Source organism: Stegastes partitus, unplaced genomic scaffold (assembly GCF_000690725.1).
Source record: "Stegastes partitus isolate 25-593 unplaced genomic scaffold, Stegastes_partitus-1.0.2 Scaffold989, whole genome shotgun sequence".
NCBI classification, from domain to species: domain Eukaryota; kingdom Metazoa; phylum Chordata; class Actinopteri; family Pomacentridae; genus Stegastes; species Stegastes partitus.
The window spans coordinates 157405-229493 of NW_007578720.1; the positions used below are offsets into that span (position 1 = coordinate 157405).

The window sequence follows — 72089 nt, forward strand, 5'->3', positions numbered from 1 at the left end:
ACATCCATGTGATGACTTGTAGGTGCTCAACAAAAATATGAGTCGTCGTCTTGTAATATAGTCTACGTACTATTATAGATAATCCCAATAAAATTAATTATGAGTATTATAGTTCTACCACTACTATTAAATTACTACCTGAGGTGGCTGTGGCTCAGGTGGTGGAGCGGGCCGGTCAATGATCAGAAGGTTGGTGGTTCGATTCCGCCCTGTAACCAGTGTCATGGTCATTGTATCATTGGGCAGGACACTTCACCTACCTTGCCTGGTGTGAATGTGTATGAATGGATTCTTTGAGGTGGTGGTCAGAGGGGCCGTAGGTGCAGAATGGCAGCCACGCCTCTGTCAGTCTGCCCCAGGGCAGCTGTGGCTACAATCGTAGCTACCATCGGAATGAATGTGTGTGAATGAATAATTGATAGTGTATACGCTTTGAGTTACTCCTTGAGTAAGAAAAACACCATATAAATCTAATCAATTATTATTATTACCTAATAGTGATATTTGGACCATAAATGCTCTACTTAAGACAATAAAAAAGGGTCCACATGTTCCCTTAGATGTTTGGATCACTGCAAATCAATACCAAGTACTTCTGAGTGATCCACCTTTATCCTATGATGAAACATTTATATCCTGATGGGAGCATTTCCAGGATGTAAATGCCTCCATCCATAGGACACGAGGAGTCACTGAATGATTTAATGAAAATGATGTAAATTATATGCTGTATGGTTCATTCACCAGATCTCAACACAACTGTGGGAGATTTTTAGTTTGACAGCACTCTCCATCACCACCATCAAACACTGAATGAGGGAATATCTTTAGGAAGAATGGTGTTTATCCCTCCAGTAGAGGTCAGAGACTTGGAGGATCAATGCCAGGATGCACTGCAGCTCTTCTTACTGAGACACTTCATGCATTTTTTTCTCCTTTACTTGTATGTAGATCATCCAGTTGTGACAGAACAACAACAAACAGGACTCTCATTCATTTTTTCATGTTCTAGGCGTGGATCCAGATCTGTTGGTGTTTGGAAAATACTTCACGTCTAACGTACGCGTGCTGCCCCACCACTACAGCCGAGTCAACGCCTCCGAGCCGCTGCCCTCAGACAAGCGCCAGTTCATTCATCCTCCTCCACCCGTCGCCCTGCCTCTGACTTCTGCACCCTCGACTAAATCTCCCACTACAGTGAGTGAGGTGCACACCACCACTGCAGCGCTGCACAGCTCCAGTCAGCCTACAGACGTTCACACAACTACCTTGTCTTCCACTGAAACTGAAACTCCGCCAGCTTCAGAAAACTATGCACAAACGAGAATCCCAGCCACCTCCACTGCTTCTCTTGCACCTAGCTTTACTGCGTCTCCTTCGTTCTCCACAGTTACCACCCTCGATCATTACAGCTCTGAAACCCTTCCTGTCTTTTTAACCACAACTGAACAACCCTCCAAATCCAACCCTACCCATCCTCACACCACCAGCTTCTCTCAGTTAGCCAACAGCGCTCCACCCTCCACGACTCTTATAGGCAGCATAGAAAGCAGCAAGCAGTACCCCAATGAGACCAAGGGCAGCCTCGAGAGAAACCACACTGCAGGCAGTGAGGGAGGCCAGGGAGGCGATGGAGAGGACCCCGTGCCGGGGTTGGGACCTGGGTGGCACGTGGCTGCTCACACCTTGCTGGTCGCGGTGGTCATCTGTATCACGGTGCTGCTGAGCTGCTGCTGCTCTGTTCTGCTGGTGGTGAGCTGGAGGGGTCAGAAGAAGAGGATGGGACGCTACCGGACGTCATGGAGAGGGAAAAGAGGCTCCATGCGTCTGATTAAGTACGTGCTGGTCAAGGAGAACTCCTGAACGTGAGGGACGAAAAGGAGATGAAACTGATATTTTTCTTGTCTTTCACAGTGTTAATAATGAAATGAAGGGACATGAACAGAATTTGTACAATTATATTTGTAAATTTTCACATATTGGTTTATTTTAGCAGCAAGTATGTTGCCTTGTATTGCTTCTTTGTAAGTAGATGGGGATGAAACAGTAGTCAGCAGACAGAAGTACTGTAGAGATAACACTTTGGACACAACAGCTCCAACTTTCGTCAAGAGAGTCAACAGATGTCTTTTTGTCCGGCCCACATTTTGACGTACTTCAGTGATTTTTAAACGCTTGTTGATGCCAAAACCTCAAAGACATTGGCCACTTGTCCACACCAGTCTTAAGTGCGACTTCGAGGGCACTTCCAAGCAATTAACGGCTACAATTCAAGAGTGGTTCATCAATATGTCGACAGACTGGAGATTTGCCTGGCGCCTTTCAGTGCTTTGACCTTCCTGCAGTCTGCTCCTCTGTGCTCCGGGTCGCTCCTGACCTAAAAGCGCACGGACCAAAACTCTTTAAGAAGAGTGACGTACTTTTAAACAGCCTGCTGCTGAAAGCATCCTTTCACTGGGGTGCTGCTGCTCCTCGACCTGATAGTGACGAGAGTGAGATGGGAGCTGAAGCCGGGCTGGAGAGTGACTGAATGGGGCTTCTATTTCATTAAAGCTTTCACCGACTCAATATAACGTTTTGACTTCAAAGACAACACTTAATAACAACAGCATACGTTACACTTTTATTTTTATGTTAACGCCTGCATCATTCGCCTCATAACAGCACATTTATTTTGTAAAATAAATATTACTAACTACAGTCTTGAGGTTGTGGTATTGAAACTGAAACAATGATTATCTTCCTGTTTGTGTTACTGATACAATGTTGGAGCCTGAAATGATATCTGAGGCTGCAGTTGTAGGTCCGAGCTGCTCTTGATGACTGTCTTTGTGTAAATATAAAATGTATGTTCAGTGGTATTAGAGGTTGAAGACTTTCTTGACCGCCTCCTTGTACTGCAGCATGCTGCTCTCGTTCTCTCCTTCGTTCTTCAGCCTCGTGACCGAGTCCTTATACTCCTGCACCTCGCTCCTTCCCAGCAGCTGTTCTCGCACTTCTTCACCTTCTCCCTCCCCGGCCACTTTCATGCGTACCAACATGTCCAGGACATTCTTTTGGGACGGGCTGCCCTCCCAGCTATACTCCTCCATGTCTGCCACGGTCTTCTCTGCCTCCCAGGCCTCGGTTTTCTGAAGAATGACAAAAACAGAACATTTGTAATCTTTATGTTCAGATGGAAAATTTATCCAAACAAACGGAGAAAACATTAAACCAGAGACTAAGTTAAAGTAAAATGGCAGTTGCATTTCTTAATTAGTGCTAATTGTGATGCACTTTTTCCCCCTGTAGGATAGCAACAAACACATAGCTTAAAATCATTTTTCAGTTATGGTAACAGATGTAGAATATGAGAGGCTCTTGGTCAGCCCACACCCCTTCTTTGATGGCCCTCTCACAGAGATAGTATTTCTCCATATGTAGTTCTCCGTCCGCTGCCTGTCTAGCTGTCATCACGTTCCCTGGAGAACAATACGACCCATTGAGCAGCAGCTTAAAGCAGGGGCAGCGACAGAGCCTCAGTTCTGCTGCTGTCCAGGTGTTTGAGGTTAATGACCATCATTACCGCCATACATATCTGATCCACATAACATCCTGTCTGGATCGAGTCCAGGTCCTATAGTGAAGAGCAGTAGATACTTGAGAGTAGATCAGTGGCGTCCTTTGAAATGATGATCGACTGAATTGAGTAGTTTTAGATCGTGTTCTACAGTCTGCGCTACAACGAAACACTTATCTGTGGGTTATCCTCACACAATGAGGCTGCGACATTTTATCTGAGGAATTTAATTTAGTCAGGCATGTTGAGTGTTTGATACAATATATAACATGAAATAATGCCAAGTGCTGACAGTCGTGCCATGATGTCTATTGCTGCAAACATAACTTAGCAGTTTGGTCAACAGGACTTGCCAGTAAACAAATGGCCATCTGTTCCCCAGATTGAGGTAATCTACTTTCCAAATAACATTTATATTTTTTTTGGTAGAAGGACAGGTGTTGGGCACGAAGGCAGAGAGAGTGCCTCTTAGCGGTAAACGCCTCTCCATGTTGGAGGCAGCCCTGAGCACTCAGCCCAAACGCTGGCCTGGATTAGCACCCACTGGAATTAGCAGGCCAGGTCCGTCTCCCCGAGTGGGGAGATAAAATCACCTCAGTGGCTGCTAACAATTGGCCTCTTTGTGGGCTACCGTTACAACCTGATCACTACGCCACTCTCACAGCTTCCACAGGCCTGCTGGACAAGCACTGTGCCTTCCATTGTGTGTCCAAAAGGGCAGTGGACAGCGTTGTGCTTCCTGGCTCGAACACCTTTCCCAACTGAGAGATTTTTTTTTTAATGTGACTAAGCCATGACGGGAAAAGCTCCTAAAGACAGAGGTTACACAATAGGGGAGGGGGAGTCATTTTCTTTGATGTGGCTGGCTGCAAATTCGTGCGAACAGTGCCTGGGCTAATGACCTGGTGGCAGACTTCTCTGATGTGGCATGGTTGGCTTAATGTGAATGAGTATCAGGGTCAACACCTGATAGGGGAGTCTGTTTTCCCCTCATCTGTAGGGAAATGTCAACTGGACAATGCTGCTGTTTGCCATCCTTCTGCCCATTCAACTCTGATACCTCCCTAATGGGCTCAGTCGCTCAGATCGCCGAGTAAGATGGACACGAATTCCCCTGGTAAGAGGTACTGTGCCATGTTGCTAATCGTATGTAAATGTCACCAATGAGGATGGAATAAAAAAAATCTACACTCTATTTTGTACTACGATATTTTTAGTGCATAAAGTTTAACTGAAAATATGTTTACAAAATTCTAATGCACACCACTGTGGCAAAATCAGTCTCTTTCCAATGAAATCTCCTTGTTAAATCATGGTTTTAATTATCTGTCTTGTTTGTTCATCATTCACCCTCCACATGAACAGATATGCACAAAATAAAAGAGAAGAAAAACATTAGAAAACTAAAAGCTCTAAGCTTAAATATTACATGAAATTGTCCAAATGCATTATTTTGACTCATGCATTTCATAGAACTTGTACAGTTTAGTTGCTATCTTTGCTTCCAGTAGCTTTACACTGACAGGCCCACACAACACATCTAGAAAGAATCCTGCAGTTAGCGCAGGCACTGGAATACTTTTAATGTCTCAAAGTGCAGTACTTGAGATAAGCCATCACGATGCATCTGATCTCAACCTTCTTAAAAGGCTAAACACGCTGAAGGTGACAGTGGGTTATAGTAGGTACAAGTAATGCCAGAGAGCAGCTGGCCTTTAGATGAATGGATGCTTGTTGAAAGAAGACAAAAGGTCAGACAACAAAAAGCGAGACCTAAGTGGAGGACGAAAAGATACAAGTATCCCAGATAACAGCAGGCAGCATCGGTTAGGAGTAGAGCACGGGCAGAAGATGGATCTTTGAATGACCATGTTGACATAGTCTGGCTAAACAATGAGTTAATGGTCCTTTTGTAAGTTAAATTAATTTACTTAGTTACATCTTCATCATTCAGTCTGGCTGCTGCTTCTGGTTAGTTTTGGTGAGGTAGGTATCTTTCCTTATCCAGTCACTCTGGTTGATGCATCTGCTTACTTAAGCTTCAGTCGACGCAAAAACAAGAGAATAAATGTCCAACTCACCCAAGACTCGTGGTAGAGAACAGTCAGCAGGTACATGGAATAGTCATAGTTCTGCTGTCTCAGTGGGCAGCTAAAAAAAAGAAGAAAGAAAAAACAAAATCAAAGACATTTAAGGGCATTTGTTTGAATTTCTTTCCACTGTGTGCTTTCAGGAGGCAGTGTTTACCTGTCAGCTGTGATGGTGAGGATGTCAGTGTCTTCGCAGTATCTCTCCCCAACAAGCTTGAGCATCTTTTTCCGTGCATGCTCGTCCAGGTTCAAAGTGGACAGCTTTACCTTGGAGGGCAATGACATGGTTAAATCACCACAAGAGAAACGAATGGAATAGTTTATGTGATCCACATAAAGCTTTGTAATGCACAAATACACAAATGGATCAGGGCAGATGTGACGTCACTACGTGCCACATCTCCAGCCTATATAGCTCTCTTTAGGTTTAGGAATAAAACCCCAATATAAACCAAGTTTGTTGGGTTTTTTTTAACCTTTGCAGAGCTTTGACTGTGTTGATTTAAACACTATACTTTTTACAGATGAAATCACAGCATTTATACTGTGGTCCAGAATCACCTCTAAGCCCTTCGCACAGATGATTGATGGGAAACGGAGATTATTCCTTGATTACATTGTTTTTTTATGGCTCTGACAATGCAACAAAAATGCATTTAAAGGTAACACAGCATACACGTGGACATTTATCCTGTGATCTACTCTGATTTCTGAGCTCAGTGTGTATTGGCTATACAGATGTGCACAGAGTTGGCCAAGTGGTTGAGTCTGGTGCTTCTGGAAGCACGTGTCTAGTCTGAATCAAACTCTACCACAGATTTAGTTTGAAGGATATTCCTCTCTCTCTCTCTACTTTCACTCTGCCTGAATAAACAAGAAAAATAACTAAAGGCAAACCTACTACGTATGCTCATCATTTAAAGATTGATTCGTTTTTTTTAAAACTAAAAATAAGGGGCTTAGTCCACTTGTTCTGGATTTGGAATTTAACTGTGTGAGATTTGCTCTCCAATCTATCCTCCTGCTTAATCCACCTGGATTAATGTCTAATTCCTACCTTGCTGATATAATCTAAGGCAATGTGTCAGAGGAGCAGATGGCCGGTGATTCATTGCAAAAATGACACATTTTCGCCTGTGACAAATACAAATTTGACCATTTACTCTACAGCCGCGTTCTAAGGTAGGCTTTCTTTTGACATGTTTTACAGTCAAAAGCTTTGACAATTTACATGTACACACACGGTGCAACATTCAAGAAAGAAAAAGAGGTTCTGGCGAGCAGAACAGTATTGTTGTTCAGGTGTAAACAACAATTCAAGCAGCATAAAAAAAGTGAGGAAGTGGAAAAAACAGCAGTCTTAGGCAAGGTTCAGCCAGATAAGGGACTTTTCAACCACCAAAGAAATTGTGTATTTTTCTGCTTAACCCTCAGTATCATCCTGTAAACAGAAAACACAACCTTTACACATGTCTGATGTTACATTTAAAACTAGAAAAAAAATCGGTACCTCATGCCCCAGACATATTTGTTCGTGATCCCAGCGGAAAAACTCTAATTGCCATTTGAATAAAGTTAAATATATTGCTACATTTTCAGTTTACAATTTTAGTTTTTTAAGGGACATTGAAAGTGCAAATTCTTTTTTTATGGATTCTTGCTGTCGTGTATTTCGTATGTGTTTACATGTAAGGTTCTGGTCTGAGGGGAGGATTGCATATTGATGGATTAGTGGTAGGGGGGATTAAGAGGAATATTAAAATGTCCCAGCAAATATGTCTACGCCAAAATATTTTGCTACTTTTTTTTCTGTGAAAATAGTTGTAAAAGACAATAGGCACAGTAAAAAAAAACAAACTTAAAAAGACCTTAAACTAACACAAAAATAGTAACAAAGCCTCAGCACATACTTAAATGTAAAATTATTCTCTCGGGCTAATCTCTCTGTGCACCCTGTGTGCCATAAGTTCTTCGGTTTGAGGTCATTGCACAATGAACGTCTCTCTCGATAAGTCACAGAGACATGATGTCAGCTGGTGATTATACATCCCTGCAAATCTCTAATCTCATTTTACATGACAGGTGTCTCCCCTATTCCATGTTGTATACATTGACCTAACAGTGAAAGTCTGTGTTATCAAGTAAAAACATCAGTTCAAGACCTCTTCAGAGGATCTGCGAAGACAAATGGAACATCAGGAAAACTCACTTTGAGATGAACAATACGAGCTGAAGGGTTTCTGACAGACAGGCCGGCAGATACGTAGTCAGTGCTTTCTACTTTAATAGGGAAGTGCTCGTCACATTTGGCATCAGTGTCCAAGGCAGAGGGCCACTCTGTGCAGAACGCTGGCAGCAGAGAAAGACATTTTTGCATATATTAAACAAGAAAGTATTTTTAGTGTCAATAATGACATGCTGCTAAAGAATATGACAAAATAAGACACATCTTTTGTCTTGATAATCACACCAAGAACTTACGTTTAAGAGCTTCACAGTGTTTCTTGATGGCTGCTGGTGTCAAATGCAAAAAGTTTGGGATCTGAAACAATATGGAGCAAAAAGATCACATAAATGTTTTTAATACTTGAGATTTCAAATCTTCTATGTTACAATTTATTCACTAACTTTGACTCTCTTGATTAAGTAAAATGTTAAAACACCAACGTACAAAGCAAGGACTTGTAAGGGCAACAAGTCAAACTGTAGAGATGTCACATTTTGTTCACACAGATTAGCATCCTATTGTAGAACAGATGATACCCTTACTCCTAAAACTGAGCTCCTTAGAATAACAGACATGATGGTACTGCCATTGACAATCTCAGACTGTTCACCTACAGAACAGTGATGAGACAGAGGATAAATGCTAACCTCTCAGCAATGAAGATTAAACACAGAGGATTTGGATGAGCCCATTAATGAATGTGTGACACAAGAGGCAATTTCCACTTGAATTTTACACAAACTTGAAATAAATATCACCTCCTGTTCCTAAAAACACATCATTATGCACTTCAGTTCTCCACAACAGACAGAGACAACATGGGTGGTAACACACAAAGAGGGTAAAGACCTAAACACCAGTCACATAAGTCCCATTACAATATGACCTGCATATATGAATGGCCAATTTAATTACACGTGTAAATGTTCCTTAGTTTTTTTGGTGTTTTTTTTGTTGCATTAATCACACATTTGTTTGCAATACATATTCCAGTGTATAACGTACTAGCAGCTGGCAGTAAAAATAGATGTGAAAACATGCAGCAGATACAGTAAAATGTACAGTACATCACAGAGAGCATTGGCATATCAAGCACAGAATTTTAATGATGACCTGGATAAAAATATTTAGGACTACAATTCAGAAAACGCTGGTTTTAAAGGGCACGGTAAACAAAGTGGAACACAAAATCCCTTTGATCCATTGAGGAAAGAATATTATGTAAGGCATGCAATTATATAAAATATTCTATAAGACTTGAAAATAAATTTCTCATTGGTCACATTAGTAGTATGTGATTAGACCGATTACATCTATGGGTTGAGATGAGAAAAAAAAAAACATTTTCAAACATTAAACATAAGTGAAGGATGCACAGCAGTTTAGCCCCCTCATGGCAGACTGTGAGGATGAAATCAATATCGTTAGGCTGCAGGTCAGAGATCCAGCTGTGACGAAGTAGTGGATCTGCAAGTGGCTTGAGTCCAGATGGAGCAGCTGGTGTCTGGGCACAGCAGCTCAGTAATCCGGGCACAAAGACACATCCATGAGAGCCATGCAGCAGATCAAAAAGTGCTCCATCAGTACTGCAAGAGCACTGGGCAGCTGCAATTAACTCAGCTAGTCAAAATGAGCACTAGGGTGTATATTTAAGGACATACAAACTATTATATATACAGATATAACCCACAGTCAGCTGTATGTGACGGAGCATAGTCTATTGAAGATTTTATTTATTTATTTTTTTTACCATGTGCAAGTAGCCCTTCTGCTTTTGCATGAGGTGATAAGCCTGTTTTCTTGTTTTGTCATCAAACCCTAACATTGCAAGCCCCTGTACAAGTAATCAGGTCTGACCTTGATTAGCTCCAAGTTGCCCTTCTTCTCTGGAGGAGCTCCTCCTTTCACAGGGTACCCCATTCTCACAGGCAGGGGGATGGAGCTTGGTCTGAAGGTCTTTGCTGCTGGATAAACTGCAGTCCAGTCCTGATCCACTGGCATATTTTCTGTCCTGGGCGCCCCTTCCTGTTTACCAGAACACAGAGGGCAAAAAACTTTATTTTGAGGAAATTGAGAAAATTAATATGTTTTTATTCTGGTGACTGAACAATGATGGCTGTTATTTATTTGTTTTTAATAAAAATCATCCATCACTGTCTTGTTTTAATAGAAATGTATGCATTGTGTTTTTTAGCATTGAAAATCAGACACAAAAGCTGCACACTTACTTCTCTTCTGGGTCTTTTGTATCCTCTACCACCTCTGGCTGGAGCATCTACATTTAATGGAAATTCAAGGTTAGTCTCACACACACACACACACACACACTTATTATGAAACTGTCTTAAAATAAAGTTTAGAAAACTGCGATCTACAGGCACAAGACTCTAAAACCTCCACCCAAATAACATTTATCACTTTTAATGTATTTTGTATTATCAATAAACTCAATATACTGAACACAAACTATGTACGGGAAAGTGCAAATTAAAAAGAAAAGCATAAATAAGCATAACTATTCAAAAACTTTAAATGCTCCCATACGGGCATAATTTGATGGGGAAAAAATGCCGAGCAGGAACAGTTGATTCTGATTTTGTATCATGATGGCGAGAGGAAAAGCTCTCATTGAATTTGATAGAGGGTTCAGGTGACAGGAACTTCAGTCACAAACAGTCCTTTCCACCAGCATGAGCTAGGGTCTAGCTCTGGACTGGTGCTAATGCTGGTTTGCAGTTGGCTTAACCTTTAAAGAACCTATCATTAGAGAGCCACCATAGTGTCAGATCATTATGTCATTTTGTACATCTCTTCTTTCCCAGCATTGCTTTTGCCAAGCAAAATAACAAAAGTGGCAGGTTAGGGTTAGAAGACAGTTTGGCTGTTCTGCTGCTTTAACTTCACCTCCATAATGAAGCTCTGGTTTTTCTACTTCTTTGGATAATACACAACTATACCACCCCTAGCGGCTCTTGGGTTTAGACTAGCAAAGCGTCAGTGCTTCTCTTGAGCCAGTTGAACCAGCGAGCTGTTCAAATGTTGAAAGACGAAGAAATCGTTTGAGATGAGACAAATGTGCTTGATGTTGCACATTTAATGATCGAGAAGCTTGTGTATTAATGCGACATGTAAGGAAACACAGAAGGGCAACTCTGCCTCATATTACTGAGGATGTCAATGCAGAATGTAATCAGACTGTCGGCAAGAACAGTTAATGGACAGTTACATGGAAAAGGATAATATAGTAGGACTGCAGTGCATAAAACTGTCATTACAAAGATGAATGCAAGATTTGACAGTTCAGTGGTATTAAAAACAGAGGCACTGGTTTAAAGAGATATGTTTTGGCAGTTATCAGATCACAACCTAATTGTACACCTACAATATATAATATTTTGCATCAACAGCTCTCTCCACAACCGTCAACATTTCCTGATATTTTATAGACCAAACAATCAGTTTGTTCTGATTAAATTACCAAAAAATCTATTTTCAAATCAGCAAGCAAGCCTTGTTAAAGCTTTTTAATTGTGAGCATTTCCTATCTTTTTTTGTCTTACTTAATCTTATCACTGTTTAATTCTTTAAATGACTTAATGAAGGGTGACAGAACAAGTAGGAAAATACCTCCCTGTCTACATCACCCACAACAGTCCCTACATGTACTCCTACTGCTGTTGTGCCAACATTTTCCTGTTTTAGCTCAATAAGGACTAACTGATCTAGTCATGTCAGGCAGAAAGTGGTTTTAGACCCATATGCACCATCTCATCTAGCTTTAGTTTCTATAAATATATTTTCTGATTCTAGTGATTTGAGGGGAAAATGGCATCCATGTAGTGATTTAACGGACAGGCAGAAGACACAGGAGCCCCACGAGAAGCCCTGATACTTCCCACACAATAGCATATGGAAACCAGATCAATTATAACAGCTAAAAATCAAATCCTTCATGCAACTTACAACTTAAGTTTAAATACTAACTTCAGACCAACAGGACGTGACCGTGAAGTCAGCAGCTACTTTCACTGGTCCGAGTATCTGAAGCATGTAGCTTAGCATGCAGCTACGTCTCTGAAACAACGTGTTCTGCTTTACAGCGACAGTAAGACTCACCTTTATTCCCAGAATTAGAATCAATAGACAAAGCCGTCGAGTATGTAATTCTATTGACTGCATTATTAAGTCCAAGAGCAGAAACATTTATTCGACCTAGGGACAGAAGTGCCTTGCTTGTGCGAGACGCCATGTTTTCCCGTTAACTACGGAAACCGGAGAGGGACACTCGACTCCAATCGCGAAACTGGCGCACAGAGAGCGTGCAGTGCCTCCTGCGGATGAACACAGGTGTGGAGTCAACTCAGGGTATACTTTTGGACAGTTTACTGGTATAGAGGATGTTTTAATGAAACAGCTTTAGTAAAATATTGACCTAAAACGAACAGCAGCAGTTGTTCGTTTGTCTTCTCTCACTGACTGGTGTCGTATCTGTAAGCGCGCGACCGTGACCCTCCGCCAGCTGCTGCTTTCAAAATATGCGCTGCGTTCAAGACCTCCTCGTAAAACCTTCATTTTGATGTCAAAACAACTTGCTAACTAGTTATACTCTATAACCAAGGTCTGGTTTTTAGTTGGAGCCAGTTCGAACACACTCAGAATTATTATGACAACAGCGTGTTCATTGTAGCTGCGAGTTCAATACTTTAAAGCAATGGTGTGAATGTTAGTGTATACAAAGAAATGAAAATGGAATTAACCTAACTAAGCTTTAAGACTAGAAGATTCTGCATGCAGTTTAAGTTTTAAGTAGTTTTTTCTATTCCTTTTGTTATAGATAGCCAACAGCATGCTCTGCCATAAATTAATTGAAAATAAATGATGTTAATTTATGCTGTTAACTCTATGTTACAGGTTGCACATTTGTTTATCTTTTTCGAAGAGCATCCTACTTTCTCTCAGTGGTCATGCTGCCACGTTAAAAATATATAGAACCAGTTTGATCGCCATTGAATAAATAAAGAAATAAACAAATAAATGACCAGATGAACCTTATAAGGGCTCCTTTGTTGGCCCTTTACCTGAAACAAGGAGTTGTGTGCCTCACTGTCTGCATGAGTAATTTGACTAAACACTGCTTTATTTAGGAGTATGCAATCTGAGGCTTATGGGGTCCACAAGTGTTTGCATAGTTGCTAATATCACCTTGCAAAGCTGATGATACACACAGCCATATGCCAGCAACAAGTGGTGGTAAATAAAGCAGACATTTTCTTTAATAGGTTTTTTGGTGAGAAACGAAATGTGAGCAGAACTTTTCAATTTAACTTTGATTTAAGAATAGAACAGAATAGAATAGAGTTTAATTGCCATTTGCACTGCTACATTACAGTACGGGCACACTGGTATTTTTGTGCGTATTCACGAGTCAGCTTTATATACAGGAAACTTAAAAAAAATGAAATAGAATTAAATAAAGAAAGGTGAGAGCAGCAGCAATCAAAAGAAAGACACAAATATACATTATGAAAATACAGGAAGTACACAGAATATAATTAGTACACAAAAATAAAACAAGTACACTTTATTAAAAAAAAAAAAAAAAAAGCACTCAGTATAAAAAAGAATTAAGAATAGAAACCCTGAGAGGTAGTTGCACATATTTTTGTGATATGGAAGTTGTAGTGCACTTGCTGGGTTGTAAGGGCATCACTTTAGGTTCTCATAACTTTCGATTGACATTTATTGCTATTTTCTACATTTTATTGACTAAATAAATATTATATTGAAAAAAAAGTGAAATAATCAGGAATTGAATTCATTGTTAGTTACAAAACAGGTAATATCAACTATTTTATGGTTTAGGTCATAATATTATAGATTAGTAGGAGTGACAAAGTTAAGTTAGAAAAATGAATTATTTTTGATGTAAGAAAAAAGATCTTCTTTACATACTTGGTAAAAAAAACAAAAAAACAAAAACAAAACTCGTCTTGCAAACTGACTACTTAATAATAACAACAAAAGATCGCGAGGGAATTGCTGTTCATTTATGTTGTGATTTCCCTGAACGCACCACGTCCAACCCCAGGCAGCGATGCACTTCAAAGACTCAGGTCCTGCAGGCAGCAGCCGACTCAACACTCGTGCTTTCACTGGATTTTCCATGTTACCCGTGTTTGTAAACGATGGGAGATCATGTTTAATTGATGTAAGCAACTAAATGCAGAAAGGGAGCTTGCTTTTATGAAAAGCACAACGGAAGAAAAACTTGTTTTCTTTTTTTAGAAGGAAATTTGTTGCCGATAACTAGTTGGAGCGCGTTTTTTTAAAATTTTTTTTAATTTTTCATTTTTTAGAGTTAAAGGTAAGATTTGACTCATTAGTCTGAAATATCGGTTTTGTTCTTTAAGGACTCAGCAGCGTTTGGCATTAATTGATGCAAATATTGACAAAGCATTTGGTTGATTATGCAGCTTCATTAAACAGATCCCAACCGGTGCTTATTTTTTATTCATTAAAAAAATAAAAATAAAAAATACAGTTATATTTAGCAGATAAATAGAGGAAAAATGAGATTTCTGTTGAGTGGAAACTAAATGTTTTAACCCACATGCTGCCCTTTTACTCCTGCTGTAGATCCCCTGCAAAGGTTTGGTTCAGTTTGATGGAAAGCCACACAATACTGTGTAACTGAGTCCCACAGCAGCTTATGCATGTCTGACAGTCCATTGTGTGCCATGATTGTGCAGTTTTAAAGGTAGAAACTTTTTCTAAAGGGAGACAGCAGCATCCTGTCATCACTCCATCCACAGTTGACAGATATGTACAGAGGGTGCCTGCCTCCAGTTAGCCTCCCTCTCTTGTCCTGTGAGACTTTTTTTCCAGTCCTTTTAGGTAACATCCGGCCATCTATCACTGTACCTGGTTCAGTTTCTCTCCAGAGAAGACTGTAAACCACCGACTAATCAATTGTACATGAGGCAGGAAGGGATAGAAGTGGCTTTGATTGGGCAGATGGAAAGTGTTTTTGTTAAGTTGTCAGGCTGCCCTGGCTTAGTTACAGGTTCTTTGCCTTTTGCCGGTTTTACGTTACAGAAATATTTAGTGTGTGTTCCTGACTCGCACCTCATTCTGCACAGAAACTACCTGCTTGTCCGTATCTACTTCTCCTCTATGGTTGGTAAAGATATAAATAGAAACTTTAGTAATATTTACCTGGACTCGGCTAATTGATTTTCTTCATTCAACACATTTTTGTTTGGAGAATTCGGCCTTAAAATGGTAACATGCATTGGTTTTCTGTAACAGTATTCTTAATGTATTCACTTAATATACTGATTTTATTTGTGAATAAGCGTGCATTTTATTTTTTTTTTAATGTGCCTGACTTTAACTTTGATCTGTGACTGTAAAGAAAAAAAAAACCTGAGAGTAAGTTAAAAGAGAAGCTGCAAAACAGTCATTCACGTGGCTGCAGCTATCCGCAGCTGTGATCAGTCTAATTTTTGTGCCGTTGCACGTTGATGAAGCTTCTGTGATGTGGCATGTTTTGTGTAACCTTTAAAGGGAGGTCACTTTGTAGCGGGAGTTGCTTTAAATCTGCTGTAGCCTGCGGAACACACCAAACAATTTTTTCCCCCCTGAAATGACAGCAGAGTGCATGTTGTGCATTCGTTTTGTGGTACCGCATGGAGAGAGTTTGAAATCCATCAAGGACAACAGAAGGCTGTTTTTGCAGTAGAAAATCTGGTGGAAATGGACTAGTGTGCTGACCTGTTACTGCCACGTGCCCGTTCCACTTCTGTTATGGTCACAGATCACAAGTGAAAGTGTAATTTATAGCCTTTAACCATTTGAAAAAGTTCATAGAAATATCACTATGATTTCTTATGGCAACCCCTCTCTGTTCTTTCTCTTTTTAACTTCAGAACTCAACATTTCTATGGTGCTATATTTTCTCTAGATATATTTTAAATCAAAAACTACCACAATTATTGTAACACAGCAAAAACCTCGAATTTCAATCATTGCTCTAAGAGAAATAGGTCTCTAATGCAAATTTGGCTACAGTTCAAAAGCAACATACTGAAGGGAGCCGCATTTTTATATTTGCCAGATTCTAATGTGATGATATTTTTGTAGTAACAAAATTCTTCTGATATGCTTAACGGCCACCTGTTAGAGTACTACTACAGTGTAGTAAAATCATTTACTAATTTTCAAGCAATTAGACTGGTCATCCAGAGGAGTCGTGTATATCCAGTAACACTAATAATGACAACAGTGTTCTGCAGCCTTCGTCCATTTAAGCTACAAGTACAATAAAGCTGAAAATCCTTTTTGATTTATAAAAAAAATAGTGTGATCCAGGTTAAAAAGAGACATGTTGCAGCTGCTTGTGTGAAAGCGGAGCGACTGGTTCATCAACCTAAGCTTTACAGTGTCCCAGTCTTGTATTTTTTATGGCAGATGTGGAGATAGCAAGTGGCATGGCCTGCTTTCAGTCACACTATCTCCATGACTCATACTGTTCTCCCACTGCAGGTATGGACTCACATGCAGCCCAGCAGAGAGAGCTCTTCTCTGCAGCGGGTAGCTAGCCATGCCTAGTTAGGTTTCTTATCCTGCTGGACTTTTTCCTTCTACCCGAGCCTTGGTCAGAACCTCCAGGACTTTCCAAGACTTTTAAGCCTCCCCATCGGCCCTCTCTGAGCTGGACCATCCTCCCACGGGGCAGCATGGGGGAAAGACGGACGCGCTCCTTTCACACGACGTGCCACGTGCAACGGGACTTCGGCAGCAGGGTTGGGAGCTCCTTCATAAGTTATAGTCCCAATGGATATGCCAGCACGAGCATCAGCCTGGACCAGGAGGTGGATGCTGACCTCGCAGCCTCCACTACGACCAGTAGTTCTGCTCTACGGGCTCCTGCACCTGACAGAAGCCACTACTCTCCTGTTTCACTGGAATTGGACCCCACGGCGGTGAATAATGGATCAGGCATTCCCTGCTGTCCGCCAGCGGACACAAAGGACCCGGCGCTGCAGATCATACAGAGCCAGCCCTCTGTCATCCCTGTCCCGCCGCCTCTTCCTCGTTCGAGCTGGCTGCGTCATCATCAAAAGGATTTCCAGAGCCCTTACATCAAGACTAGCATGCAGGGGGATGTTTACAACTTCTTAGAGAGACCTGCTGGACGAAAATGCTTCCTCTACCACTTCCTTGTGTGAGTACCTGTCCAGTTCTGTGTGTACTGATTTCAAAGACCTCAGTGGCAGAATGAGTAGACATCCTTGCAGGTGTACATACAGTAGAGGTTGTCAAGCTTGTATTAGGTGCAATAATTGAATTATAGCAACTTAACTGACTTAGGAGAACTCTCTCTCAACACATTCCAAACATTTACAGCCCTTAATTAAACAAGAAACATCAGCCTTCATGACATTTATCCAGCACATACACACTTTGGGAAACTGAATAGAGCCGCCTGATCTAAGGCTTCATTGGTCACAGTGTAGCACCTTCATGTTGGTGCCAAAGGCGGTTAAAAATTCAGTAAACAGACAAGCCGTCTGACTTCAGCCACAAAGCTCTTTGTGCCATGTTTCTTCTGCAGCTCCAGTCGCTCTCTCGTTAATTACATCTAGTGCTGCTCCTTCCAGTATTAGGTTCTGGTTCCCAGTAACAGAAGGAGAGGTGTGTGTGGCCTGCTGGCTGTCTGCGGTTGTTTTTAAGTAAACCCAATAGAAGCGGGTCAGGTCAGTGTGATCTGGACAACCACACCTCTGGCCCTGATTAGCTTGATCTTTTCTCCTCTTGCATACTGTCAACAAATCTGCAACCTCATGCATGAAACATATACTGTATTCGATTGCAGGTGGAAACCATCTAATTCTCACCTTGTGTTTAATTTGACCCCGTTATTTGAATAAGGGAAAAAATAGTGAAGTTGAAATAAGTGAAATAAAAATACGGGTGTTAGAAATAAAAGTTTTGTCCAAGAATACTTCTGTAACGTGAAAGATGGGTCTTCCGTGATCTCTTAAGCATCCTACAGTGTGGTCATAGCAAGCCCTGAGCACATGGATTTACACCAGATTTAATGAAAACATGAATGATTATAATAGAAGTTCAATCGAAAGGCTTTCACTTGAACTCTGTTTGCACTCAGTTGGATCACCCTGAGTCAAAAAGAAGAGATGTTCTTTTCCGCAATAAGACCCATTTGTCAGTAATGACAGTATGGATGCGACAAAGTTCAGTGTTTTAAAGCTTAATTTCGTTGCACTACAACAGCCACAGGAGAAGGTATTTCTCGGTTGTATTTTCCTTGTGCTCATGTATGGTTTGGGTACAGTCAAAGCACACTATGTCGTCCGTTACCAGCTCTCATGTGTCAGTGGGATTAGTTGCTGCTGCTGCTATAGTTACACATGCATCACGAAGTAGACCATTAATTGGCTGAAAGGTGCCAAATACCACGTTGTGTCTAAGTAGGTCTTTGCCAGGACAATTAACTAGAGCACTGTGTGGTAAAATAATCAATTTAAACCAGTGTCCCAGGAGCCAAAGTGCTGCTACACATGAGGTCAAGTCATCATCAGAGTTCACGTAATGATAGGCTGTAAATAAAAGACGTTTATATACAAACTTTATGCCATATATTGTACCCATGTATTATATAGCAAACTAGTAATATCTTTCCAGAGAAATTAATTTCTCTAACATTTTTTTTCCACAGTAGTAACCTTTTTGTTTGTCCGACAGATTATTGTGGCTAATACACAAATGTTTAAAATGATATTTAGATGCACTTTATAAAAATAATGCATGAATATAACTGACATCCTTTTACGTTTTGTCTACATTTGCATATTTGTACAAAATGTCCTCCAAAATTATGTTGAAATAAGTTGTTCATATGTACAGTAGGGCTGAATGATGTGCAAAAATGTCTTCATTTTGACAGATATTGCAATATTACTCTTTTTTTTAGTAGGAATGGTAAATTTTGCATCTTTTTTTTTTTGCTGACCAAAAAAACAAAAATGATGACGTGTTATGTGCTGCAGTTTCTACCAAACCAGCAGGTTCTCTTACATCTGGAGAGTAATGATTTGTAGGCCAGAGCATCTCTGCAGCACCAAAATGCTTCACTTATAATGAAAATGTTGGCATGTTGTGTCACGTTTTTACCTTTTTATACAATAATTGCCTGCTTTTGACCATATTGCAATTTTCGATTAATTGTTTAGCACTGATATATAGCTCCTTTCAAAAGAAAAAGTGAAGTAAAATTCTCCTGTTAAAGTACTTTTGGAGGGCACTTTATCCTTAAGAAAAAATTGTAGAAAAAAAAATCCAGCTGAGCATGAATTCATATGTTTATCAGTCTTTAGTTTTTGTGCCTGCAGGTTCAACTCTAACTTTTGGGTCATGATTCGGCATTTACACAGCTGAAGCCACGGACAACCATTTGACTGTCTGTCAGCAGGATTATGCAAAAGCTAGCTGGTGGAGGCTAAATTAAAACTAATTGTGTAAAATTGTGCTTAAAGAGAAGGAGAATTAGTCTGTCTCATTAAGACCTCACCTTTGTCTGTCAAAGACGAACGGAAACACTGCAAGGATTCTCTCTACTGCATCTATGTGTGTCTTCTGTGCCCTGAATTGCTGGTAATCCTTTCCAGCAGTAATTGAAGCTCTAATGTTCTGCCTTAATAGAGGAGAGCGAACCCGAGCCTGTCTTTCATTTAATATTAAACCCTTCTGACTGATCCCCGCTGACACTCCTTTAAGTAACTCTTACTTGTCAATGGCTGTCGCTGGGGGCCATCTATTCTCCCGGCCTCTTTAGAGATTGGCAGGAGAGAAGGGCAGGAATAAAGGGCTGTGTGCAGCACTCATGACAGCCCGAGTAGGTCAGCTCTAATAGTCCTGCTCTGTGTGGAGATGACATACACACAACCAACACACCGCACGCACAGGTGGTTACTTAATTCATCCGGTCATGCTGGAGCAAGGATCACCAGCATTTTTAACAATTCAGCACAAACATACGCAGCACATGCTTGCATCATAGTCAGTAATCATCAAACAATATGGAATAATTATAGAAAAAACAAAAATTTTATTCTTTAAAATGTACAAAACTCATCTGTAAAACTCAAAACAGATGAAAGTCTTTGCCATGATTTAACGCACCCCCCAAAAACAATAACTTCATTTATTAATTTACATTTTATTATTTATTATTCTTTTTCTATGTCTGAGAACAGTTGTGCACAAAATAATCATTGTTCTCTAATGAATTAATTACAAAAAACTAATCAAAAAGTGAATCATTTAATGAAATTGAAGCAGCAACAGTTTAAGTTACAGACTGTGTTTTACTTGAGAGCGTTCTCTCTCCCTTCGATGGAAAACAGAATAAATATAACAAACAAGATTAACAAAACATAAAATTTATGTGAATATATAAAATAGTGTATTTATTTATTCAACTCAAATATATAAGCATACGCCATGCTAATGAGGGCAGAGTTAGTCAGAGTTAGTCAGAAATCCCTTGGACTCGGGACAGCATACGTGGACATGTGTCAGGAAAAGAGCCTTATGCAATGGCGTGCAGACTCACCAGCGGACAGACAACCTGGGGCAATGATCCCCTCCACGGTTGGGCCACTCCCTCTGAGGCTTTTACATAACCGAAGGGAACAAACATGGATGTCCTCATGATTCCTAAATGCCCTTCTCAGACTGCAAGCAGATTACAGCCATACCTCTTGGTCCTCCAAAGTCTAATCGTTTAGTTTCTCAGCGTCCGAAGGAAACATGGAACTGTGTTTGAGATGAAAAGCTTTGAACTAAAACAGCAGGAGGCAGCGAGATGAACTTACTGTACAACTTTAAATGATTAAATTCACTGGTATGTTGTCAACATGCTATATGATGAAGGCATTTTTTTTTTTACTATTATTATACCATAACCAGTTTGCAGCAGAGGAGGAATAACACCTGCTACTCCTCATGAAAACACAGTAGGCCAGATGTTGTCTGGAATACTTGGTTGTGTTATTTGTTTTTATATCTGGACAGATTATTGAAATGGCTGCAGTGAATCCTCAGCTTCCAGGCTTTCCCCTCCATCTCTGTGGAAAGGGCAGAAAGGAAACCTCTTGTTGAATATCTGCTTACAAGAGATTACCAGCTGAATGAAGTGAACTGTGTGGGTCACTTCCATTTTCACACTAGCAAGTTATGTACACCGGGAAATATTCTGAAATGCTGGCTTTTTTCATAAAAGATAGATTTATACTCGTGCGCTTTCATAGCTTGTACCTTTTGTTAAACTTCTTTGTCTTCCTGACTGGATCCATGACATTTAAACTACAGAATTTAACCTAAAAACTACAATCTATACTGAATCAGCATGCAGTAAATACAATTTCAGCTGAGGAAATTAAATTCAGATCCAGAAAAAATATTTTGTTTATTCCAATGCCAAAATGCCACCAAAACCTGCACACTCAACAAACCAATCATCTTTTGTTTTTCACTTAACAGGCTACTAAAAAATGTTTTAAATCTTTATGCCTCTGCAGCAGCGACATTGTTGGTGGGAGGCATTATGTTGTCTACTTGTCCATATCATTTTTGTGAACATGAAATGTCAGAGTGCCTTGAAGAAATTCCTTCAAATTTGGGCCACAAATGTACTTGGACTCAATGATGAACTGATTAGATGATGGTGTTCAAAGTGAGAATTCACAAACCATATTTTTGACTATATCTTAAGAAATTATGCCATATTTTTTATGAAATAAAATAACAGGATAAAATGAGTTATGATAGTTTATATCCAAAAGGTCAAAGGTTAACATCTTGGTGACATCATGATGTTCTGGAAAAAAAAAAAAAGAAAAACTTTATTATCCTTTTTTCAATATCAAACCTCAGGAACAGAAGGACAGATTGTGACCACATTTTGCATTTGGTCAGATACTGGCCATGTTGAATCTGTGCTAATTCTATTGGGGTTATTCCATCTTAAATCATCAGAGGCCGTTTGCTTGACCAGCTCTGATTTGCCTGAACCTTTTTTGTTTTTCAATAATCTCAGGAACTCTTGAAGGTACAAGCTTGACATTTTCACTGTTATTTCTCATCATGCCATCAATTTAGAATCTGCAATATTGGACAAACAGATCAAATAGTCTCTCATTGTGGTTGAGTTAAAATATGAAACAAAAATTGAAGCTGCCATGAAAAGTCCCATCTTTGACAAAGAAATTAAAAATACAAAGTGACCTAGTGATATTTATTGAACCATGTGTAGTTGCATGTCACAATAATAAAAAACAAAACATACAGAATACTTTCTAATATGAACTACTCGCTGACACACGCACACAAAAAGGTATTTTCATTGTACGTCAATAACTGATTATGCAGGTATGACAAAACGCAACACAAGAATGTAGCGTAGTCCAAGTAGAACCGCGTTCTGGAGATTCAAAATGGTTCTCCAAATATAACTACTAAAATTATTTTTGTTATAAGCATATAATGTTATGTTTATTTACTTTGGACATGGCATATTTAGCTCAGTGCGTTGCTCTACTACTTGTTGAAGAGATGGTTGAAAGTACACTCATGAGCTGTTACTATAAATACACATTTACTCACGAAGTCCAGCTTGTGATACAGGAAATGAAGGCCAAGTTTATTCCCTGTGGAACACAAAGCAAGAGAATCCATTTTGATCCTATCAAACATGAGAATTACCACGACAGTCATGCTCACATAAGCACATGTGATTATCATTAAATACCTGTCAAGGAAGAAAAAAGTCCCACTGGAAGCATCCCACTATCCTGACAGATCGATGTATTTGGTCCTGCTTATATTATCCTGACGTCGTCCCGATCATCAGGATGACCTAATGCAATAATAACGCTCAAAGAAATGACACAAAACTACATGACTTGTTCTTTAAACTAAGGTCTATGCCCACAATCTGGGGTCTGAAAATGAAAACTATGTCCATATTTAAAAAAAAGAAAAAAAGAAATCATAGTTATAATTTAGGAACCACTCTGAAACTTCATAAGAACTCTCCTCTACTTGGATTAGTCTAACTAGCAATGCTTTTGTTTTTGAGGTGCAGTTTGTCATCCTTGTATAATTTCCTTTTTATTCATGTGACCAAGTATGTCCTGTTAAAAAGTACTTTATATGTTTTGTTTTGTATCATTGTGACAACTACGCATGATTCAGGAAATAATAATGACTTCTGTGATATCATGTTTTTTTGTTAATGTGAGCTCAAAGACTTTTAATGATTTATCTATTTTTTATATTTCAATTTGTCCATAATCAGAGATTGTTTGAGCTACGTGTCTGATATTTCAGATTATGAAGCAATGGCATATTAAGAAAAATCAGCAACAATATCTGACTTTTATGTGTAATAGTTTCTAAGACATTAGCATCAAAACATAGACTCCATTCTGTTCACATAAAAATGTGTTAAAGTAGGTAAAGGGGCAATATTGGGGAAAAAAATATTTTGGAAAGTATTTGATGTCTCAAGCTGAAATTTTACAAATGCATTTTGAAATGTCCACATTTTATGCTATTAAAGCTTTAGGCAAATCAGAGATGATCGTGTAGAAACTGTTTATATTTACTTAGTTCGTATAGCTAACTATAGGCTATCAAATAGTTTGTTTACCTGTATTTAAACAAACAATTTAACATAAAATTGCAATATCACAAAGTTGCATTTTTCATTCTTTCCCACATGACTCATTGTCTTGCAAAAAATTCTGTTTATAACATTTGCAGTTAGAACTGAATTTAAATATATCAGATGATGAATGTATGATGTCATAGCTTTGCTTGTTCCTGACACTGAATGTGACATACTTTGGGAAATTCCAGGTTTGAAAGACACTGCCACTATTGTCTGATCACAGCTATTTCTCTCTTCCATCTCGCCTTTGCCTTCCAACCTCTAAGGAGATTTTTTATCTATTTTCCAAGCACTTGGTGGACAAGATGATAACTAAGCCAGGATGGAATATCCATGTTTGTGGCTGGTGGCTGGTGTGGCGTAATCCACCCTAAGCTCCTCCATAGATGGGATCGGAGGGGGTTCAGTTAAGAGGGTTGTGGAGTGCTGCTGTGTCTCACCGTACTGTCCTGCAGTGATGAACAGGGCAATTTACATGCTCTAGGTTTCAAGTTTTGTGCTTGTTTTCATTACAAGTTCTTATTTCATGTCATTACCAAGAGGAAGTCTTAGAATAAAGAGGTATGTTTCTGGAACTAAGACAAAACTGCCTTCTGCACACTTTGCAGCTGACACCACTGCCATTGCTGTTCATTATCATCTTACCATTACCAGCACTTTTTCCATAAAAGTTGATTTTAATGAAAAACTTTTAAACCCAGACACTACAGGTGAATAGAGCTAGGGTTACAAATTTTCTGTTAATGTGCAAATTTGGTTCCAGCTAATTTGCATACAGTTTCAGAACTGAAATCTAAACATTGGATAAAGCCAGGTACAAAATTCTTGTTTCTGATTTTTACTAAGGGGAGTTTTGGACATCTCTTTTTATGTCACTTCGTAAACAAGAAAGTACTATCAACAGCCATTTAAAAAAAAAAAAAACAATTTTAGGCATATTTTTTTTTTAATAATAACAAATTAGGCTGTGACTAATAACCAGCTTCTGTAAGAAACTTATATTGAGAAAGCAGCCTTCAGAGATGTGCACTGGAATTGAAATTTATGGGTACAAATAGAAAAAGTCTTGTAAAATCTACACATAAATCTACACATAAATATGCATTTCTGATGCTTTCAACATGAAAAATCATATTATTGAAGCAGTCCAAAATCTCAAAACTGACCAGTTTGTAAAAAAACCTTTGATTCAGTGAGCAGCTGAGGTTCATTGCATATGTTGTTGCTTATTTACGACAAAACCGATGGAGGTTTGTCTTGGTTGAATATGAGGAATTCATCGTCAGCGACAGTTAGTACCAGTATGACCCAGTCTCCAACCTGAGGCCTGAACACAAAACCTCACATATTTAAATGACGCCACCTGGTAAGTGATTGAGTGTGAGAAGCTTTAAATGGCTTGAAATGGTCTAAATGTCACATCACATTACCATGGCAATGTAAAAACATGTTTCATACTATTGTGGGTTTTGGGACGTTCTGTTTTTAACTTTCTTCGTGGCCAAAGCACTAAAGGGAAAGTATATTTGGAGTTCATCACCGTGCCATCATAGGACAAACACACACAGTTCTGGCAATGAATCACCAGTGAGCTGCTGACATATAAACTTCTTGTTTCTTGTATGGTTAGGCGTGGTGGCCTCGTCCATGCTTCTTTTTATTATGCTTGTGGGCTTCCCCTGGTAACCCTGTGTTTAACATCACAGCTCAATAAACTGTGAGTAATGACTCCATGAGTGTGGTCACTGGGATCGGGCCGGTATGGCCGTGGCTCAGAAGAAACCGAGGTGTTTGGGTCGAGGTAACGACATGTAGGATCCAAAAGCTGAAGTTATGATGACTTAAGATGTTGTAGCAATAGCTTTTTTTTCTTTTTCAAAAGTGAGAGCACAGAAAAGTGCTGTTGGGTTGTGATTAGCTTTGCAGACGCAAAATATAATCTTTGTATGTCCCGATTATGAAACTCTGTAATCTCTGGGCTTAGGTTTTGGTAATATTGGACCGAGAGAATTATGAAAGCAACATGTTAGTTAGCATGAGTAAAATTGTTGGCTGACTAGTTTTGATTTGCATATTAATGGTCCTAATGGTTTGAACATGTGTGTGTTTGATGGTGGAGGTGACTTGCTTTGATGAATAGCAAAGAGAGCCCTGTTAGGTTTCAAAGAGTTGTTTTCCACACAAAACTCCTGTTTAGTTTTTGCTTTTGAAGGTAGTGTTGAGTGTGTGGGTGCAGGTCGCCAGTCCATCCCAGGGCTGCATAGAGACACAAACAACCAAACACACTCACATTCACAGCTATGGACACTTTAGAATCGTCAATTAACCTCAGCATGTTTTTGGACTGTGTGGGAGGAAGCCAGAGAACCTGGAGAGAACCCACGCTGCACAGGGAGAACATACAAACTCCACGCAGAAAGATCCCAGGCAGGAATCGAACCAGGGAAATTCTAGCTGTGAGGCGACAATGCTAACCACCGTGCCACAACAACTTTATTGTTCCCAAACTAAATTCTTGATGGATAATTGAGCTAGCTATTTATACTTTTTGTATGTAGAAACATTCGGGAGTAACACAAAGATTGAGATGTAGGTCAAAAGGAGGTCAGCACTGAGCTGCAATCGCATGGAATTATGTGAGTAGATTTATGATGGCACAACCCGATACCTCCCGCAGAGTAGAATGAGATTAATAGAGTCTCAAGTTAAGAAATCAGTCAACATTTGAACTTTAATGTGTTTGGAGGGAGTGTCCATTTAGCATTCTGTACCACCTGTACTGATAAATTACATCAATCTGCCACAACATTAGAAGCACGGTCTTAATAATGTGTAGGTCCCCCTTGTGTTGGGGCATGAACACGGGACCTCTGTGGGAGTGTGTGGCATCAGGATGTTAGCAGTGGATCCTTTGGGCGCTGGAGGTGGGATCTCTGGACTTTAAACAGTCAATACCTTTGGCTCTTGGTCGTGTTCTAGTTTCAAACCATGAGTGAACAGTTTCTGCAGTGTGCTGGGGGAGACTGCTGCTGTCAGATTGCTGCTGCCCTGGGACTTGTTCTTGAACAAGGTTTAGGTTGTATTGTGTTGTGAGGAGATGATCAGTGTGAGTTACGTCACCTGTCAGTGGTTCTAATGCTGTGGCTGATCAATGTATATTTAAACAATCAGCTAATGATGGGCCAGAATTTTTGGTTGCTGAACTTCATGACCAGTAAATCAGCTGATCAGCACAACATTAACTGTTGGCAGTTTTCATAGTCAACTATAGGCCATTTATTCCTTTTAATTTTATAGGAATCTAAATTGAATACAGTTCCTTTACCTCTGACTATGCTACTTGTGGGATCGGGCCGGTATGGCCGTGGCTCAGAAGAAACCGAGGTGTTTGTTTTTTTCATGATGCTTTTTCTGGAAATTAAGCATTTTGAATTCAGTTGTGGCTGTAGACACTACGTGGAACTAGACCTACTTGTAATAAAGGAAACTCTTTGAATCAGAGGGAATAACAGGCTATTAGGCCACTGCTGGAAAACCTTTTTCTGCTCATTTTTTTTCCCCTCATAGCTGTTTATTTTTCATTTCCTAGGGTGTATGTTTAGTGTGTGAGTATGCAATACAGTCTATGGTATGGGCACAATTTACACACAAGTGTATGTTTGCTTACTACACATCACCCTGCTCGCTTTATTTTAAAATTGTGTTCTGTTCTTGTCACCGACACTTTAAGATGACATCGTCCCTGTATTTAGGTGATGTTTCCTAATCTTATGTCACTTTAGTTTCACTGCTGATTGAGTAGAGGGCAGTTGTGGGGGTATTTATTTTAGTGACGCTGGACAGATCTGCAGTCAATAATACTCGCTAAAGCCCCAGCTGTTTTGTTTTAATCAGATCCCAGGGGTTTTGGCCTGGCTAAATAAGGTTGGCTAATGGTTGTGAGTGACCCTGTCCTATCTGCAGCAAACACCTCCAACAGAACCTGACACTGTGACGTTAGGGAAATGCTAAATCGCTGTGTATATATTGCAAAAACTCAGTTTTTGTAGATTTTCAGAAAACTTATTTTTTTGTTGTTTGCTTGAGACAATATCAATCAAACTGAAGTTGAGTGGATCTGACTTAGTAGAATGACATGACACAAACAGAGATAACTTAAGTTTGATGGATATTGTCTCAGGCAGACGATGGAAAAGTGAGTTTTCTGAATGTTTGTGAAGATGGAGTTATCTGTTTTTGCAAATGAACGCTTCATATTCAGTATCTATAAACAGTTTAAGTACATCAACTTAAAATGTAACACTAATAGGCTCGGTTGTGGCTTTCATTAGCGGTGTGTGTTTTACATAGTGTTGTTTGATCTTGATAACTTTTTCTGTGTCGAGAGAATTGTTGAGAAACAGAAGTGTCTATGTAGTGGTCACACTATCTGATCATTGTGCTTTATAACCACATTTGTGGAGACTGTGGATTAACTTATTGGCTGAGAATTTGTCACCAGCTAAACACTTTTTGTGCATGACTGGCTACAGTTAACCATTTTCTAAACACAACAGTAGAAATGAATTTTAATCCAGTGATACTGAGTTGGTCTTTGGGAATGTCAATATTTTCTTTACATGCAATGCATTAAAGACTACCCCAGGTGAAAGTCAAGTTATTTACCTTGTCAGCATGTCTATATAGTGCTTCATATGCTTATACATATACTTCCCTATTTTCATATGTAAAAAAATCTAAGGAGTCAATCCTGTAAACTTGCAGAATGGGACTTCCTGTGTCATCATTTTTGAGAATCAGCTTCCAGATTGAACATGTGTGGCTGAATTTCTCCAATATTACAACTCGCCATTATGTAGTGCTACTACTAGTAGTAGTAACTTTACAGTATTTGTGGAGTCATAGGTGAGCTGATGTGCTCCAGCTGCAGTGAGCGCGGAGTGACACGGGGACTTCATAGATCCAGAGGAAGCAACAGTGGAGAGCTACATTTAAGCCATTTAAGCACAGGAAGCGATTTTTTTCATGAAAAAAAAACAACATGTAACCTTAATACGGCTGCAGGGTGGCGCAGTTGCCTCGCAGCAAAAAGGTTGCTGGATCGCATCCCAGTGGGGGCACTGGGATCTTTCTGCATGGAGTTTGCATGTTCTCCCCATGCAGCGTGGGTTCTCTCCAGGTTCTCTGGCTTCCTCCCACACAGTCCAAAACATGTTCAGGTTATTTGGTGATTCTAAATTGTCCGTAGGTGTGAATGTGAGTGTGCTTGGTTGTCTGTCTCTAAGTGTGTGGCCCTGTGATAGACTGGTGACCTGTCCAGGTGTCCCCTGCCTTCGCCCTAAGTCGGCTGGGACAGACTCCAGCCCCCCCGCGACCCTAGTGAGGATTAAGCGGTGTATAGATAATGGATGGATGGAACCTTAATACACAGAGATGAGTTTTTAGAGGTTTAGTCAAGGACTGAAGAGGAACTTTCAATGCAGAACTGACTGCAGCCGAGTGCAGGATGCGTCTGACTGCTGGCACAATATGTGGACTCCCAGTGTCATTGCATTGTTATCCTTCCAAAACAGAACAAATGCCACAATCTTTTGTGCTGCAGGAAAACACACAAATTACATGATCTTATCAATGACCTACATGATGTGATATCTATATGACATCATATTTAAGCTTATCTTAATAAGATTCATCACAAGGGAGATGGGTTTTCAGTTGACTTGACCTGCCCTCATCTTAACCTGTCAATCTGTATGGTCTTTCCCTTCCCGAAACTCTGTTAATGCCGCAACCTGGAGGCCTGGCAACAACGCAACACAAATTGTTATTTCCGCTGGCCAGTCGCTGCAAACATCAGATTAATGATGCAATGTAATACACACCACAGTAGTTTTCAAAAGAGATTCCCTTTTCGTGGGCATAGTCTACATGTGTAGTCTTTTGATGAAGAATCTCTGGCAGATCTGGGGATTTCATAAAGAAAGTTTGATGAACAAGCTCCCTTAATCCGCAAAATTCAGAGATGGTAGGCATCACCATAAGATTTTTTGCCATGTAAACAACACAAAATAAACAAATAAGAGAGAGGAGGGGAGGTTGCTGCGGCAATTGCAGCAGAAAACGCTGGTATGCGGATCAGCAGAGTAATAAGTAGAGAGAGCTGTCAGATTACAGAGGTTGGCTCTGTACACGCTGTACTCTTTACAGAGCGAATGAAACCGCTACTAGTCTATAAGATGATGCAAGCGTGGCTGCCCAGTTTCCCTGCTTTGCTGAAGGGTTGTTTATTGCTGTTTATTTTATTTTTTAAAAACGCAAGTCAATTAAGTAAAATCCCCAAAACAGCACTGGAGTTTCATGATGCTAAAATAGCATGATGTCTTTTTTTGTTAATCGTGGCCTGTGATGCTTTAAAGCACACTAGTTATTTCTTGAAATCTAAACTTTAAAGCAATAAAACTGCCTTTACAGCTATGTGCTTATGACTGTTTTAGTAAAATAGACTTAAACGTCATCTGCGTGACCCACCCTCTTCCTATTGTACTTTACATGAGTACAGAATCTTTTGCTTTTAGTGGAAACATGCACTCTACACAGGCAAGGATTGGCTCAATGCCTAGTTTTTAGCCCTCATACACATCTCAAATCCTTCAGTCCCATATGTCGAGGACTCTATACCAAATTATATTGTGAAATCTCATTGGCCCCTCCAGGTGCCTTCCCAGCATCCCAAAATGTGACTGGCTGGTGCAGACAGTCACGCCAACATAAGGCATCTGTCCAACAATGTGGAGCAAACAGAAAACCAAACCTAAGTCACGGCCTCAGTGCCTTGGTCAGCCTGGACTGACTTCCTTATAGGTCCAGAAGTACATTTTGAATGTTGTACTTCAATAGTTTTACAGTTTTTGCTGTTTTAAACAGAACTAAAAGGGATCTAAGAGATGTGTATGTTTGTGCATGTGTGTGTGTGTGTTGGTGAGCAGCAATCCTCACAGAGTAAAATCACTGTCCCATCTGGCCAATGTGTTGTACGTTTAAGGGGAATCCTTCTTTAAGAGTCTTCCCATGCATCACCCAACTTTGCGTTAAGCCCATTCGACTACCTGATGTACTAAAGATGAGCAAGACCTTCACTTGACTTTCTTTAAATTCAACGGATCATGTGTATGTCCAATATATATATATATGTATGTATGTATAGCGGTATGGCTCACATGGTTGTGTGATTCAGTGATACGCAACTCTTTTAGTAAAAAAATAAAATAAAATACTGAATAAGATCTGCAGGGCCTCAGTGAATTGAGCAGTCTTTCTTTTTGGCTGCAGTATGTATAGTTTTTATATTCTACTACATGAATAATAATAAACAACAGAGACTTACGTAACCTTTCCAACATATGGCGTGTAATCCCGCTTGTAGTACACAGTATCATAATGCACCCACTGTGGTGTGTTTGATCGTGATGATGGTGCATGCAAACACTCGTAGTATGTCATGGAAAAGCACTTAAAAGATGTGTTTCAAGGATTATTTCTGGCATGGTGAAAATGCACACAACTGCTCTTAATCCTGTCGGGTCAGCAAAGACCAGGCAAAGCGTGTTATGAGCTCCATTTAGAATGTTGAATTAATAAATGAATGCATAGGTAGATGAACAGTGCAGACAATGGAAGTCTCTCAAGTGACATTTTTAAAGTTTCGATTCATTTTGAATATTTTTAGTGTGCTGAATCATCCACATGAAATGCATGAAATAATAATCTAATATATGGCAGGTTATTAGTGGTGTTTTTTTCAGGATCATTATTATTTTCATAGTAATTGTATTTTAAAAAACATCCGATGTATTTAGATTAATCAGGCCCATAATCAGCAGGATATTGGTGTTCTTTCTATTTCAGTTTATTTCCTCCTTTTCCATTTCTCCTTTGCTGTGTTTTTTTCTTTTGTCTGAAGAGATGAAACAAAATAAATTAGTTGCAAATATTTTTAATATCACTTAAAAATGTGAGTCAATTTCCAAAGAAAAAAGACCAAACTTTCTCTGTTTTTGCTTCTCCGTTGTGAAAAAAAAAAGTTCTTTTTCTTTCTTATCCATGACTATCCATGTAAACTGAATGTCTTTGGACAAAACAAGCAAAATTTTAGAACAATTATGTCAGCTTGGGCTCTGGAAAGATTCGGGGCAGAGCATTGTTCAGTTTTTCTGATAAAGAAAACAATGTGGGGTGAACTGATAATCAAAATAAAAATAGCTAGAGGCAGCTCTACCTCTCCTCACCCATTTGCTTTCCACCGTCACTTTAATCCCATCTTTCCACCATCCGTCTCTCTCATGCCTTTTCTTCTCCCTCTACCCTCGTTTAGGTGTGCTGCTCGTGGATGTTCTGCTCTCGAGGCAATGTTTGTAGACGATGTATGTGCACCGACAGATGGACAGTCTTGTCGGAATGTTGCTAGGAGACGTGGAAACATCCTGTCAGCTGTTAATACAAGCAGATTGATGACGAAAAGAAAAACAGAGACAAAGTACCCTAAACTTTGTTGAACTGCTGGCTACCAAAGGGCTTAGTTTGTTTTTGTTTTGTTTTGTGGCAAATATTATCATTGCATTTTAGTATACATCCCTTTATATCAAGGCGAGTAAATCATTGGTAAAGCAGAAAAATGTATCTCACAAAAAGAGAGTTTCAGATCTTTCATAAACGCTTCCATTCATCAACTAAACTCAATGAGAGAATGAGCACACATGCCCATTCAGCAACTAAATTCTGAATATGCAACAATATTGCAGGACAAAAATACTCAATATTTTTACTTTATTTAATTAACAAATAGTTAACTAATAGATTATTGTGAGCTCAGTTTTTCTGTCATTTCTGCTTTGTAATTGTTTAGTAAGTTTTGTGTTTCAGTGCTGTGCAAGCAAATGCAACAAAGTGATTAATTAGTATCAGCTTATTTGTTTTTTTTGTTCATTTTTACTGCAGGAACAGTAAGTGATTTATGATGAGTGGTGATGATTGACTGGATGCACTGTGCTTCTCTCTGCAGCTTCCTCATGGTCCTGGTGTGTCTAATCTTCAGTGTCCTGTCCACTATAGAACAATATGCAGAATTTGCCACTGGAACCCTCTTCTGGATGGTGAGTAGTTTTACTCGATTGGTACACCTGAAACTCTAGTCCATCCATCCATCCATCCATCCATCCATCCATCCATCCATCCATCCATCCATCCATCCATCCATCCATCCATCCATCCATTACTAAACATTCATCCATCCATTATCTATACACTGCATAATCCGCACTAGGGTTGCGGGGGGCTGGAGTCTATCCCAGCTGACTTAGGGTGAAGGCAGGGGACACCCTGGACAGGTCACCAGTCTATCGCAGGGCTACACTTAGAGACAGACAACCAAGCACACTCACATTCACACCTTCGGACAATTTAGAATCACCAATTAACCTCAACATGTTTTTTTGAACTTGTGGGCGGAAGCCAGAGAACCCGGAGAGAACCCACACTGCGGGGAGAACATGCAAACTCCACACAGAAAGATCCCAGTACCCCCACCGAGACGCGAACCAGCAACCTTCTTGCTGCAAGGCTACCAACTGCGCCACCTTGCAGCCCTGAAACGCTAGTTCAAATCGTAGTTCATATTTATATATATCGCTCATGTATTGTAGGCACAGTACACGGTTGCATAAATTAAAGATAAAGATAAAGATAATTTTATTGATCCCACAGTGGGGAAAGTTCACTGGTACAACAGCTCCAAAAAATGTGTACAGTCAGTGCAAGAATAATTGGGAACACCCAGTGCAAATTTTAGGAAATAAACAAAAACAGAAACAGAAAACAGAAAAACAGAAAACACACAGTGCAAAAATTGCAAGAGAAAAAAAACCCCAAAACATTATATACAGAAGATGTTTTTTGTTTGTTTGTTTTTTAAAGAAGACTATACACACAAAGATGAGGTAGTAAATTCAAAATGAACATAGTACTAAATCATATTTACAGATCAATCAGTTCCAACTGAAAAGCCCTGCACATACACGTGTTTGCGTCTATCCTGGTTAAATACACATCTCTTCAGGCCGACGTTTGGTGGAGTTATGTCAAAATTATGTGAGGTGATCAATACTTGTGCATCAATAGAAATTGTTTTTTTCTAATAAAAAAAAAACTTCTCTCAATTTATTGGTTGCAAAAAAACAAATGCGAAGTATAGTAATGCGAAGTCCTGTGTATGAGGCTGTGCTCTGGGATTCTTCCATCTTTCTAAACTGACCTAATAATGAAGTGATCAAGTAGATGATAAAAAGAATCACTGGTTTCATGAAGGGCTCATTCCATCTCAAGTCATCAGATTTTTAGAAAAATTTGTGCTCGACCATGTGTGATTTTTTTGTTAAAGATATTTGTGAAATTTTAGCCCTTATACATCAACAATGTTCTGAGATGCAATTGTGTAAGAACAAAAATACCCATTGATCTACTTTCAGGACATCTTTTTATGCACTGAATTTTCAGGCTGTGTTTGAACGACAAAATCTCAGGAGCTATTAAAGATTAAAGCTTAAAATGTTACTGTTATTGATCATCATGTCATTGATTCTGAATCTGCAATATTGGACAAGTAAAACAAAGTTTCTGACTATTGTTAAGTTGAAATATATATATATATATATATATATATATATATATATATATATTTTAAACAATGAAGCCATTATGAAAAGTGCCACCTTTGAGCGCACATTAACAAAAAAAAAGTAGATAATTCAGAAGTTCACTGGGAATAGTTTCTGAACCATACATAGTTGCATGTCACAACAATACAAACCCAAACATGTAGAATACTTTAAATATGAAATATTTAGTCACAAAAATGAAAGTCACTTTCATTGAACTTCAATAACTGATTGAGCAGATGTGACAGCTCAGCCATAATCCCTGTTACACTGAGATCATGGGTTTAGAGGTGGTTCCTTGACAAATATCAAAAGTGTTTTTTTTATTACATCGATTTTCTTTGAGAGACAGAGCAAACGATGAGTGGTGTGAAACACGTATAGCCGCTCTGCAGTACCCTCTGTTGTCCACATGATGGTAATATAAGATCTTGGCTGGGAGGGATTCTAACCGCCATCTTACAGCTCAGTGTAAAGATATTACAAATCTCAAAAAAAGACTAATCACTTTCACTTATTGCACATACCATTACGCACACTTATCAGCCTGCGTTGCATTCAACCACGTGTCCCTTTTTCAGGCTATCTTGATGACACTTGTTGAATCATTTGGCTCCGCACAGACTGTACCTGTTGATGCTTGCTGGAAGATTGACTTTTTCAGAGCTTATTAGGCTGTTAAGGCTGCTAAGTGATGCAATAAATCGAGGGCTTACAACTGGTAGAGAAAATTATGGCTGCTGTTTGGAAACTCTACAAAGAGCTTGCATCATCTGTCTCCTGCCAGGACACTGTGAATATAAATACACACGCAGCTACTGCACACCATTGACACAAATACTTACACAAAAGGCTGCACAAACACACACTGACAAAAACTCTCTCACGTACCACCTCCTGAGTCCCATGGCAGTCTGAGGACAGACTGGACACTGTGTTCCCTAAACTTTTGCCCGGTGCCCTTAGAAGACCTGCTAATATATCACAGTTATTTATTTAGTTATACTAAGAAAGAGCCAAATTCTTTTAAACATTATCTCTAACTCAGTCTTTCCTTTTCTTTATCCACCTCGCACCGTTTTTTCTCTGTTGCTTGATTACAAAAAACACCAGTAGTCAGCCCCAGAAGGACATAGAGAAAATAAATGTCCACAGAAAGGACTATTTGTCTTTTCGTCATTGTTGAACCCAGTTTATTTGTACACCTGGCTGTGTGTTTGTGCATGCATATGTGTATAAATAATGTTTCTGTGTTAATAGTGAAATAAGATAATGCCTTATCTTTTGCGTGCGTGCTGGTGCGCACATCCCAGTTTGTGTGAGTGTGTTTGAGGGGAGGTGGAGCTCTGCAAGTGGTGTCACAGTGGCGTGTACTGGTGGTAGTAGCTATACTTAGAAAGTTCAGGGTCAGCTAACATCCGTGAATCACAAGCTGCTTGTTTTGGATGGCAGAGGGGACATTAGTCCTTGAGGATATTTGGCCTTCAGGGCAGCTGCCAAAGTAAAGCCAGCCAGGCTGGGCAGGAGGCACAGAAGCACGCACGCACACACACACACACACACACACACACACACACAGTCACACACACAGTCACAGACATGTCACATGGATCTTCTCAGGTCTTGTATATTGCTAACAATATTTCAACATGTAGGGTTGTGCAGCTGTATTCCATCAGTTCACTCTGTGCGTTACCTTTTACTTCACTTCACTGGCCATCTCGGTTATTTGATGACAGTGTGAAAAATGTTAATATTAAAGCAAATATCAGGTAGATTTTACCTCATTTAAATACAGTAAAACAGTTACATTTTACAGTCACATATTGTAAAAGAATGGATTTTTATTTATTTTTTTTAACAGTCAACATATAAATGAATGTTTTACTCTATGATTTTACCAGTAATTCAATAAAACAAGGAACATCTATAAAACAATAACAAACTGTATTTAAAAAGTTACATTTAACAACTGTAGAAAAATGTATTTTTTCTTCAAGTGCATCCACCAAACACTTCGGATAACCTGACAGCTACTGACTGAATTGCTACAAAACTTGATTTCTGTAGTTTTTCAGATTACATCTAGTGATAACAGTGACCTTTCTTTACCTGCATGGTCAGACAGGGATGAATCATAATGCTTTTGGAGACACCTCGATCTTTTCTGAAACATCTTCAGACAATTGGAAATTGAAATCTGATGGGCGCATTGGTAGAAATGAGAAAGTGGGTTTATGGAAAATACAAGATTAACTTTGAGTGACGCGAAGCATGTGAAATTTTAATTGGATTGACCTTATCGGGAACACAAAATCATGAACAAAGCTATCACTTTGGGTTGTCTAACATCCGTGAGTTGCAAAAGCTTCATAAAGTTCGTCTAAATTTAGGCATAATGACTGTAACGCGCGCCCTCCTTTGTAGTGGAGCACAAAGATAAAGCAATCTAATCACATTTTCATCTGATACCGTAATACAGCTCTATGAATGCGCTTGACGAGATTATCGCTGCACAAACGGGCAGCTGTTTTCAGTAAACATGTAGTTGCCAGTTTCGTATACGCATACAAAAACACCCCAACATCTGGGTGACCCATTTTACGGAATTACTCCGACTAATCTTTTCAAATTCCCCAAATTCATGCAGCCCTTTGACTTTCAGATTTTACCCAGCTGTCATAATAACTAAGCTCAATAAATTAGTATTCTGTGATTGGTGCCCATGTTTTGATCGGACTCTGTGGCAATGTCAGTGAAAGCCATTTGTTAGTTCAGTTTGCTGGAAAACGTACAGTAAATTCACAAGAACCCTATTAAGCCCTAAGGTGTGAGATGCAACTCTAAAAAGTTCACAAACAGATTACAAAGCAGCACTTGTGCAGATATAACCTCAACTGTCCTCCACAAACAATAAGGCTGCAGCCAGTTGGTCAAGTTCAACTGTGATGGATGTCGTACTGTAGGCAGCGTGGTGCCAGACATCTGAATGCCAGCCCACGTCTCCGATTTGTTTGGCTTCACCGAGTGAATGCAGTGAAACCAAATGGTAATTCAGTCTGATTATCAGGCTATGTTATAGAGATTTGCTCAACCATTTCTGGCCGTCTCTGTCAATTCTGCCTCTTTATCTTCCTCGCTCTTTTGTCTTTAACTCGGTGACAGAAAATGAGCAATTCACACTGATGAATGAGGGGTGTAGGAATCCCAGGCCGGGCGACTGAAGCGCAAAATCTAAAGCTGTAAACATAGTTAATTAATGATAATGGGCAAACAGAAAATTTAGAGCAAGAACAAAAAAAAATCTCTTTTCGCTTATACTAGAGTGACACTTTTTTTTTTTTTTTCTTCCCTCAGCCAGAATAGTGTCTGCGTGTGATTGACAGGTCATTGTTTTGAGGCCTGTGTTATTGCAGCAGGGCTCATGGTATTAAGTTTCATACAAGGGGCGGTCAGGGAGCAGCCAGTTCAAGCAACTGAACTCAGCGAGATGGCCACCCACATGGCCTTAGGTATTACCAGACAGTATGGTGGCTAAATATTATAGATACACGGTGGCCGGGAAAATGATCTCGGTCAGACAGAGTTAATGAATTTATGGAGCCACGCTTGCATGCACACAATAGAAAAACAAATGCACAATGTCACAGAGGGAATTTAAAAGCACCCGCCTCAACGGATAGGCAGGTGCACATAATTGCAACAACAGAAAAAAAAAAAAAAATCAATGAAGTGTGACAGAAACATTCATATGTTTATAACACACCCAATTATTCTGCCTTGTTACCAGTTAGGAAACAGTGTTCTGACGTTTTTTCCTGTGGCTTCAATCACTTAGTCATTGACCCTGTCTCAATATGAGCTGTCATCAGCCATGTTATCAACATCCATCTTTCCTCGTGGATGACTGGGTGGTCGCGGTGCTACGAGACCACCTCAGTGTCTCCCTTTTTTTCTGTCTCACACACCTGTCACTACCCACTCATGTGATATTGTAAATCCTGCTGATTGATCATAATGGCCTTAATGCTTTTAAATTAGTGTCAGTGCATGGCGCTGTGTTCTCTTAGAAATGATGCCTTATCTACTTCCACATCCTCTCGTTCCTGTATATGTTTTGCAATTACTGTCTCTGTACTGATAGTTTAATGTAACCTTTCACTGCGTGTTTGCATTGTGCTCCACAGGAGATTGTGCTGGTGCTGTTCTTTGGCACAGAGTATGTGGTCCGGCTGTGGTCGGCAGGCTGTCGAAGCAAATATGCAGGCATCAAAGGACGCCTCCGCTTTATCAGGAAGCCCATATCAATCATAGGTGCACCTGGAATTTTCCTTTGTTCTCATTTAATACAACGGATGTCCTAAAGTGTTTTTGTAGATCAACAACTTAGATCGTGCAAAGCTTTATTATGGTACAACATTTAATTGAAACTGAACTAACTAAAACCCTTGTTTGATTTCTATTTCTTGTTCCAACAGATCTGATAGTGGTCATTGCCTCCATCATTGTGCTCGGTGTGGGCTCAAATGGCCAAGTGTTTGCCACGTCAGCCATCAGGTAGAGCAAGGACTTTCTTCTGCATTTTAATATTTACTCATAGCAGGAGTGAGATCAGAAGATAATGGGGTGTTGTTGTTGTGTCACAGGGGCATCCGTTTCCTCCAAATCCTGCGCATGCTGCATGTGGATCGACAGGGAGGAACGTGGAGGCTCCTGGGATCTGTGGTCTTCATCCATCGACAGGTATATTAACAGTATCCAGGCTGATTAAGGGTTGTGATGTATCACCTGAAACTTGATAAAATTTCAGCTCTGGACTGTCAATCTGTCTGTATGTTTATATGATTTCTTTTAAGGATTATTTTTTTTATCACATGTCAGACAGACTGAAGGTGTAATATACCCTCAGTTGGCTGCAGTTTCTTCTGTAGGGTGAATGCACCGTTGCTGAAGCAGTACAACGGACAAACGAGGTGCTATTATCCTCACAACATTTACGGCTTATTTCAACAAATCAAATGTGCCCGAACAAAAAAAAAAAAAAAAAATCTACAGCAGATGTGGCTTTATAAGGAGAAGAAAAGAAGTAGACAAGGTTGGCCCCCACAATTTTTTTTTTTCATTGTTTTCTGGTACACTTGTTTTCGTTCTTTCTCGGGCCGATACACATTGAAGTCAGAGGATGTAATGTTCTCTTCTTAATCCCTGAAGTACACCATGTTCTTTGGTTGTAGTCAAACCTGCCGTTCATATCTCTTTGATACATGAGAAGAACAGGACTTATTAGCGAGGATTGCGTGTGGAGGGTCACAAAAATACGCGCAAGACGAATCCAATTTGAGCCTAATATGATTTGTTGCCATCTCCCTGTTGTCAGATGACCACTTTATGAAATGATATGCTCTGCTTAGTGGAAATACAATGTATTGTCAATAAGCTGATGGAATATACTAAGCATGTTAGGATGTTTGTTAAGAATGCCATTTGTTTTTCCATGAACAATTTGGCTTCATTTAATAGTGTATACATTTGCAAATCAATTAAGCCTCTGAAATGCTTTGTCTTTACATATTTGCTGCACTTTGCCTATAAAACAGTAAAAAAAAAAAGAAAGTTACACCTTGTTTTCGCAGTTTTTATAAATGTAGAGGAATCCCTTAAACAGCGCTCTGTGTCTTACTTTTGTATTCACACAGTGACAATTTATGTCATTGCACATTATAAGGGTCGATCCTTTAAAACATCAATACTTAACACATTGTTTATCATTCATGGTACTACTTTAGCACCTAATGAAATACAAAGGTGACTCGCGGGTGAAAATGCGACCCTAATAACTGGTCGTAGGCTTAGAGTTAACAGGAGTGTGTGCTGTTTATTACAACAAGCCCATACAAATGAAGACCATTGTAGTTGAGCATAATAACCACCTCTCTGTTTGTCCTCTTTGTAAAGCAGAAGATCTCAACAGTGTGATATTTCATACACAGGTTTTTATTTATTGAGCAAAGCCTGAGAGCATTCAAGCCTAACTTGTGCAAAAATACCCCAATGACTGAAGCATAGAGAGACTAAAAGCTGGTCTCTTCATGGTAAAAGCAAAACATTTATTTGGGGATAAACTGGCCTGACATGTCTCAGTAGGAGGAAGGCTGGCTTCAGTCAACAGCAGCTCACTGGATGAAACTCACAGGTCATTTCAAACATTCATGTTGTTTGAATAACGCTGATTTGTCCGTCAACAGCATGGCTCTCTAACACAGAGAACATTCAAAGACTTGGGTATATTGTCAGAATACAATTTGTGGGATGATCTTTAAAAGCATTTTTTTTAAAAAATACCGAATTTAGCTTTGGCAGTCATCTGTGTCTCCAACAGTAACTGCAGGAATAAACTGCAGCGAGGCACAATCGGCACTGAAAGACATGAGGGTTGCTAGTGGGTCTGCTGTAGCAGCCAAGCTGTGACTTGAAGGGAAATTGTTGGATTAAATCTTTTGTAGCTGTGGTTGTCGTCACTAAAGCTTTGTCAGAGAGCAATAGAATCGTACAGTTTTGTTATTGAATGAACCAATGGTCAGTTCATGTTGTTCATTTGCCTTTTATGCAATGTTTTCATACTTTGGTCTTTGTTTGACTTGCATTTTTCAGGAGCTGATCACCACCTTATACATCGGCTTTCTGGGCCTGATCTTTTCCTCCTACTTTGTCTACTTGGCGGAAAAGGATGCTGTTGATGAGGAGGGCAAGACGGGCTTCTCCAGCTACGCTGATGCCCTGTGGTGGGGTGTGGTAAGCTGGCTACACAGATAAATAAGTAGTCAAAGAAAGTCCCTTACTGAAGTTTTTCAACCATCTTTTTAAGTATGTATGAGTAAATTTTTCAACTGTTGTTTTATGCAATGCATATATTACTGGGGTCTTTGAATGCTATTTGAATATTGAAACGTAGCTTGAAAGACTACATCACATCAAAAAAGATTCCTTTCTCTGTGGAGCTGTAAGAAATTATCTGTACAATGCACCCTCGAGTGGAGTCTTAACTAGAAAAATGGAGATGGCTGGCCACCCTGGTTAGACCAATTATCATCGGTTCTTCCTGTAGCATGCATGTGTTGCTGCAACACTTAACACAGAGGCAAAGTGTGTTGACGTTTTCCGTGCATAGAGCTGGTTTTCGCCTATTTCCCTCCGTGCGGCGTCTCGAGTTTCCAGAGCAGTTAATTAAACATTTGAATTGAAAGCGCAGAGTAATGAGAAACCTATGGCAGCCTTGTGCGGGGGATCAGCGTGCCACAAAGAGACGGTAATAAACCATTCACCTCTGGGATCTTTGGCTCAAAGAACTTTTAGAGCACCAATATAAAGTGTCAGTTCCCTTAATTAAAACTTTAATTGTGGGATTACTACTTTTATGTAACAAGGGTTAGAGGGGTCACATTGCTCCTCGCCGCTCTATGGAAGCTGTTATTTGTGTTGCTCCGGTCACAATGCAGAGAAAAGAATCGCACTTGGGGATTTGCACCTTTTTGTTTTTCTGACACTGTAAACTTGAGAGTCATAATATGTGTTCACAATACGTTTGGTGAGTTTAGTGTGTGTGCGCTTGCTGAAATGGGACTGCGCTGATTGGAGTGTGTTAAGCTCTCCCGCTGCGTATTCCTTCTCTTGGCACGACTTCCACTTCTGGATGTGCAGGTGCGTGGCACAGCTGGAGGGCAAGCCAGTGCCATGATTCATATCCCCTCCTCTCTCTAGCCTTCCCTCACCTCCTCTGCTCTTTGTCTTTTTCTAATTGTTGCTGGTTAAATAAGCTGATTTTAACATCAATCAGGATATAATGTAATAAATGGCTAAATTTTCATTTTGTCGTAATAGTGCTACAGTTTGATTTGGGTCATTGGGTCACCTTCATTTATATAAATATGCATATATATATATGTGTATGTATATGTACAGATATTCACATACATACACATTCAAAGACCAGGTCTGTGACCTTTGTATAGACATAAAGAGGTTTTTGCCCACACTCTACAGTCTGAATGAGAGGGGTGTTTTTTGAGTAGACCATTCCACTCTGATGGTCAGGAGGACATTGTTTAGTCATCGGATTTGTGGATGAGGGATTAAACCCACACCACCACCTCCCCACCCACCCCCAGCGTACACCCACCCGGCTTTCCCGCCTCTGCTCCTTCTTTTTTTTTACTCCCAAAGCTCTTTAAAGTATCTCACCTTACATCAGCCGCTTTGTGTTAGTGCACAGCAGAGGCTCACGCGGCGATGCCCCGTAGACACCCACAGTAAGCCAAGTGTGCTCTGAATGTGTCAGAATTGGCTCGGCTTTCAGAGTGGGTGTACATGCAAATGCAAGAGGTATTTGTTTTCCCTCCTCACCCTAGCAAATTCCTACACTCACGGAGGATTAGCGGTTGGGAATCTTATTCCCCTTTGAGGTGCAAGAGCCTCAAATGCCCCAGCCATCACTGACAGTTGTGAAGCAGATCCAGAATGGCTGATGAACTTTTTCTTTTATGGTCTAACTCCTGTTATAGACTGCGGTGGTGAAGCTTTAGGAGCTCTGAATTGGCTGACATGTTCATAACGAGCAGCTCATTTAGCACGAGACGGAATTTGTTATCTCTATGAATACAGGTTTATTTAAGACAAAATTGTAATGTAATGTTTGATAAGCAAGATGAAAATTTTACATTTAAAATATGCTGTATTTGCATTGGTAAGTTCATCTCAGGTAAAGGACAGTCAATCAATCAATCAATCAATCAATCAATCAATCAATCAATCAATCAATCAATCAATCAATCAATCAATCAATCAATCAATCAGACTAAAGCATAAAGCACTAAAGCAATGGAAAAGCCAAAAGAAAAGGCAACATCTGGTTACCATTCTTATTCTGCTATTGATTTTGCAGTGCAGCCCTATGTGTCCCGACCTTTTTCTTTGCATCAGGCTAGCAGGGAAGGCCAAGCAGGATTTGGATGCATGTCTATACTGTGCTCATGATCATTTTATTTGATGTGAGAGGAGCTTCATCTAATCTTTGTCTCTAGGTGACAGTCACCACAATCGGCTATGGAGACAAAATTCCTCAAACGTGGATAGGCAAGGCCATCGCTTCCTGCTTCAGTGTCTTTGCCATCTCCTTCTTCGCTCTACCTGCTGTAAGTACAGTTTTAATCTAAATCATATGAAGTTCATGAGCAGAAAGGAAATACTTAATTTTATTTTATTTTTTTTATAACTTGTCACAATACGTTTGGCTCCTGCTGTGCAGTATTCATTTAGAAATTTCTTTCTAAGATGCACTGTCTTTGCCTTTATCACCTACTGGGATCACTAGTGTGTTCAGATATCGACACTAACAGTTAATATGTTCCTTCTCAATCAGGGTATCCTGGGCTCAGGGTTTGCCCTAAAAGTTCAACAGAAGCAGAGACAGAAACACTTTAACAGACAAATCCCTGCTGCAGCTTCGCTCATCCAGGTACTTTTTTTTTCACCATTAATGGGGTTAAAACTGTGTTTTTAAACATGTAAAGGAATAGACAGGCAGATTCTGGTTGGGCTTCTTTTACAATTTTGAATTTAATCCATTTTTTTTATATGCTATGTAACAAATAAAATTCGAAGGCTCCATGAATAATAGGATAATAATATGTCAAAGCATGCACATGGATTAAAACACATAAAAAGGCAGGTGGGACGCAGTAAATGATTTAACAGTAGACGAATGTCCCCTGTGGCGCATCGGAATGCACTGGTAGCACTTTATGCCGCCTTTTGTCAGAAGAAGTTAAACATTTGGGGAAATGGAGATGCTTGGGTTAACCTTATGTTGGTATAAAGTGGAATCAGGGGGGCTTGTGTCTGAGTAGTTTATTAGTATCGGTGCAGCCCTGATACCTCAGTTTGGTCTTAGACTGTTCAGACATAAAGACAACCTAAATGTGTGCAGAACACTAACATATGAATGTAAATTTTATAAGTTTTAAAAGTTTTTTCTTTGTCTTTAATGCTGTAAAAAAAAATTAAAAAAAAACCCCAGTATGGATAAAAAATTCATAATTACACTATAAAGAAAGATGTGATTTCTGACACGGCACTGGCATGGACCTATGGAGGGTTTTAAATCCTTATTGGGGGATTTAAAATGATATTTCAGGTAACAGAATTTTTCCAACTGCTAATGTTTATGCTGTTTGATATAACCTCTGTTTCTCAGACACTCTGGAGGTGCTATGCAGCAGAAAAACCAAACGGCTGTGCTGTTACATGGAAAATGTATGTCCTAACTCCAGAGGCCGTCGCCGCAGCGCAATCTGGCAACGGCAGTCCCACCATCAGGAAACTCAACATATCGGTAATTATCTAGTTTGTCTTGAATTTTAGAGCCAAGAGTATAAAATCGCTTTGTAGAGTTTTGAAGTTGTCATAGATTTACTTTTCTCAAAGGGCACATTAAATGTTTCCTCAGCAAAATATGAAGTATGTCTGTGCGGGTTAAGGCACCGGCCTCGGGATGTCCTGCAATGAATAACTTCGTTTTATGGTCTCTCTCTTTCTTATCCGCTGTTTAGTTTCTTTTTCCTTTGATCTATTCAATCTAGATTAAAACCTCACCCCGAAAAAAACTTTTTTTTTTTGCATTTAGTGGTTATATTTATGTCATATGCTAATTTCTCGTTGCATATTTCATTTTAAAAATATCAACAACATTTTCAGTATTTTACATAAATGGAAAAACAACCGCAATTTGAAATCAATGCTTGAACTTGAGGTGTTGAACGTCAAGAACTCTCCTTATTAAGCGTTTTGTTGGGAAAAGCCGTTGGACTGGGACACTTCAGGACACATTTGCATACGTGTGGCCCACGCCGTATTGTCTCCTTGTGCAGTTCACCTTTCGCAACAATATTAGCTATATTGCGTCTGGGCCATTCAGAATAAAAGGGCAAGTTAAGTTCCCACAAACATACACACACACGCGGAAGGACACAATGCACACAAAACACAAATACACACACACACACACACACACACACACACACACAACAGCCCCTCCTCCCTCCGAGGCCTGACTCCACCAGGATGACTCGAGGCCTTTGTCTCTGCCGGACAAAGACTCAGTCAGTTGAGATGATGTCACCACCGCCTTTCTCATGGGAGTAAACCTTTGTCTAGTAGAACAACAACAAAAAAATCTTTGTGTAGCATTGAACCCACATGTATTTGGGAGAATGAAGGCTGCTTCCGCTCTTTTCTGTTTCAGCATGTGACTTTCTCCTCTGTCTTTCCTCCCTCTCCCCCGTCTGTCTTTCAAGATTCCTCTCCTGTTTCGTCTCAGACTTTATTTCACTCTTTTCTTTTTCTTCTTTGCTCTTCCTGTCTCCTCTCTATTTTTTTCTATATTTTCCCCCGTCTTCTTTCTTATTCTTAGCTCTCCATCTCCTCTGTATATTTAACACCATCAATGTCTGCTTTTTATGTTCCTATTTCCTAAGCTCAGTATATGATACTGTTTCTGCTCATCCTTCCATATTCTTTCTCTCTTTTAGTCCTACCACAACCACCACTGCCTCCCTCTCTCCCTCTCTCCCTCTCCCCCTCTCCCCCTCTCTCCTAATGACTCATTCAAACATTGGGTATTTGAGTTGAACTGCTGGCCACTTGTCAAATGCCAAAGTCTGATCCACTGAGTCCAAATAATTGAGTTTCTATAAAGGCCACATCCATGACGTTGGTGTGGGTCAGTTGGTCTAAGCATTGGACTGGATGCACTGTTTAGGTTCTCAGAAACTCACTGACTCACACAGCTATGAGCTCACTGAGATTAAACAGCTACCGCTTATGTCACCAGCACCCAAGCAAAGAATTGGGCAAGATGTATAACAACAGTGTGAAATACAAAGGTACTAAATAAAAATAATGCGTTTTGGTATTTCAGTGTTTTTGGCATCGCATTGCTTTTTAACAGTTTGCTGAAATGGCTGGATAGGTTGATTCATTGTGCAAAGATGCAAAATAATGATACTAAATGCTATTGTTACGATTTAAATTTATAATAAGCTATGATTGTTCACTGGAGTTTGATTGATTTTTAGTGAAATCAATTGTAACCCCCTATGAAGAGAGACGAAGAGAGCTTTTTAGGTCACAAAAACCACTTGCCACAAAGCTTCTATACAAATAATTTTATTTTCATATATATTTGTTAAAATCTAGGTCACTTTGTAAATAAATAAAACTGTGCTTGAGCCAAACTTGTGAGAAAGAAGTTATGTACGCCAGGGCCACCACCATGTTGTCACTCTACCTGCAAGGTGAGGTGACGTATTTACAGTCGCACAGTTACAGTTTGCAGCTACACAAGCGGCTACTGGCGTGTGCAGTGTCACCTGCGTACTTGGTAAAGATAGAATAGTGCTGACTGCCAACGTCTGTGCATAACTCTGGCTCCGCAGACAATGAAACAAACTTTTTTTTTATGTGACTGCAGTTGTTGAGATTAAATCTCTGGCAGTTTTTTTTTGTTTGTTTGTTTGATGCCGGTGTGGCAAGCAGTAGTTTAGACAACAGAGAAAGTCATATTTGAAGCCACTATGGTGAAGGTAGCACGGGAAAGTGAGTCAGCCTCGACCAAAGTGAGCAGTTTTGTGGCTTCTAAACCGCACCTCTGCTCTTAGTTCTGTTTGGTTCATCACACAACAACGTGGGGTTTACAGCCGAATGTGATGTGACTTCTGAGTCTGTGGTCAAAAATAAAAAAAATGGTTGATTGCCCCAAGTTTGGTAGTTCATAAACCTCTTGGTAGGACTGAGCTATTCAGGGAAAATATCTAGTTATAATTTGTCTGATAATAAGATAATAATATAATAAGATTGTGATTTGATTATATGATGTGATTTTTTAGTAAGTCAAGTTTCACTGTCTAATAGATTAAAAATGTGATGGAGCATTACTACATGAGAAACTGTCAAAAAGTACAAGTGCCACACGAGGAGGACGGCATGAATTTGTAAAACCACTGGCATGGCAGTTTGCACCCAGTGTGCTGCAAAATACATGAGATCTGACCGTTAAATAACAAGACTAGGTTGAAGTCAGTTGACCCACAGCATGCATATCTGAACCACAAAATATACAGTGTTCAATAGGCAAGCATTAATAACCCCAAAAGTGTCAGTCTCCTTCAATTAAATAACATCCAATAATAGCATTAGTCTCGCCTCGTATATCCTAAACCGCAGCCTTTGTGATTTGCTAATTGCATTGTTTCAAATTGGAATTTCATGTAAAAAAATTAGTCAGTGGTCCAACCGTACCTCCTGGTTTTGTCCACAAGTGAGGTTGTGATGGATCAAGAGATTCAAAGACTGATTTAGTGCAGTGTGTGCAGTGATGTAGATGTTGTTAAACAGTAAGGAGAGAAAGTGAAAGCACTAATGCTCCCCTTTTGACAGTGTCACCATTATGCAAGGACTGTTTGCCCCACTTTGTTTTCTTCAGTTTTTTCTGTTGCTGTATTTCAGAAATAATTGTTAATTCTATTGATTATTTTCAATAATTCAAGACTCTTTTAACAACACTGTTAATTATAAGTACAGTTTTACATCAAGACAGTGTGGACACATTTCTTGTTTATTAACTGGCTTGACTTTTCTTCTGCCTTTCAGAAAAAGGGGACCAAGAGAAGGCTGAAGCCCAGAGGAAACGGTGCTATGGGCGTGTCCTCGGAGAGAGCCGTATCCATCCCTCAGATAACATACGATCACATCGATGACTCTGTGGAGAAGAAAGATGTCTCATTTTTCCTCGAAGAGCCTCGGGCGACTGTTGAAGGTAACACGGCGGAGAGGCTGCCTGTCTCGTGTAACTGCACCGCGCAGTGACAGTTACACACTCGTATCAAGTAGATATCAAAGGTTTTTGTCAGTCACTACTTTTCTATCATACCCAGTGTGAGCCCAACACACTCTGACACATGTTTTTCAAACAAAGCCAACTAACCTCTATAAACTGCCTCTCTTTCAACAAATCACTCCCAGACTAGTCAACCAGCCAAGATTACACATGAAAGTGCCGAGCCCTGTTTTATTACTGCCTGATCAAGCTGACTTCATTTTGGAACTCTTGACAGGAGAATTTTTATTTAAAACTTGACACCTCAGAATGCCATGTTCTGTGAAGGTGTTTTGGAACAGGGTGTTTTTGAATTGCATTTAACATCAGCGCGAAACTATCTTTGCTGTTTTAATACAGTTCAAACCCAGTTGGCAATAAAGGCCGTGTCATGTAGAGGACATCTGACGAAGTGAATAACTGCAGTAATGAAACTTTTTTGAGTTGCTCTTCATATAATTTTGTTTGATGAAATAATGTGTGTTGAGGGCCATGAAAATGATGTCATGTAGCCCGAAGGCCTTGGAAATCCATTATCTCAGTAAAAGTTTGATGTGTTTTTGTGCTCAGGGTATTTAAGTGAGAAAAACAACTCCATGATGAATGACATTTTTTTTTCATGGCACTTGTTTCAGAAATAGTAGCTGTCAGCTTGTACTTTGTGTTGTCAGAAGATTGTCATCAATATTTTTAATGTCAAGGACAATAAATACTATAAAATAAGCTAAATGAATCTAAGCGTGGGCTCCGTGTTACACATGTAGGCTAGTAGAGTCACCATAAAAACTAGAAATTACAAAAACAGCACACACACCTATTAGCCACAATATTCAAACCATCTGCCTAATATTGTGCAGGTACCTCTTGTGCTATCAAAACAGCTCTGATTAATTGTGGCATGAACATGATGATGTCCTGTTGTGTCCAGCACTGGGATATTAGCAATGGATTCTGTGGATGCTCGAACACATTTGGATTTGTGGAGTTTGAAAGCCTTGGGCTCTTTGTCGTATTCCTCATGCTGTTCCTGGCAAGTTTTTGCGGTATGGCACAGTGCATTATCCTGCCCCCGGGAGGCCTGGGTTGGAGATGCAGCAATGATTGTGTCAATTCATACTGTTCAGTTTTTGGAAAGGAAGTTTAATCCAAACTAGAATATTATGCCAAAACTTAAATCTCTTGAAAGCCTTAAATACTTATGACCATTCAATCTGATCTTATTTTTCCCTCCCTTTTTGTGTATGTCATATTAAAAAGACATCTTCAATTAAAGCTACAATTTTCATGGGTTATGAGATTTAAGCCGTTCTCTGTCTGTGTTTGAAGGGGAGATTGGACAATGCAAGCCCACGTCTGGTGGATCTTTTCCTGTTTCTCGTGGATTAATGTAATTGATGTTTGAGTTAACTTTGCTGGTAGAAAGCCACCAAACCGGGCCTGAGTAGGTCCGCCAGCTTTGTTTAGGTGGGTGGAACTTGATGAATCCACATTAATGCCAGGACCCAAGGTTTCCCAACAGAACATTGCATTTATATGTGACGATTCATGTCGTTCTCTTCTAGGGATGCATGACCACATCGGAATCGGCCGATATCAGTGTTTTTTCTGATATATCGGTATCGGTCCGATGAACAAATTTAACCGATGTGAAAAACCAATGATTGTCTAACATTCACACCTTCGTCTCTACATTTGATATTGCTGCTATTTCACAGATGTTTTTACTTAAATGGTCCTGGACTTGAATGTTAAATATGTTTAAATATGTTTAAATATGTTTTACTTTTGGGGCTTCAGTTGGTTAGCACTGTTGCCTTGTAGCAAGAAGCTCGCTGGTTTGCATCCCGGTGGGGGCACCGGAATCTTTCTGCGTGGAGTTTGCATGTTCTCTCCGTGCAGCGTGGGTTCTCTCCGGGTTCTCCGGCTTCCTCCCACAAGGTCCAATAACATGTTGAGGTTAATTGGTGATTCTAAATTGTCCGTAGGTGTGAATGTGAGTGTGCTTGGTTGTCTCTCTGCAAGTGCAGCCCTGTGATAGACTGGTGACCTGTCCAGGGTGTCCCCTGCCTTTGATTTGAGTCAGCTGTGATAGGCTCCAGCCCCCCCGCGACCCTAGTGAGGTGTATAGATAATGGATGGATGGGATGGTTTACTTTTGTTACGTAATAAAGAAGACTATGTGGTCTAATTTGGTATGGGCTTCTTTTGAATAGTTTTCACGTTCTCACAGCACTTACTTACACTCATTTTTCGGTGTGAACAAAAATTGAATATCGACATTGGTAATATTGGTTATCGGCAATATCAGAAATCTTAAAATCGGATATCGGTATTGGCCAGAAATTTTAATATCATGTATTACTATTCTCTTCACTTTAAAGGTGGTTAAAACATGGCATATTTATGTAGGTCTGAAAGGAGTACATGGGAAAAGACATTGGTCCATTCAAAGGAATTCATACTTGAGCCACATTAGTTCTATGTACAGTTGAGTGTACACTGAATCATAATTAACGCTGTAATCTAATTTTTTAAAAAACCTTTGTGGAGCTGATGTGTGACAAAAGGTAGCGATCGTGTTTAAAATTCCATCATTATCATAATAATGTTGGTATAACTTGAGGTACAGTAATTACAGAGCAGACGGCCTATTTGAACGTGGCTTAGAGTATTATTCTCTTGCTACCGATAATAATTTGGTCCTCTCAGCTCATACAAACAGTGGAGAACATTACGCGTTGTGGGAGGAGTTGTTATGTACTGCTGTCTCATTTTCACACAGTAAACAGAGACCCTATCCTGATCCCCTTAGAGCCAAGATGGCTGCCAGGTGCCTCCAGTAAGCCACATGGAAGCCATTACAGTCTCAGTGGTGATTAGAGGTCATGGTTACAAGCGCTTTACTGCTTCACTTGTCCCCCTTGATGGCCACAGACACTCACACCGGCCTTAAATGGAAAAAAACAACAACTTTAAAATACCAGCTTGTCAAAGTTACAAGTGGGAATTTCTTGTAATGCCAGTTGCAGTTTACTAATGCTGCAGTCACACCAAAGCCAAGATGTATATATATTTTTAAATTTGCTCTGGTAAATACAGCTGAAGTGATGGTGTTAATTTCACATAATTCCGTGTGCACGTAATTACCTATGTGAGCTGTAGTGGTTTCCAGTTCCTGCCAGCGCTCGTACATAACAATAAACACTCTGATTTTAAACGGTGTTTCTGAATGTGCGTCTATACACACAAAATCCATGTATGATTGATGGTTGGTTAAATGGTTGGTGGTTTAGCTTCCTGTGTTAAAAGCCAACCCCACCAAATGAACTGACCCAGACTCCAGGTTAATAAACTCACTTTATGAGTTTTTCCTGTCAAAGCGTGCTATCATAAAGGGAGACTTAAACTCAACATAAAGGGAGACCATCACTAGAAGGATAACCACTTATAAGGGGAAAAGTCTCTTAGATTTTGGCTTAATTGGGTGGATCTTGGATCTTGAAAGAGAACATATGTCTAAATGCATGTGGAAAAAGCCATCAAATTAAAGTCAAATCAGTTCAGAAGCACATTTTATCCAGTATTAATTCACGTATTTACACACAAACAAGCAACATTACAAGCCAATAACCATTCAAACGTTTTGCGTATAATGCGTTATCAAAGAATACACACAAATAGATACACATGCTGAGAATGTAGAGTGGAAAAAAAGAATTGGACAAATTATGGATGCCAAAAAACCATGTAAAGAAACCGAGGTCTGCAGCCTGCTGTCACTAATGATAATGTCTGCAGTGGAACAGCATGGGACTGTATGATCTCTGCTTCAGATCCATCCATAAAACAGGCATCTGCAAATCTGTAATGTCAACTGTCTACACCAGGGCTGCTCCTTTATTTAATGCCCCTGTTTCAACTTGGCTTCAGGCTGCTAGATGTCCTCATTTAGATAAGTAAGAGATGTGAAAAATGTTTTAACTGTTGTTTAGTATATGTGAATAAGAAAGGTTGCTAATATATGCTCCTTGTTTTTGATTCTGATAAGTACAATTTTGTAAGAATTGTGCTATAACTTTTTCAATATGTTTTTAGTATGTTTAACATAGAACACTTACACTCACAGAAAGTGGTTGCTTTGATTTTGCTATGGTGGTTTATTGTTGCAAGAAAACAAATACTAATGAGTTGGTACTTCTGTCCCATGTAATGCTGTGGTGGATGATTGTACATGTTTATAGGGTGTCTCTTTCTCTTGAGGTGCATTAATGCAGTCTAGAGGGTAATATTGGCCATTAGTGCTGCTTCACAATTATTAGTAAAGACATTTGCAACTCCATGTAGCCTGAAATTTAACATCAAATCAGTCACATTCCATTAAAGAAGAAAGTCACAGTGCAAAAAAGAAAAAAAAAAAAGCTTTTATTTTTTAAACCAGGAACTGACAACGGTTTAGTTCTGCCTTTTCAGATCAAGTATTTTATTTTTGATCTAGCAGTGCTGCATGCCCATATTAACACTGTTTCCACTTCTCTTTGCAGGAATCAGTAGGATGTTCCGGCAAACAGGTGAGATCTTCTGCGTCAGTCCACCACACATCACAACTGATGTGCACTGCGTGGGATTTCAGGGATTGGCTCATGCCATTTTGTCAGAGGGATAATGTCAACAAAGTGCTTTAGGCAATCTGGTCTCATGGCAGATCCCTTCCTTATCTCAAGTTGCCATGTCATAATCTTTTAGGCCAAGGCATTAACTTTTAAAATACCAAAATCCCCAGAGACAAGAGAAAAACAGTTACGCCTTCTACAGATAGCCGTTGCTCTTTGTCACAACAGTGTATATGTGATGACTGCACTTTCTAACCAGTAGCAGCTTCTACTGTTTAAGAACTTCTTTTTCCTCTATTAAAATCTCCCCTGTGTTAATCATTAGCTAGCCTGCCTATTTAATGTGGCCCCAGACAGTATTTTAATTAGACTCACTGGCTGGCTGGGCCTTTGTCCTCAACCGGACCAAACCAGAGCCAAGCAGAGAGCGAGTGAGAGAGAGAGACTCAGACGCTGGTCCTGGGTTGACCTGGCCTGTTTTCTTTACCGGGTGCCCTGCCAACACCATGGGTGCTGGCCTGGCTCGGAATGGACAGGGGCCTTGGGGACCATGGGGACCCAGACTGGAGCTCTAAAGAGAGGTTGGAGAGGGAGGGGGAGGTGTGGCGCTGATAAGCTGCCATTGTGGAGCTCCAGTGGTTAGAAATAAACTGGTCATTGTTTGATTTAGTCAGTGTCCGGCTTATCGCTCCACTTATCTGTCTGGCCCTGCCCTCCTCCCCGTCTGAGAGGATCTCTCAATGGAGCGCCCTCTCTCTCTCTTCTTCTTCTTCTTTCTCTCTATTTCTATCTTGATATCTTTTTTCTCTGCACTTTGAATTCCTCCCTTCTCTCTCTCCTGTGCTTGGCTCAAACTCTCTCAACCAGAAATGTTTGCACTGATGGGCCAGATAAACAACATACTGTTAAGAAACTCTTGTCCTGTTTGTGTACACAATGAACCAGTTCACATATCCTTCAGTGAGTTGAAGTCGGGGCTAAAGGTGGCTTTAAATACTCTCTTTCCCTCTCTTTTTCTGACTTTCAGTCCTTTTCTCCTTCCCTTTTCTGTCCGTCTCTACCGCTGCGTCTGCTTCCCCATCGGACAATGTCAAACAAACTCGATGTTGGAATACAAGAGAGACTGAATGGCTTCTGCTTGAATTGGAATGGTCATTCTGTTCTCAAACACAGATTTTCCTCTCCATTCTTTATCACAAAGAGGCTTGGTGGATTGGAGGAGAAACATGTCAAACTCTGCTGACAGTCTGACTGCAGGTCAAGACCCCACTACACATGTTGTTCTTTGCTGTTGTTTTTAGCAGCGCCAGAAGTCAGCCAGCTGGACTATTGAAATTCAGCACTGCAATTTCTGCTTCCGCTTATGTTCTTTCCCATACACATTAATTGTTTAAAAAATGACTTGTGATAATTATTTTGTGCAAATTGCTTTGTTTCATTTCTTCATTCCACCCTGTTAACACTCTAAATTACATAATTTCTTCAGATGTATATAACTTTACATCCTTTTTAAAGTGTTTTGTACACCAAGTGGTTAAACTCTGTTGAAATCTGTTGATATAAGCTTTGTTTATTTAAGCTGTTTTCTTATCTTCCTTTTTCCTTCCCCTCCTTTCTTTCTTTTTTTTTTCTATTTTAATTATTTTTTCCCGACATCAGGCCCTCCTCAACATTCTTGGTCATCTTTCACTCTGAGCTCCCCTGGCTCTCCAGGTATCTTTGTGTTTCTTTGTCTGTTTTTTTTTAAAAATCTGTATATATATTTCTCAGCTCATATTACACTGACACACAGTATTGTTTTCAAATATCCTATTATATTTGACATCTTAACCAATTTCACATAAGTAACTCTCAGACCAATCTGATCTATAGTATTTTTCACAGATGCCAAATGATGTTGTTTGAAAGCCACTCATGACCGTCTGTAGGAGTTATTTTGTATTTGGTAGCTTTCAGAACTACAAATCACAACTATCACATTTCTAAAACAGCTTTCCAGTCAGTTCCCTTAAAGACACTTCCTCTTTGTGAATTTAGCAGATTTAAACTTGTTTATAGTTTACCAGCTCATTAGGTGTCCACTTGAATTATTGACCCTGTATCTTTGTTCTTTACAGTAAAGAAAAACGTTGATAACAGCACGTCTCTCGACATCTCCCGCGCCAACAGCTTAACCGATGAGCTCGACTACATGACCGAGGACATTCCCCTGAATGTGGTGACGGACAAATCTCAGTAAGTCTTAGAAAGTTTCCTCCCTGCTCTTCCCTGCAACCCCCTCCTCAATCTCCCTCCCATCCATCATCCTGCGCTGACCTCCATTCTCTGATCCATGATTTCCCTACTGGTCACAGTACCTAAAGGCCCTTTTGTCTGGGCAGAGAGCCCCTCTAGCTGCTCTCTAAATGAAGCTGATTTGTTGAACTCTCTTGAGGGTTGAAGAGACTCTCGAGGGCCAAGGCCATATCAGGTACAGAGAGTTAGAAAGGGGATTATCCCTTTAGTCTTGGGAGAAATGTCAATGAAATCCCCCTCAATAGGTTGTAGAACATGCTATGGTACAGATGGCTCGTCACCACATGCCCTCATTGGACTGAGAATGCACTGTTGTTGTTTGCTGTGTGAACTGTGAGTGTATGTTGATGGTCTTCCTTCCTCCCATTGACCTGGTTGTTCAGATTAGTTCAATGATGTGAACCGCAGTGCAATTAGACTTTCTTTGCTTTTTGTGTGAGCATGCTGTAGCGGGGCATGTTGACTGCTACAGTGGCTACGACTGCTACAACAAACAGTGTACCCTCTGTTATTTATCTACAACTCCTGCCTTTTCAAGACACCAGTAGTACCACGCCGTGTTCTTACAAGTTTAAACGGATAATACAAGTGTTCGCATAGAAGCAATACAGGAATATTTGTCACAGACATTTCAACACTATTGTTTGACTTGAGCCCTGTGTGTTTTCCTCTGGGACCGAGTCATGCATGAGATCATTGAATCCAGATTAAGTGTTTACACACTGGGCTGGCAGGTTCGACCGAGTCCTATATGGACTAAATGTAGAAGGTTTCCGTAGATTATGGGATTTAAAGCTTGAGTGCTACTTTGTATACGTGTTTGTTCCTGGTCATGAGTCAGTGTGTAGTGAACATCTGCCACCCTCTCATGCCTGAGGTGGCAGCTCATGTGCACTGTCAGCTTTGAGATGCCGTTTGTTGTGCAGCTGCATGATGGCATGCGGCATTCCTAATCCTTTGTATTGCATTTAGACTTGTGGATGTACTTGTGGTATACAGTTCTATGCAGACGTTTTTGGCAAATTACATGTTTTGTAGATTTTTGATTTGCAAAGAACTAAATACAACACTGGCATCAGACAGACAAGAGCATTTTCTATAAATGTAAATGCACTGCTACTTCTATCTCAAATTTTAAAGAATGCTAAGATAGAAAATGAGATATTGTTGCACACTTACCATGTTTAATACAAGCTTTCGCTGATGTTCAAGTCAGGGGACTGTGGGGCCTGGCCCAAATGCTTTAGGATGCTTTTAGAAGTTCATGGTGAATTGTGAGGTTTGCTTCAGCTTATTATCTTGTTGTAGAAATCTTTTCAGTTTTGCTATTTGTTTACGAATTAACTGTTTACTGACTGCATGACTTGTATTCAGAATCAGCTTTACTGGCCAAACTTGTAAAGACACACAAGGGATTAGACACTCAATGAATTCACTTCAAAGTCTTAACTACATATATTATATGAGTCATGGCAGACATGGATGTAAACGGTGACTTGTCTGGTTGGAGGCATCAAACTGTGAGCTGGTAATTATAGTTATCTCTACATTTTCTTGATCTTACTGATCTTGTCTTGACTTCTACAGTTCCACATAACTACCAACACTCTTCCCTGCCCCACTGCTGTGTAGGCATCATATGAGCTTCATTTTCACATTCGTCAGTTGCTTAAAGGAGCCCACGGTTGGTGGGTGTTCCAAGAGTCAAAGAATTTATCGTGTACTGGAATTGTCATCAGCTGATAACTCCTAATGGCAATTCTTGAATTCTTGATACTTTGCAAATCAGACTCAATTAAGGCAAAGTCATGATGTTCTCTGAGTTAACAAGTATAAGATAAGATAAGATAAGATAAGATAAGACAAGATAAGATAAGATAATAATCCTTTATTTCTTCCCACGCCAGGGGAATTTACATTGTTACAGCAGCAAAATTTTAAAAAAGAACAGAAGAACACAGCAGTACTAAACATTCATCCATCCATTATCTATACACCGCTTAATCCTCACCAGGGTCGCTGGGGGGCTGGAGTCTATCCCAGCCAACTTAGGGCGAAGGCAGGGGACACCCTGGACAGGTCACCAGTCTATCACAGAGCTACACTTAGAGACAGACAACCAAGCACACTCACAGTCACACCTACAGCCAATTTAGAATCACCAATTAACCTCAACATGTTTTTGGACTGTGTTGGAGGAAGCCGGAGAACCCGGAGAGAATCCACGCTGCATGAGGAGAACATGCAAATTCCACGCAGAAAGATCCCAGTGCCCCCACCGGGACGCAAAACTGGCGACCTTCTGCGAGGCAACAGTGCTACCAACCTATATATAATAATAATAACAATAACAATAAAAATGTGTACAATATATACAAGAGACGAAAAATGAAAAAGAATAAATACAATATTAGGAATAAATACAGTATCAGTAAAAGTGCAATGCAAGGATGCTCATATTTTTGCACATGCCACAATTATTTTTTTCAAAAACATTTTTCAGTGTTCATGAAACAAAAGTAATTGCATTAACTTCACAGAAAAGAATGAATTCAATGTGTGTGTTCTGCAGGGGCTGTTTTTGTGCTTCCATTTAGCGTACTGCTCATTTAAAGGACACCTTTAATGCTTCATACACCGTATTACAGGATGTATTTTCACTTGTAGTACTTGTAATGCAGTATCTTCAGAGTTTGGTCTTTTAAAAAACCTCTAGATCTACCTGAGGTAATAGCTATTTTTGATGTTGGTTTATTCTCACAGATGTGTGTTAATGGGTGTTGTTTGTAACTGTGGGCAGTGTTTTTGCTTAATGGATATTCTTTTCTCTCGGCTGTCCCTGCACATCTCCACTGGCCTCCGTAACTCACCTCCATCTCTAATGTGTTGGCTTTTCTTTTTCACTCCCTGCCCTTTTTAAAAATCTAAAAGCTTAGTGCACAGACTAACAGAATCATTGCAAATATGAAAACCTTACACACTATCAATTCATAGTTTTAGTTCAACATATTTAAAGGGTAATAAAACACTCTTCAACTACAGAGGCAAATGTTGTCCCTTAATTCAAGAAAAAACACAAACAAAACTGCAATTCTGCAAAAGCTATGAGCAACAGAATACATCTTCTCCGTCTCTCTGTTTTTTTGACTTGACCATTTTGTGGCATTGGACTCTTTCTTCACACAGCATTTGAATTCCACAAGGCACTGCACTAGCTTTCCTACTACTCGTCTTTTTCTTTTGTTTTTCTTCACCTCTCTGTTCTCTCATGCATTCTTCCTGATCTTATCTGCTCATCAGAGGGTTGCTGTGGAGAATGTCACGTTTGACAAGCATAGAAGCCATAACGAGCTACTACACAAACGCTATCATTTAAAATTTGATACTTGCAACACTCCTTAGATGAGATCTGATTACAGTGTCTCCTATTTTGTGTTTTAGGCCTTTTTTTCCTTGAATGGAAACAATTTCGGTCATAACCAACATTTATATTTCCTATCCACATGGAGGACACGGACTAGTGTTCATTGTAGAGCACTAATCCTTGTATCCAGTGAAATGAATGTATTGTGACTGATATTTTTATAATGCAATGTCTGGTACTCTTAAGGCTTATGGTTGTCTCTGCTGCTCTAACTATCATTGATGGTTGTCAAGTTTAGGATAATAATGATAATTGAGTTCATAATGGTATAATTGCTGGAAGTAAGACAGATGTAAAAAAAAATGTGTTGATAGGTTGCATGTCAGGCACAGCTGCCACGCTTATTACTGTCAAAATGGCAGAAAATGCTCCTTAAGTGGGAAAACATGTTCAGGTGTGAGCTTGTCATAAAAGAATATGCAAAGAAACAAGTCACGTCTAGTAGTCCTTTCCCTTCTTCCTGTAACAGAAGATGTTGATACAGTTTTACAGTCTGCAAGCAACATGCTGGTAGAATATAGCATGAAACAACAATTTCCTGATGAGGTCCTGTTTGTCCCTGATATCCTGAGTATTATTATCATCACTACAGTTGCTAGCAGAAGCATGTAGTCAGATTTTCTGCCACTTAATTCATGATTATTGCGAGCAGATGCAGGAATCATCTGAACATTCTGAAAAATCGCATCCTTGTTTGTGACATCTATGGCAAGCTGATGAAGTTAATTTTAGCATCTCATGGCCTGGACACGTGGACACATTTGTACACATTTTCTTAATTATCTTCTTTTTTTTGGGTGTATGTTTGCATGTGTATGGTGCAGGCGTGAAACTTCTGGGCATTAAACCATAAGTGTGTGAGAGCGAGTCTTCCAGCTGAACAGAGACAGACAGTGTCTATTTGTATCCATTGCAGAGCTGCTGTGGCCATAACTCAGCTGTAACAGCCAAGCTCAGATTTGGGCCTTGCTGGGCACTCCCATAACAGCTGGTTTATTTTGCCCCTCGTGTCACGCCACCAAGGACAGCACTGTCATTTGGCATCCTTATCTGGATCTCTGCAGACAGCTACCAGATCCACCCATTCTGCCTGAGGCGACTTGCATGCACCCACACTGTATCAGCTTTCTGTTACTTTATATTCAGAAATATTCTGGAGTTTCTCCCCATCTTCCAGCCTTAATGTAATATTAACAGGAGCATTTTCTCAGTTGAGGCTGCTGCTTGTTGAAACAGTTTTTATTTTATTCTATATTTAAGGGATCTTTATCACTTTAATTTCTCTGTGACAGGGCTGGCTAGAACTTTCCACTGTTTGTTTGGTTTTGCTGAAGTAGACTACCCCCAAAATGTCTGTTTGTGTGTGTGTGTGTGTGTGTGTGTGTGTGTGTGTCTGTTTGCTCACATGTGAGAGAGGCATCAATACAGCTGGCTGCGATGTCTCTGGGCTTCTGAAGAGGAAGTGGTGCAGGGCAGCGTCCGCACGCAACCACGTCTTTTGCTGCTCTGAACCCAAAACACACACAAGCACACTTTCTCCCCTCAGAGAAGATAAATCTTTATTATTGCCTTGTTTGTTTGTTTAAAACCAGCTCACGGTGATTTATTGAACTTTATGAAATATCTCAAATAGAAAACAAACCACAGACACACACACTAAACACAAAATACACTTGTTCCACAATCGTCAGCAGAGCTCTTCCCTTTTTATTGTAAACACTTCCCTCGCTGTTTGTTTACCTGCCTCTGTGCAAATGAGGCTTGATTTTTGTACGATTCAGACAAACACTGATTTCCGCTGATTGTGCACATACATCAGAATGTGTGAGAACCTAGAGGTTTGATGTGATGCAGTGTGTGCGTGCTGTTGTACACTTTGATGATGTTAATTTCTGTTGACTGTTGAATGAAATCATAACAAACCCCAGCAGGGCCGCTGATCCTGAATCCACCCAGAGGCACATCGACATTTGGCCTCTTGGAGTATGAGTAAATGTTTCCAAGTGCACTTCTAGGGCCCTAAACAGAGGAAGGCCTTGTTTCGCTGATTGCAGTGATTGTATTCTTTCTCCCTCTGCTTTCTGCAATTTGCTTTTTCCCTTATGTTCTCCATGTAGCTGCCTACATCTCAGCTGCTTCATGCTCCCAAAAATTCTTCCCCTGGTTATTTACTCCAGATCAATCACTAATGTGTCATCTTGTGACCTGAGGCGGTCGCCTCCTTCTCCTGCTGGGCGTGGCCAGGTTCTCTGTCCTCCTCCTCCTTTTTGTCTCCTCTCAGACCTGTAAAAGCCTGCATGGGCCACCTGCAGGCAGATCTTAATTAGTTCCCCTCTCACAAGCTAGCAGGAGCTAAACAATGAAAAGCCACTGCAGCACCACAGGAGGGTTTGCAGGCAGACACACATGCATCATGGCCTGTCCTCTTCAAGTAGGGGCCTCTCTCTACTGAGCAACTGGCATTCTTTGTGCAGAGCTCTGAACAAATTGACTTTTTGTCTGTGTGGCCTCTGCATGCCTGTCTTGTACACTGTACTCTGATATTGATGGCGTGGAGAGGTGTTTCAAACATATGGTGTTTAGTCAAGAGGAAAAATCTAAAATGCATTGCTCTTTGCTGTCAAATGAGTCTTTTTAAACCTTGAATATTGTCACTTTGACAAATGCTTGTGAAAGTATGTCCCTTCACAGTTGTTGCCCCCTTCTCCTCAGCTATGTGCTCCGCGAGATGTGCAGAGCAATAAGTTATTTTACGGGACTTTATGCGACATTCAGCAGTGAATCTAAAGTGAAAATATCCAGTAAATCCTCTTAATATTTTTGGCTTTACTGCCAAGTATTAAAATGACAAAGTAGACCAGGCGCATGCACAAGACATAAATGCACACAGACAAACGGATGAGGTAAGATCGGCCTCCCGCCCTGCAGCAAGAATAGCTGCCCGGGGCTGCTGCTTTATGAAAAGATAGGAAAAGAAACTAAAAAAGAAAAGAACTAATTGTACCCCAGTTTCTTGACGTTTTGCCAATTTCGAGAGTATAAAAAAGACAGAAAGTAGTCTTGGGGCAGTAAAACAGCCTCACGCTGATTCATATTCTCTGGGCAGCGGAGCTGTACATGGAGGGATTCAGCATTTAATCTCATTACAGACTCTGGCTTTTTATGTGGTTGCTGACCTCCTCGCTACCTTTACTCACTTGGACATATTAGAAATGGCTTAATTGCTTTCACTTGGGCGAAATATATTCTGTCATAAATGCTGCAGTTAAGCTGGCAGTATAGTACACTCAGAATTGAAATTGGCTTCTTTTTACAGGCAGTGTGTTGGTTGGGGGTGCTGTGCTGTGCTGTGCTGTGGTTTCTGCAGGGTGTACAGGCCTTTTGTCAAAACTTGTCAAAGCGTTAGCACAGATAATCATTGACCCCATTGTGCTGTGTCTGCATTTGGTAACGATTTCTTGAAATTAGGTGTATGCTTCATGTTCTCAGTCAGTTCACTGAATGCACAAGAAAAACTTGAGCACTAGTCTTCTGCATTGAGCTTTAGTGTCATTCACAGCACCATTGAAACGTATAATATGATAACTGTATTGCAGAAGATCTTTTATAACTACTCGTTATACTCTTCGATAGAGACTGCAGGGCAAAGTTTCATTTGTCATCAGCCTTCATTTGAACTAACTCTGTCTGATGGTCAGCTCAGACTCACAAAGCTCAGACCCTGTGAGTGACAAAGTTAACAAAACAGAACCAAGTCCTATTTGTTTCTTCTGCATGACATTACACATTATAGGGCCACACAAATCAGAACTGCAAGTTCTTTTAACAGCTCAAATGAAGGTTGGTGAAGGTTGGACACATTGACTTGCCCTTACAAATGTCTCGATTAGAGCCTGATTGATATAGATTAGCTGAAATTATTGGCCGATACGGGCCAATCACAGTATTTCAGTATCAATGTCTGCAGCACATGTAGCAGAGTACAAATCATATCTGAGCAGACAGTGGCGTTGACATGCTTTAATCACAAGTGTCTCAATAGTTTGTGAAATAAATGGCATCTTCCCACTAAGTACGTCTATACTACACCTGTCCCTTATGCAATGCGTTCACAGACTCCTTCTTCTTCCTCCAATTTTGCAGGAGGGGCCATCGTGTCCACTGTTAATGTGCAATGAAGCTGAATATTTTGTAGGAATGTAACTGTTCTTCAGTGAATTCTGGGTTCTTTATAGTTACTTTCACTTGTAATCGTATGTAAAGCTTATAAGCGAAAGTTATTCCATGACACAAGTGACCTCTTTGATATTCACATGCTCAGAATGAAAAAAATACAACACTGCACTGCATATTACAGTAAATGTAATCACTTATTTTCAACAGTATTTATTTTCAGCCTTATATAGCTTGCATAAATAAGAGATAAGTAATACGTATATAACATAATTCAGTAAACAGTGATATTGTGTGGTGTATGTTTTTCCATTTTTCCCCCCATGTTGCACAGTTTATATTTAAGAGTCAGATGGAAACAAGTGCAGATAGATACCCATGGAAAAAACATGAACTCTGACCATGGATATTGGGCTTGTGGTGCTCCAACACACACGAGATGATGCGGTTTCGTTTTTTACTGTTCTGCCACAGAACAAGATCAATGGCCACTGGAGCAAATTCTCCTACCAGGGCCAAAAAGAGAATCTGCAAGCCATCTTTTATGACTTATACGTCACACCCAGAGCAATAAAAGAGCATTTTCATAAAGTACTTAATTAAAGGGTGTGCTGACTTGGGCTTGACACTGACCATTCTGCATTAATGAAGGCCCTCATGCTGCTGTTATACAGGCTCGGAGTGTTTACTCCCCCTCAGTGGTGTTGGTGATTCTGGGAGGATTTTATAGCGAGGGACCATCAGTGACTGGAGGAATGGCCCACTTTATGGCCTCTCACCGCAGGTTGGAAAATCCAGAGACTCAGCAAGCAAGTACTGTATATTTAAACCATCCAGCCCAAATAAAAAGACACTCTCACTAAGATGATCTATAACTGCTGCATCCAGAATATTTCCTAGTCTGCGAGTAGTGGCTTTAAAAGATATGAGCACTACTTTTGCTCAATTAGCTTTAAAGAAATCTGCTTGGAGTGCTCACAGCTGAAGAATGAAGTGATTTTCTGGTTTGGGAAGTTACCTGTTGTGTCAAACAAGAGATGCCATAGTTTAGTATTTTTCTCCTGCTTGGTTTTGACATTGTGTTAAAATATGATACTGTAGACAAGCACGTTGTTTTCCACGTGCTCGTCTCTAAAATGGGAAGTTCAAACGAATCCGAGGGTTTAGAGTGATGCAATATACTTACGATCAGGGTTACTTCTGTTGGTTTGCTGCTTAAAACGCTTACAAATCATGACTGTCCCATTTACGTATGTCTGGTCGCTTTAATACCGTCTGAGAGGCCAATATGAAAGTTAGTTCAGAGATTTGTGATTGGAACTGTCTGGTTTTCTATGCGTACGTGTGCATAATCTGCTTTTCTCTGCATCACTTTATTTTTGGCATCGGTTCGTCTTTTTCTGCTCTCGTGGACCCCCCGTCACCTGCACCGCCACACATGAAGGGCCGGATAATGGGGGGAAAAAAGCAGATAATGGAAAAAGGGAAATCAACTCAGGAAATTTCTGTTTTCACAACACGATTCGCTGAGCAGCTCTGTGACGTCATCGCTGCTCTTTGTTTTGTTTAGGGGCAAGATAATTTTAGGAAAAATGTTTGTTTTCATTAGATTAGAGGGCTGATAACTATTACACACTCACAGGGTAAAGCGAATGACAATTAGTGTTTTGGTTTGCTGCCTTCATAATTCAAGTGTTTCCATCCAGTGCTTTGTTTGGCCATTTGGGTTTATTTAACAAAGTCTGTCCTAATAGGTTGTAGCATTAAAACACTGAGGTTAAACACACATTTTAAACTAATGAATCAACATAATTATCCAAAATTAAATTATTAGGGCCCTAATAATGGAAGTCAAGATAAGGTAGCTTGCGGATATTTTTTTTCCCACTAACAAACCTCTGATAGACTCCAGATGATTTGGAAATGTTTTGCATTCGTCTTCATTATATATTGCAAAATTAGATTACTTAGTGAACAGAAATGGACAAAGTTGCACAAATCTCTATAGAGGAGGGCAACAAGAAGTTAATGTCTGTACTAAAGACTTCAGATTTATGTAATTAAATGTTGTGATTAATGGTACTGTAGTTATAATTGTAGCAAGCGATTAACTTGACAAAAGCAGCGTGTGCTTTGAGAAAGACGTGCAGTAAAATTGTTTCACTGTGAAAAGACGCAGAAAACATCAGCATAAGAAAGAAAATAGGATTAAGAAATGGCTTTTTTCTTTTCAGTTTCATTGCAGAAAGACACAGTACACAGATACTGTTGAGAACCATCCATGCAGTTAAGTGGTAAAGGTGAGAAGGATTTTCTTATTTTGTGACACATTCTTTATTGACCAGAGAAGATTCCTGCACACAGTACAAAGAACTGTAGTTTCAGCATTTGTGGTGTTGTTGCACAAATGTGTCTATATGTCGTAAGTGTAACCCATGTCAGGCCTGTTTGGTGTGTTTGGAGTCCTTGCACTAATCCTGGCAGCTCCCACTTTGACTCTTGAGAAATCAAAGTAATGCCCAACCCAATCCCTACTTGGAGGATTCCCAGACTTGGTATAGATGCTCCCCTGTCTCTTCGAGGTGTTCCTCCCCCTCTGCTCCAATATTAGAAGCACCTGGATAAATACACTCTATCGTCTTCTGTGTGTGTGCGTTTCGCTCCACATTCTCCGCTTCCTCCTCCCCCTTCTCCTGTACAGGGCTCAGTTTCTTCTTCACTCCTGTTAATGAAAACAGTAATCTGCAGCAGCACCTGAGTGGCCTGTTTATACAGCCAATCCTATAGCCTTCCGCGGCTCTCTTGGCCACCTTTTTTTACTCGCAACTCTCGTGCTCTCAGGTTTTCAAATGGGCCTGCCGTGCCATTTGATGTGGCTCTGGGAGGGAGGGGGGGGGTTTATTCAGGTGTGGCGAGTCTGACGACCGGTGTTGCCACCACCCAGCCTCTGATGTTGTGTCCATCCGCAGCCAGGTGCTGGAGCTCCATCAGAGAGCCCAGTGTTCGGGGCCCGCGGATGAATAGAGGGCCTATTGATGGAGCTCGTCTGTGGGGCTCTGTGGTTTCTCCCCTCTTACACGCAGAAGCAGGGCTATACGGTGGACCAGGGCGTTTACCTGCCGGAGAGGAGAGGGGTTGACTAAAGGGGAGCTGGCCCCGGCCCTGACCACAGGGGAACTTATAATATGGTACATGTATTCGTGTGTGTCCACATGTCCCCATGTGTTTCAAAGTGTATTCACTCTCGCTCTGGCTAAGTGCCGGCCCCACCTGTCTGAATGAACCCCACTCTGTGTGTTTGCGCTGAGGCTGGGCTCAGGTCAACACAGGTTGAATCGGCTAAAATCAGCCGCCTGACGTCAAATCAAGGATGCGTGCCTCTGATTATGAGGTAGGAGGCTTTGGGTGTATTTTCTTTAGAGGTGTGATTGTTTTAAAAAATGACTTCCCTTTACTTTAGATAGCAAGAAGTGGGTTATTTATATAAAGCTGACATTAAGGTATTTTGGTTGGCTAAAATTACATTAAAATATGCACTTAATGGGCAAATTTGGAAAGTATTCTTTAAGGAATGCTGTACCATGTAAGCAGCCTCCCCCTGCAGGCTTATATTAGGTTTAGTATAGACTTTTTTCTGTGCTTTTTGCATCTTCTGTGTATCTACAGGCCTTGAAAAGTCTTCAAATATCTGGAATTTCCCTAAGAAAAGATCTGAGAAAGTACTTGAGTTTAAAATGCCCTTTACTAAAGAGTACTTTTAATGTCTGTGGTTGTGCAGGAGATTTATTTTAATCCTTTTTTGTGAGATTTGCAAGGTCAGAACCATCAGATCTGACTCTGTTACTGCTGCTGTGAGCCACGATATCCAAGAAGTGGGAGTGGTGTGGTGTCAGTTCTAAGTGAAAAATTATTTTTATATTCATTCAACCATCCATCAATTTTCCGCCACTTGTCAGGGTCCAAATTACATCAATTTATTATACAACAAACTATTTTATTCCCAACAGGGAAGTACTGAAATCATGTCAGGGAAATTGTACTCAATAGACTTTCTCCAAAAGGTAATAAATTGCATGTTATGTGGTTTTAAAATGTCCTTGAGAAACTCTGATCTTAGACTTGTTGCTAAATGGTATAAATACAATAAAAGTGGCAATTCGGAGTTACCCAACATCAAGTTATGTGCACGTATCATCAATTCTTTTTTTGAGAATCAGTGTGAGAATCTGTGTTCACCTGTAATTCCATTCTCAGAACTTTTTTTTTTTTTTTTTTATCACGCTGACCAAGGTGACAAACAGCGGAGTCAGACAGTTTCCAGCTGGGTCTATCACACTCACCATCACCAGGCTTTTGTGTTTTGCAAGCCTTATAGGCAACACCCTTCATAACCCCACACATTTGCAGCTTCACCACAGAGACTACACTGGAATTTGGCACACGCTTTGCTTCTTAGAGAAGCGCAACCACAGGAAGACTGCGGTTGCGTTTCTAACTAGATGTGGCATTGGAAGTTTATCTTACATGTGACATCTTGGCAGTACGAAGAAAAAGATAAGCAATGTCGAGGATTAAAGTGAAAAGAGAAACAGATTTTCTCGTTGCTGTATGTCGTACAGTCGCTGTAGTCACAGATAAAGAAGCAGTCAGCAGGTTATCAGTCAAGACCTTAAATGCCTCTGGAGCCAGAGCAGGAGAAAAAAGCAGTAAATCATAGAAGGGGACCAGGTAAGCATTGGCCCGACCCCACCACACACCCTTCCTTCTGCTCCCCCTGGGTATTTTTTTTCCACCGCTGTTAATCGGAGCCATATAGAGCCCGGTTCTTAATGAAAGACCCCCCAGAGGCCGCACTGGTAAATGAGACTAATAACCCCCTAAATAAGTTTCTTCTAGTGCTGAAAGGCCGGTCTCTTTATACTGCAAGTGTATATGTGCTGTAAAGTCTTTTCCAGCCTACTACTGTAATTTTATGGCTCGGTTTTATTCTTTTCTTTCAAAGCCTGTCAGAGAATTTGGGTGGGAAGTCAGCGAGGGTGTCTGTGGATCAAAGTGCTGCAGGCCCTCCCAGTCTGAGCCTCTGGAAAGCTGTAAAAATGCGTAAAATTGCAATAAATATCTAGCATGTCTTTTTTATATATATATTTATTGTTTGACTTAAAAAGAATGCTGTTCACTAAGGTGACAAATATGTTGTTTATATCTTACTGGCCTTAAATGAATGGTGGGTGTCATATTAAAGAGTTGTTAGCAAAGTCATGCACTAAAATTTACAATGACATACTGAGATGGGATACTTTGACTTTCATGCATGAAGTTGGACAGACATTTTTTTTAAATTAAAAAGAATGTATTTACTTAAGCTAGATAAAAAACAAATTGCTTTGTAAGAAGATTCAAATATACATATATATACACACACACACATATATATTATATATATATGTGTGTGTATATATATGTATATATAATATATAAATGCTTAACCTTAAATCTAAAAATTCTAATTCAGCTTATGTTAGCATTAAATCTTCCAGACCAAACTGTTCCCATGCTGTGATCCACTGTAGATACGACAATATGCCAACAAAAGTAAAAAATGTACAAAAATACAAATAAAATACGTCCTTGCAAAACGTGGATTTAAAAATCAGGCTGACACACATTTCAGTAGTGTGATCTCATCATTGCATCTTAGGTGATAATATTGTTTCACAGTTTACTCACAAAACTACTTTACATATCTTTACCACATGCTGATGTTTGTCAAAGTACTTTCGGGTGGTTCAGTTACACGAACTGTTGTGATCTGAGTCAGAGGATGGGGGTGCAATAAACTGCTGGATGATCCAGCAGCCTCATTTACACACAACAGATCTACAACATAGAAGTGTTTTTGGGTTTTTTTGGAAGCATTTATTTGATAATACATAATAAAAAGCCTTTACTCTGAACTATACAGATGCCTGTACACTGATAACACAGCAATAATTCTTTAAAACCATTTTTTGTTTTTTTAAATATACATTTTTTCCAGTTGTATCTTTCTGTAGTTTTATTTTTCATTTAGAAAAACAAACAAAAAAAACAAAAGGCAGTATAATGTTTCAGATTTTGCCTGTATACCTTGTTTCAGTGATGTTTCAACATATCCTCACTTCTATGAATTAAAATCTAGTAATGGAAATAATTAAACTCATTTACCTTTTTTTTTTTTTTTTTTTGCTAAATTGTCGTGTTAAACCTACAAATGTTTCAGAATAATCTGTAAAAAAAATACTCAGCATGTGTGACCTTCACAACTGCAAAATCCACCTTGTGGCTTTAAAAAAAATTAAATTACCAGAAAACAAAACCTCAATTTCCTGGCCATGTCATCTGTTTTGGAACAGTTTAAAGGAAAATATGGTTTGATTTTTCATCCATTATAAAATAAAAGTGGTCATTGCAGCTGGAAGTGGGACAAATAATTTAGCAGTGAAACAATAGTACGTCTGAAAACATGTCTGTAAACAAAGCTGCAGGGCGATCAACAGTGACTCAACGATAAGTTTAATCTTTTACTCTCCTTATCTGTTAAAGAAATGTCTTCTGTCTGACTTAGCTTTGCAAAATACTGAGTTTCTTTTCTTTGAGATGTAAATGTTTCTTCATGACTGAAGGGCTGAATAACTCAGCAGCGTAAAAAAAAAAGCCAAACGTCAGCAGTCCTGCAGCGAGTGGAGGAGGGGAGCAGAGTTTCAAGAGTCAATAAATCCCTGTGATTGACCAGCAGGCTGTGCTGTAGCAACATCACTCCTCTGCTCACCTCTGTTCACCGACGGCCGGTCTATAATCACTGGGCTCGTTTTCTGTTTTACATGTTTTTAAAGTAGATTTAATCATTTGTCCGCTGCTGGATTTCCACAGAAAGCGAGTAAGAATTGGAGGCCGCAGGAAAGAGCTCAAGTGGGGTTTTTTTTTAGGGATTTGCTGTCTGCAGTCGGGCGCGCCCTTTACCTCCACCATTAACACCACAGCCACTATCATCCCTGCTCAGCCTCTCTGTCACTGATTCTGCCCTAGTTTTCAACTCTCATTCAACAGAGGATGATAAAAAAAGAAAGATGCATAAAAAATAATCGACAAAATCCCACTTTCCTCCTGTTACAGCTGTGTTTCTCCCTCTGCAGCCCAACAGTGGTCAGGGTTTTTTTTTTCTTCTGTGTTTGTGTGCTTTGGTCTAGCTGTGAACAATAGCAGTGGTGTGCCAATGCCAAAAGAGTTGATAACAGGCGCTTTTTATCTTTGCATATAAACCTCTCTCGGTCGAGGCCGAGGCCTGATCAAAAGCAACCAGAGTGTGTGTTTGCATGTGTGTACTGTGTGTTTCTCTGATTTTGCAAGGTCCACTTGGTGTGTCACTCCAGTATTTACATAACATTTTTCCTGACTGTAGGTCAAGTCACCCGTTCACTCTCTTTCTCACTTTCTCACTTTCTCCCTCTCCCTCTCTCTCCCCCCTCTTCTGTGTGTCTCTTTCACGTTTGGTCTGGCCTCCGTACAAGTACTAGCAGTTGTCAGTTTCAGGAAATGCACTGCTCTCTGTTGGGAAAGGAGGTATCTGCCTTTGGGCCAGCCGCCTTTTTTTTTTTTTTTTTGTAATTTTTATCGGCTGCTTACGGGAAGCAGAGCTCCTCCGTGCACACACAACCAGTCCTCTCTCCTTTTGTTTTGCTTGTGTGTAGACTGATAATACACTGGCTGGCTGAGCAGATATGTATTTAAAATGAATGGATAGCTGCGGGGATGGACACAGCGTTGTGATCCTCTGCTCTTTTTAATCTTTTATTACTCACTGTGTGAACAGCAGGACATTAGTGTATGTGCACATGCAGCTTCACACACTCCAACTGTACTTTCCTCTCAGTAATCCAAACACTTTTACTCTTTGGGTGACTTGCGATTGCAACAGGGTCCATATTATTATTGCAGAGCAGCCCACTCTCTGCCCCCCCGCCCACACGCAACCGACACACAAACACACACATGCCTCTTTACACCCCCAGTGTATCAGATTAAAAGCCTATAGAACCAGCCTCACATGATCTGCAGAGCTGCGCTATTGAAGTGTGTGCACAAAAAACCAATGAAAACAAAGCTGTATGTTTTTGGCAGGTGGTGCTCGAGTGTAATGTATGAACAGAGTAAGTGTGACTGTGTATGTGTGTGTGTCTGTGCGCATTTGTGTGTGTGTGTGTGCTGCTGCGTGCAAGACTGGGGAGAGCAGCTTGAGTCCAAACAGGATATTGTAGTACACGGGAGCACAGATTCTTCCTGCGGCACTTTGGCTCTGTGGTTTCAGGACAGCCTCGACAACAAGCAGGCAGCAGGCAGCAGCACCCCCCCCCACACACACACACACACATATAGACACAAGCACACATCATACACACACAATGACAGAATCTCCCAGCCTCATATCAGATAACTGACTCAATAGTCAGCCTCCCTTTCTGCAAAGAAAACAATATTATTGCACTCAGTGACGTTTTCCTGAGAGATCCAAAACAAATCATGTGCGAATGCAAGTAACTAAAACTAATTACACATTTTTAACGATGTATATGAATCTCTTGGTGCACGTAATTTACCATGCTGGACATTTTTTTGCTGGCCTAAGGATGCTCCTCTCTGTGCAAATCACACCATGGTGGACTGAGCACAATTTTGTTGGTTCCGTTTATCAGATATGTTCTTAAAAGAAACTCCTGGAGAGATGCTATTTAAAAAAAAACTACATTTAGGCCAGTGTATCAGAACAACCTTGCAGCAGTCAGTTCCTTGTACATCTTGATACAGCTCAGCCTGTGTTGCATTTTCCACGCTTATTTTAATGGAGTAAAGTTTTTCTGTATCCCCAGACTTTCTCCTTAAGATAGTTTGTTCTTTGTGCACAAACTCCAGACTGGAGTGGAACGAGGAGGCCAAGGAAAATGTCTGAGCGAGGCAGAGGGTGGGTGGAACGGATTCACCTCGTGTTTGAGACTTGGAGAGGAAAGACAAGTGTGAGAGGAGTGCAGTGTGTGTTGGTTGTAAGCGGGGGGTCATCTCTCAGGGCTGTCAGGGGCATTAAGAACAAGCTGTTTGCCAACGCCGGCAGCAACCGTCCTCTCGCTCCATACTGGGCACTTCATTCGTAACACTGACGAGGCAAACTGACTGGAGTGTGTGTGTGTGTGCGCATCTTGCATGGATTTTTGTGTGTCCTAAAACGAGGAAAGTTAACATTTCTTTGCAACATGTGAACAACACACAGCAAAAAAAAAAAAAAAAGGA

The 72089-nt window shown here is 40.1% G+C and overlaps 3 protein-coding genes across 3 annotated transcripts in view; 2 read left to right on the forward strand and 1 right to left on the reverse strand.

Moving 5' to 3' along the window:
• The window catches only part of mansc4 (MANSC domain containing 4), a 3006-nt gene extending 1143 nt beyond the window's left edge, over positions 1-1863 (forward strand). Inside the window, exon 3 of the mRNA XM_008294740.1 lies at positions 1013-1863. Coding sequence (XP_008292962.1) covers positions 1013-1863 — 851 coding nt within the window. The remainder of the gene's footprint in view (positions 1-1012) is intronic.
• A 102-nt stretch (positions 1864-1965) lies between these two features.
• Positions 1966-12132, reverse strand: mrps35 (mitochondrial ribosomal protein S35). The gene is made up of 8 exons (XM_008294739.1): positions 11993-12132; positions 10105-10151; positions 9734-9901; positions 8131-8191; positions 7859-7998; positions 5807-5916; positions 5641-5710; positions 1966-3131 (listed from the first exon to the last, which is right to left on the reverse strand). The coding sequence occupies exons 1-8, from the start codon at positions 12123-12125 to the stop codon at positions 2862-2864; spliced, it is 999 nt and encodes a 332-aa protein (XP_008292961.1). The 5' UTR covers positions 12126-12132; the 3' UTR covers positions 1966-2861.
• A 4482-nt stretch (positions 12133-16614) lies between these two features.
• Positions 16615-55118, forward strand: kcnq1.2 (potassium voltage-gated channel, KQT-like subfamily, member 1.2). The gene is made up of 13 exons (XM_008294742.1): positions 16615-17102; positions 32692-32782; positions 38530-38656; positions 38821-38899; positions 38989-39085; positions 40994-41134; positions 43420-43530; positions 43758-43853; positions 44592-44729; positions 48044-48209; positions 52811-52837; positions 54539-54592; positions 54997-55118. The coding sequence occupies exons 1-13, from the start codon at positions 16615-16617 to the stop codon at positions 55116-55118; spliced, it is 1737 nt and encodes a 578-aa protein (XP_008292964.1).
• Positions 55119-72089: the final 16971 nt, after the last annotated feature.

Coding starts and splice junctions, on each gene's coding strand:
- mrps35 (XM_008294739.1), bottom strand. CDS start 12,125: ATGGCGTCTCGCACAAGCAAGGCACTTCTGTCCCTAGGTCGAATAAAT. Junction 10,152..11,992: donor TTCTAATTCTGGGAATAAAG/GTGAGTCTTACT, acceptor CATTAAATGTAG/ATGCTCCAGCCAGAGGTGGT. Junction 3,132..5,640: donor TTCTCTACCACGAGTCTTGG/GTGAGTTGGACA, acceptor GTCATTCTTCAG/AAAACCGAGGCCTGGGAGGC.
- kcnq1.2 (XM_008294742.1), top strand. CDS start 16,615: ATGGGGGAAAGACGGACGCGCTCCTTTCACACGACGTGCCACGTGCAA. Junction 39,086..40,993: donor TGGTCTTCATCCATCGACAG/GTATATTAACAG, acceptor TGCATTTTTCAG/GAGCTGATCACCACCTTATA. Junction 43,531..43,757: donor CCTTCTTCGCTCTACCTGCT/GTAAGTACAGTT, acceptor CTTCTCAATCAG/GGTATCCTGGGCTCAGGGTT.